Source organism: Carcharodon carcharias, chromosome 20 (genome assembly GCF_017639515.1).
Source record: "Carcharodon carcharias isolate sCarCar2 chromosome 20, sCarCar2.pri, whole genome shotgun sequence".
NCBI classification, from domain to species: domain Eukaryota; kingdom Metazoa; phylum Chordata; class Chondrichthyes; order Lamniformes; family Lamnidae; genus Carcharodon; species Carcharodon carcharias.
Window position 1 is genome coordinate 58281820 of NC_054486.1, and position 72089 is coordinate 58353908.

The 72089-nt window shown below is 44.1% G+C and overlaps 1 protein-coding gene across 1 annotated transcript; it reads left to right on the forward strand.

Annotated features, from left to right (window-relative positions):
* Nucleotides 1-25543: 25543 nt before the first annotated feature.
* LOC121292582 (potassium channel subfamily K member 16-like) lies at nt 25544-48037 on the forward strand. The gene is made up of 5 exons (XM_041214735.1): nt 25544-25851; nt 32311-32431; nt 37118-37284; nt 40291-40459; nt 46489-48037. The coding sequence occupies exons 1-5, from the start codon at nt 25603-25605 to the stop codon at nt 46881-46883; spliced, it is 1101 nt and encodes a 366-aa protein (XP_041070669.1). The 5' UTR covers nt 25544-25602; the 3' UTR covers nt 46884-48037.
* Nucleotides 48038-72089: the final 24052 nt, after the last annotated feature.

Consider the following 72089-nt stretch of genomic DNA (forward strand, 5'->3'; position numbering starts at 1 on the left):
TTCTCATACTCCAATTTCTCCATCTTTATTATTTCCTTAGTCATCCTGTGTTAATTTCTAAAGCTTTCCCAATCTTTTGGCCTTCCATTAGTCTTTGCAGCATTGTACGTCTTTTCTTTCAATTCGATACCACCTTTAACCTTCTTGGTTAACCACAGATGGTGCATTCTTCTGGTACAGTCTTTCTTCCTTAATCTTTGTTGAGAGTTATGAAAAACCTCCTTAAATGTCGGCCACTGCATCTCCGTCGTCTTACTGCTTAACCTATTTTTCCAGTACAGTTTAGCCAGCTCTGTCTTCATACCCTTGTAATTGCCTTTATTTAAGTTTAAGACACTACTTATGGACCCATATTTCTCACTCTCAAACTGAAACAAATTATCCCATGTTTTGGTCACTCTTGTTTAGAGGATCCTTTACTATGAGATCCTAAATTAATGGTGTCTCATTACACATTACCAGGTCCTGGTAGGTCCAAGAACATTTTGAAACTGGTCACAAATACACTCTATGAACTCATCCTCCAGGCTACCATTGCCACTTTGATTTGTCCAGTTGATGTGCAGATTAAAGTCTGTCCTACTATTTAGCTACTTTTAGGGGGCCTACAAACTACGCCCACTGACGACTTCTTCCCTTTGCTATTTCTTATCTCCACCCAAACTGATTCTACAATTTAATCTTCTGAACCAAGATCATTTCTCACTATTGTACAGATCTCATCCTTTATTAGCAGAGTTACCCCCCCTCATTTCCTTTCGTTCTGTCCCTCCAAAATGTCAAAGACTTTTGAATATTCAGGTCCCAGCCATGTTGCAACAACATCTCTATACTGGCTATTATATTGTACCCATTTATTATTTGTGCTATCAATTCATCCATCTTGTTACAAATGCTGCGTGCATTCAGATAAAGAGCCTTTAATTCTGTCCTTTTACCACTGTTGCTCATTCTGACCTTATTTGCTGGTGCACACATGTGTGCTTTGTCCCTTCCTGCCACAGTCTGGTTATCATTACCCTCCACATTTTTCCTCATGTGAACCCAACCCCCACTATTTAATTTGAAGGCCCCTCTATAGCCCAGTTATGTGGTTCACCAGGACACTGGTCCCAGTGTGATTCATGTGAAGACTGTCCCAACCGTACAGCTCCCGCTTTCTCCAATACTGGTGCCAGTGCCCCATGAATCAAAACTCATTTCTCCCACACCAGTTTTTGAGCCACGCATTCAACTCTCTGATCTTATTTACCCTACACCAATTTGCTTGCAGCTCAGGTAATAACCCAGAGATTATTACCTTTGAGGTTCTGATTTTTAATTTAGCCCCTAGCCGCTCATACTCCCTTAGTAGAACCTGTTTCTTAGTCGTACCTATATCATTGGCACCCGCGTAGGCCACGACAACTGGATCATTCCCCTCCCACTCCAAGTTCCTTTCCAGGCCCTAGGAGAAGTCCTTAACTCTGGTACTGGGCAGTCAATGCAGCCTTTGGGATTCACACTTATGGCTGTGGAGAATCATATCTATCCCCTAACTGTACTATAAAGATATTGCACTATATTGTTCAATACCCTAAGTATAAATGCATAAATGCACTGATGGCTTATCTGCCAAAGCCAATAATTATGCAAGTTTTTTATCCGATGGTAACCAGATTGAAGGCACCGGGATTAGCCTTGCTAGCTGAACTTCCACAGGTATAGGGTATCATCGACAACACACACATGGCAATTCAAGCAATTCTACAGCAACCAGGAGATTTTATGAACTGCAAGAAATATTCAACCATCAATGCACAGCCGGTGTGAAACCTCATGAAGAAATTCATGTAGGTTTGCACCAGATTCCCTGGGAACTATCAGGTTGTCTACATATGTGGCCGTCCAGCGTCCCAAATCTTTTATTCCAGGGACCAAACCTAATTACCTCATAGGGGACATAGAGATACTCACTTCAAACTTGGTTAATGACACCTGTGCGGAAGCCCACCAATGAGGTATAGGAGCACTCCAACAAGAGCCACATGACTACCAGGTGTGTCATTCAGAAAGCCATTGGAATGTTGAATATGCATTTCAGCTGCCTGGATAGGTCTGGGGTCCCTTCAGTGCTCACCAGTGTCAATGTTCAGATTAATAGCGGTGCACTTAAAATGAAAGCTGAGTGCTGTTGACGGTTAAGTGGGTCTGACCAGTTGCCCCGCTCCTCAGCCAGTATCTGACATGCTGTCTCATCTCCTGATGTCTGAGTGTGTCTCTGTATAGGCGCAGGTGGCTCAGTCTTTGATGGGATCCCTAGGGGTATCGAAACCCAACCGATGTTAGCACTCAAAGTCCACATGGTCATGGCCATGGTCGGTGTGGACGCATTTGAGAGCCAGACTTGGAGCTCCATGGAGGTGACTGTTATTTCCAAAGTAGATATTTTCATAATTCCCTGTGCCACAAATTCACTAGCAATCGAGTCAGAATCCTTCGTCTTCTTCACTACTGCATATGTGACATGTCAATCAATACCTGGTTAAGTCGCTGATACACCTCTAGCAATTTCCTTCTCAGTAATGGCCCCAGCTGGGTTCAATATTCATGTCCAGAACTTGGAAAACATTATGCACCGATGCAGACTCTCCATGGCTGTCCCTGCCGCCAGTTTCTCCTCCTTCTCGCTTGTGAGGTGTGAATTTCCAGGTGAAAATCAAATTAACTGTCTAAGTGGACCCACCTAAGGGTATTAATCTAAGTTGGTGCATGGCTGTACGTCCTGTGACTCTGCTTCCTCAGAAGGAATAAGGTCCTCACAGGAATTATTCTCATTGATCTCGTGCAATACTCACCGTACACATGATGGCCCTGGAACATAAAAAAATGAATATGATTAGTTGTGGCAAAGTCACAATCACCATGCATAATCTCCTTATTGTTCATGGGTGACATTTTACCATTGTGTTGGACCATAAACCATTAACGGGATTATTCAGTGAGCATAAAGCCATTCTGCCAATAGCATCAGCAAGAATACAATGCTGAGCTCTGACATTATCTTTGTATGAGTATACTATTATGTACCACCTTGGCTTAACATCGCAAATGCAGATGCACTCGGTCATCTCTCATTACCAGATAGTATTGTAAATACTCCTGTTCCACAAGAATTAGTGGTGTTACTGAATTTCTTAGATTCTTCACCTGTGTGCGTGAAACAAATTAGAAATTGGATGAACAGAGATCCAATATTGTCGAAAGTCAGAGACTGTTTTGCAGGGATGGCCCAACTCGCCTGTATCTGAAGAATTGAGACCATTGCATGTCAGAAACACGGAATTAAGCTGTCAAGACGGAGTTTTGTTATGATGGTCAAGAGTTGTGGTCTCATCACAAGGTAGAGAGCTATTCTTGAGCTCCAGAGTGTGCATCCAGGCAATTCAAACATGAAAATGCTCGCGTGAAGCTATGTCTGGTGGCGAGGCATTGATAGTGACATTGAAAGCATGGGCAGGCAATGCCTCCATTGTCAGCAACAACAGGAGTTGCCCGGTTCAGCTCCACTGCATCCATGGAAGTGGCTGGGCTGACCCTGACTACATATCAATTATGTAGGATCATTCCTAGGCATCATGTTCTTGTTAATTGTTGATGCACATTCAAAATGGATGGATTTTGTACAAAGTCAAATCGCCAACGTCGAATGCACCTATCAAGCAGCTATGTCACTGCTTCAGCATACATGGCCTACCTGAAATTGTTGTTTTTAATATTGGTACAGTCTTTACCAGCACAAGTTTCAGAAATTTATGGATCTGAATGGAATCCGCCATATAAAGACAGCTTCTTGGCATCCCTCATCGAACGGTCTAGCTGAGAGGGCTGTAAAAACTTTTAAGTCTGGTATGAAAAAATTATCGGAAGGCACTCTAGAATCTCTATTTTCCTGATTTTTTTCCTGTTATTGTACAGCACCGCATTTGCCTACGGGTTCAACACTGTTGGAGTTATTAAGGAAACATCGTCTGATTACACATTTACACTTGGTGTTTATGAATTTAGAGGGGAAAGTAGCGCAGAACCAGAGTAATCAGAAATTTAAGTATGACTCACACAGTAAAGGTGACACGGTATATGTGCGAACTTTCTGTAGTGGACCCTGTTGGGCTCCGGAATCCATTGTTTCAGAGACTGGCCCATTATCTATCCAAGTACAGATGGGAGATAGAATCATCTGTAAGCACATAGACCAGGGAGACAGTCTAACAATTAACTAATCAACCTGTGATTAACGTTCAACCATCAAGTTCTGAGGTGTGTGACCGAATGTTTCAGATTTTTCAGAAGAGTTGCTAAATCCTGAACTGCCTAGGTCCGATGATGTGTCTCACAGTGCAGCTCCAGATCCCCGCCGCCATTTTGCGCAGCTGGGCCAATTAAGGCCCGCCCAGCGGGGTTCTGGCTTCCATGTTCATCGGGAAAATTAAATCAGCAGCGGGCATGTTCAGACCGCCGGTTCCAATAGGGAACGGCAGTCTGTATAAAGAACGGCCAGGCAGCCTCCTTTAGGCTGTTCACCATGGCCACTCATCGGGCAGCACAAGAGGTGAGAGTAGAGGAGGAGGAGGGGGGCAGGCTGCAGGGTAGGCCAGCGGCGGGCCACTGTGTCCCTCGGTTCTCAGATGCCTGCCTTGCTGTCCTCCTCGAAGTGGTGTCCAATCACTGGGATGTTTTGTTTCCAGAGGATGGGAGGAGGAGGACCCCCCACGTCACCAGGCAGGCATGGCAGGAGGTTGTGGTGGCTGTAAGCTCCCATGATGCTGTGCGGCGCACAGGAATGCAGTGCCAAAAGCGCTTCAATTATTTGCTGTGCTCTGGAAGGGTGAGTACCATGTCGGCCATGGCCATTTGACCCAGCCTTTGAGGCAGCCTCCCCCCAACGTCTTAGTGTCATTACTACATTGGTCATTTGGCGCACGCTGGGTGGGCAAACAGATAGTGACCATGCTTACATCAGCCTTAGTGGTTGAGGAGAAGATGAGTTCTCCCTGCAGCATATGTTGGTGTTTGTTGCATTTGAGTAGTCTGGGGACAACCTGCAGGGGAGGCAGCTAGACACATACTCAGAACATCAAAACATGTCTTATTGATGGTGATGAGATGGTGGTAGGGGAGCCTCAAGGTGTCGTGGCCAAGAGCCAGCTGCTGGCCTCAGCACCGCACTTAGTTGCACCTCCTTGCCATGGGCGTTAAGACCCGTGTGATATTCAAAGTGATGGACACTGAATGTGTCCAAGGTGGCCGTTGGGGGAGGGGGTTGGGAGCAGCCGTACTATCTTCTGGGGACTGATCACCAGTAGTGTGGACAGGAGCTGCTGGAGGCCTCCGATGGGCCACTGTGGTTGGGGTGCAGCGTGTGTGCGCAGAGTACATGAGCGATCAGCCCCAATAAATCCTCTTCTCTGTTCTGCAGACAAAAACTGAGAACAATATGAGGGAGTGGCAGCGAACTGGTGGTGGACACGCTGTGCTGCAGCACCTCACCACGTATGAGGAGCAGGATATGGAGCTGGGGAGGAGGCAGGCGGCCCGGCCGGCAGTTGTCGGTGAGGCTGGGGTGCAGCGGCCAGGTATTTGAGGGCCACAGTCCCATCCTCTCTGTCTCCCCACCATCCACAGCACTGATGGTTGCTGCAATCATTAATGCAGCAACACTGCTCATTCACAAACTGATACAGACAGACGTGTGGGTCATACACAAAGGTCCCTGGACCCCTTGAGGTTGTGCGTCTCCACCACCTTCCAAAGTTACCTGATCCCATTTGTGACCATTATCCCCATGGTCTAACATGCCATGGCATCGCTGCTGCACATCCAAAGACTTATTGCATCTTAGGAGGGTTTGTACCTCCACCACCCTTTCAGCCAGTGTGTCCCACGTTACTCTGTCCAAAAGGTCCTCAGCACCTCACCTGTCAACCTCATGGCACTCAACTTAGATAAATGTCACCACATTATTCATCCCTGCGCCAAGGGGAAACGTTGCCCTCTGTCCATCCGTTCTATGCCCCTGATAACGGTTTGAAGGTCAATAATGTGACCTGTCAATCTCCTGTGCCCCAAGGCAAATGTCGCAAGTGTGTGCAATGTTTCCTCATCACTCCAGCTCTCCAGGCCAGCATGCATCCAGGTCAGGAACCTCTGCACTCTCCCCACTCCAATGCCATCCCTCCCATGAAGCACCATGAGGTCACAACTGAACACAGAAGTGTAGATGTGGCCTCGACAGTGTTTTCTGCACTTGCAACATGACCTCCCTTTTCCTACATTCTATTCCTCAGCTAATAAAGGCAAGTCTGGCTTCGATCTTGTTAAACGCCTCATGTTCCTGTTCTGCTACCTTAACGGGTCTGTCCAGCAAGGTCCCTGTAATCGTTGTGACTTCCCACGGTCCTACCATTACTCATGTATTCCCGTACCTTGCTTGTCTTGCCCAAGTGCTTAACTGCACACTTATCCACATTACATTCCACGTGGCATTCCTTAGGCCATCTGACCAGCCTGTCTGTATGCGCGTGTAATGTTTGGGCTCCTCTTGACTATTTACCACCCCACCAATGTTCGTCTCCTTAGGTTCTTGAAGGGTGAGTGACTTATGAGGCTGGAGGGGGAAAGGGATGAAAGGTGTTACTGACTGAACACTAACTGATGCACTGCCCTTGTTGTTAATTTCAGCATCACCACTGCATGGCCGCCAGGAACAAGTCCAGAGCCCCCCCTCCACACCTGAGGGCTAAGACTTGCAACTTACGTTACATTCTTTCAGCGAGCCATGCACCAATGCAGCGACAAACGCTTCAGTGGGGATTATGACTTCGGCTAGTGTCCCGGGGCACAGTGGAGAGGGCACTTCACAATTGCTGGAGGAGATGGCACGGACAGCGAGTGCCGATGGCGCCAGCTGCCGGAGGACTCCAGGGGACCAGGCACATGCTGAGTCCGGCAGTGATGATGTGCCTCTGGAGGTGTCAGCCATGCAGCAGCTGCAGGACAAGCGGCAGGGTGCGTGGGAGCATCTGGCAGGGTTGCATGAGGGTGTGCTTCACTTGGTCTCTGTGGTGGAGGAGTCCTGGCAGAGTGTCAGTGATGGCATGAACTTCAGGACAGAGCTTCAGGCTTCCTCCACTGAGAGATTGGAGACTCTCATGGAGAGGGGCTTCAATCGGATTGAGACTCTTCTGATTGGGTTATGCTCTGACCTGCAAGCCCTCACAGCGCTAATGGCCACAGGTTGTCATTCGCAATGTGGGAGATGTTCTGGGCACCAAGTGTACCAGCTTGGTGCCCATCCGTCTGCGGTGAGCAGGGAGGTCCAATGTGACCTCACGTAGGTGCAGCAGTTGCCTGTCGTCGCTGTGAGTTCCTCTCAGGGTGCTCCGGATGAGGGCAGCAGCTCCTCCGCCCCTCTGCCAGTGACCGTTACATCTGTTGAGGCTGCGACAACTGGGGAGGTGCCAGTTCTGGAACTGGCCACTCCCTCCCAGGCGGGGCCATCACAGGCTCCACAGGCCAGAGGACGGCCGCCAAGGTCATCGAGGCCAACAGGACAGCAGAGTCAGCAGGCTGTCTCACAAGCCACTCCGAGTGATGGGACGGCACCTAGACGTAGCACCCGCAAACGTAAGCACGAGGCACATTAGGCACTCCACGGGTATGTCACTGGTGATTTTGTGTTGGCTCTAGATTAGGGAATATATCATTATGTGCATCAGAGTGACATTTGTAGTTTATTTTGGTGGGAATAAAATCCACTTTTCTGACCATGGTTGAGGGTGTTTCCTTTGTGCTGCATTTGTATGTTTCACAGACATCTCATGAGTGTTTGAGTGGACATTGATATTTCTGTACTAAGGCCTTATTTGCAGCTGATGAGATGAAAGATGTAGCACCTAAGTGCCAAGTGTGGAAGCGCCAGGCAATGCTGGTCCTGCTGATCCATGTGTGTGGAGCTCGCTGAAGGTTCACTGGATTAAATTGTCCCGGGTGTCCCTGCCTCCTTGGTGTAGTAGCGGGTCGGCGTGCTGCCCCTCATCATTGCCCTGTGCTTCCTCATCCTCTGAGCCACTGCTGGATTCGTCATGTGCAGCCTCATCCACTGCGTCAAGGTCTTCATCGTCAACTGCGTCCCCCCTTTCCAGCGCAAGATTGTGCAGCGTGCAGCATGCTAACACTATCACAGAGACGCAATCTCGGGGGCTACTGGAGTGACCCCCTGAGCGGTCCAGGCAATGGAAGCGCATCTTGAGAAGACTGATGGCTCTCTCCACCACAGCCCTTGTGGTGCCCTGGCTCCTATTGTAGTGCTCCTCAGCTTCTGTTCTTGGATGGCGGAGAGGCATCATGAGCCACCTCCTGAGGGGAGCCCTTGTCACCCAGCAGCCATCCATCCAGCTGGGCTGGAGCACTGAAGAGCCCCAGCACCAGGGAGCGTCGGAGGATGTAAGCATCGTGGGAGCTGCCTGGGGATCTTGCACAGACTTGTAAGATCAGCTTCCTGTGATCACACACTATCTGCACCTTCATGGAATGGAAGCTCTTCCTGTTGATGAAGGCACCGGGCTCACACACTGGCGCCTTGATGGCCACATGTGTGCAGTCTATTGCACCCTGGACGCGGGGGAAGCCAGCAATGGCCGCGAAGCCTCTTGCTCGCTGTGTCTGGCTGGCATGGTCGCGGCAGAAGTGGATGAATGTTAATGCCTGTCTGAACAGAGCATCTGTAACCTGCTTGACACAAGCGTGGACAGCTGATTGGGAGACACCACAAAGATCAGCCACCGAGCCCTGGAAGGAGCCAGAGGCATAGAAGTTGAGGGCAGTTGTGACCTTCAGAGCCACTGGCATGGGGTGTCCACCCACACGGTTAGGGGAGATCTCAGGGCCAATCATCTGACAGATATAGTTGACTGTCTCCCTTGACAGATGGAACCTCCTTCGACACTGCACCTCAGTCATATTGAGGAAGCTACTTCACTGCCTGTATACCCTGGCAGCAGGATAGTGGCATCTTCTGAGGCCCATTGTACCTTGGACAACTTCTTGGCCCTGCACTCCTTGTGCCTGCGCCTGGCCTCCCAAAGGTGGCTCCCCTGGAGGCTGATTGTGCACTCCTGGCCTCCTCCTTATTCTATCCCTCCCTTCCTCCTCAGGGGAGCTGCCTCCAGTGGAGATGTCAGAACCCATACCCCCAGGCTAAACGGAGGCCTCTGGAAAGCTGCAGGCCCGATAAATATTACTGTCTGCAGACTGCTGAGCTGAAGCTTCAAAGTACAGAGAAAGCTCTTGGAAATCAATGTGAACTGCTAACAATCACACAGGCATATTTAAAACGCTTTCTGCATAAATCCTTCAGAAAAAACATGAACAACCCCTCAGCCCACATATCGCCCGTGGATGAGGTTTGTTAAAAAAACAGTTACCTGCCTGCCCATTGGGCTCGTGCGCCAAGGCGAAGATCACATGGGCTCCTCAAAATCGGCTTCAATTACCGAGTTAAGGGCCTTTACAAGGCCTTTAATTAATGGCAGGCACGCGTGGTGCTTCATAGCGCGCCCACCCACCTAAATATCGCAATGCCGCGCGCTGACGTCAGGATGTTCATGCGACATTTTAAGTGCTGAGGTGTGGGCTCCGCTGCCTGCAAGTCAGCCAGAAAATTCTGCCCATAATCTTTATATCGTGCAGGCCTCTAAATGGTGCGCATGCGCATTGACATTGGCTGTTCATCTGGGTGATGTTCCTCATTTGCAGAGTGTCTTTCCAGTGGAACTTGTTGCCATGGTAACTGTTGTTATTCCATGGCGGGTGCTGGGAACATATCGACCTCTGGGATGGATGGTAATTCTGTACTCAGTACAGCTGGTGAGATCCCTTCTTCCTGACTGGCTGACAGCTGTGAAGGAACGGCTTCGCTGGTTGTTTGGATATGCCTGCAGTTGCGCCAGTATATTTGTTGTTCACTTCCATCACGCACGATCGAGGTGACAATTTCTCTGTGCATGTCCCAAGTTTACACATGAGCTGACTCTTGTTGCCAGCATTGAGGGTCATGTTTTTTCCATGGCTACATATTAATTCTTCAAGGAGTTTGCCAGGCTTGCAACTTCTTTCCATGAGTTTTCTGCCTGCTGTTTTACCTAGCTGTACACCTGGTTGAGGTTTAGCAACTCCCGCTTTGAGTTGCCAGCTGTGGAATTGAAGGTCATTATTTCCCCCTCACACCTTTGCGTTGTCACTGAAATTTATTTGTTCAGATCTCACACGATGTGGTTCACTGAAGACTTCAGGTTATCCTGCATTTTCAAAGGTATTTATTCAGCCTGACTCTTGCACTTCAAACCTTCTGGTTCAGCTCTGGTGTGAAAGGTTTCCTGTGGAACAGCTTCATTTCCCTTCGGCTCGTGCATTTCATTGATTTGACCTGGTCGGCAACGATCTTGTGGTTTACGTGAAAATTGACTCGAGGTCGATGGAGTCTTTTATTTCCCTTTCTCTGGGCTATTTGTTGCCCATTCTCTGTTGGCGCATTCAAGGTTACCAGCCCAAGTGTTAGACTTGCTCCAGCTGAGATGAGTGGCTGGTGCATTCCTTCTATGGTCTAAACTCTAGAACTCTAAATCTTCCTTCCTGCCATTGCATTGGGCTCTCAAACTAATTTGTCCTCTTGGTATGGGTATCATGCTATCATATAGCCTCAACCTCACTTTTGAGGGTTTCATTTTTGGATTGCCATATCGTGCCACTTTGGACAGATCTGTGAAGGTCATTATGTTGCATGATGCATCAATATCTATCTGACATTTCTGATTTGCTTGATTCTCTCCCTCTGCAGTCATCATTGGAACAGTCACAAACTATTAGTCGCCTACAGACTTGATGGAACCAACATGCTGTATCATAGTTCTTCATCAGGCTCTTCTGCAGATATCTCTCCAGTGGCCACCTGTATTTGGCTTGTTTTGCTTCTTTCTAGCCAAACACTTGTGTGCAAAATGACTCTGCTTCTAGGAGTTAAAATACTGCTTTCCCCCATGTTGGAAATCCTTCTTTTCCTTTGTATGATGTTATCCGCAGTGTCTGTATCATGTTGTCCACAGTATTTGCATCTTGTCCTTTGTCTGTGATTGCTCAGCTCTTTCAGCCTGGCCTGTCTCTCAGCAAAATGTATCTCCTGGTCTGCTTTGCCATATGTATGCTCTTGCTGACGTTTCACAACTTCCACATTTTGACACACATCCACCGCTTTCTTTGGCGTCAGTTTCTCATCTGTTAGTAGACATGTTCTCATTGAGGAGTTTTGCACGCGTAAGACTAATCTATCTTTAATCAGGTCACCTTTTAGGTGCCTAAATTTACATGATCCTGCAAGTGGCATCACTGCCATCACATACTGTTCAATGGTCTCGCTTTCACCCTGATCTCTACTGTTAAAAATATAGCATTCATAAGTAACATTCACTCAGGGTTCAAAGCATTAATCAATACTTTCAAAGTCTCTGCTATCTTTCTTCTTTGTTTGGCAACTAAATTTAAGGTGGTAGCAGTCCCTCCCCAGTAATGTGAAAAGCATGGTTACTCTTATTGGTTTTGTCTTGTTAATTAAGTCTGCTGCAACCTCGTAGCTTTGCCATTGCAAATCGGAAAACTGCTAATTTTTCCACATATCACTATTCATTTCTACTGGAGCTAGGATTAAAAAGTTTACAAAGTTTGCCATATTCACTCACCCAGTATTTACTTGCAGCCTTCAGAATGTGTTTGCTTTCCTTTTGTCCTTTTGAATTTGTTTTTCCTTAGCCCTTTTTCAGCAGTATTCTATAGATCAGAATTTTTCTCTGTGCCTGAGCTGTGTCTTCCTGCAGCCAGTATTTTACTTGCAGCCTTCAGTCAGTGTTTGCTTTTCCTTTGACCTTTCTCAGCAGCTTTTTTGCAGATTCAAACATTTCTGTGTGTCTGGGTTATCAGTGTCTTCTCTGCAGCATTTGTAGGATTCAAAAACCTGTTTTATCTCCACTTCTTTGGACCATGTTTCCTGTTTAGGGACAGCAGTGCTTCTTTGGTCCAGTGAAGCTCAACACACACTGGGGGAACAGCACCTCATCTTCTGATTAGGCACTTTACCGCCTTCCAGACTTAACACTGAGTTCAACAACTTCAGGTCATGAACTTTCTCCTCCACCCTTTTTGATCCCCTTTTTTCAAATATTTGTTTTTAAATTTTTATATATACTTTTTTCCCACCTGTTTCTATTATTATTTTTTAAATTTATTTCCGTTTATTGTTTTATCCCCACCTTTTAACCTGTTTCGATTTTTTTTCCCACACCATCCCCTACCCTCATCCCCACTAGGGCCATCTGCCACTTGCTCATTCTGCTTTCTACTCTTAATGTCACCATTAGCACCTCCTTTAGCCAGTATCACCGCCATCAACACCCCTTTGACCTTTTGTTTATGACATCTTTTACAATCTCTCCTTTACCTCCACCTATCACTGGCCTTCTATCCAGCTTTTCCTGTACCATTCCCTTTAAACAGTATATAGTTCACCACATTTTTACTTCTCTTTAGTTCTGAAGAAGAGTCATACGGACTCGAAACATTAGCTCTGTCTTTATCTCCACAGATGCTGTCAGATCTGCTGAGTTTTTCCAGCAATTTTTGTTTTTGTTTCAGATTTCCAGCATCCGCAGTATTTTGCTTTTATCTTAGTGCTTCTTCGGTGTCAGTCTCTCTGAGAAGCTTTATTGAACTGCTTGTATTGTGGACGCCCCGGACATTCCCTCATGCCAAGGACACATGATAATGGCAAGCCAGGTAGTACACTTAGTAATGATTGCATTTCAAAACTCAAACAGTGAGGGTAGAGAAAGTAAATGGCTAAAATCACAGCAGTGGTTTTAATTTTTAGGTGTGTTTATTTGTGCAATAATACTAGAGGGAGAGCATCTGCGGAGAGGAATACAGTTGACGTTTCGAGTCCGTATGACCCTTCATCAGAACTAATTAAACAGAGAAATGAGGTGAAATATAAGCTGGTAGAGGGGGGTGGGACAGGTAGAACTTGATAGGGGGCCAGTGATAAGTGAAGGCAAAGAAGAGATTGCCAAAGGCGTCATAGAAAAAAGGACAAAGGGGTGTTGATGGTGGTGATATTAACTAAGGAATGTGCTAATGGGCACGTTAAGGGTAGCAAGCAGAATAAGGTAGTGGTAGATGGCCCTAGTGGGGGTGGGGTGGGGGGAAGGGATCGAATGGGCTAAAAGGTGGAGATAAAACAATAGATCGAAATAGATTTAAAAATAGGTGGGATAAGAAAAATATATTTGTAAAAAAATTATAATTTATTGGAAAAAGGGGGACCAGAAAGGGGATGGGGATGGAGGAGAGAGTTCATGATCTGAAATTGTTGAGCTCAATATTAAGTCCGGGAGGTTGTAAGGTGCCTAGTCGGACGATGAGGTGCTGTTCCTCCAGTTTGCATTGAGTTTCACTGGAACGTTGCAGCAGGCCAAGGACGGACATGTGGGCACGACAGCAGGGTGGTGTGTTGAAACGGCAAATGACAGGGAGATCTGGGTCATGCTTGCGGACAGACCAAAGGTGTTCCACAAAGTGGTCACCCAGTCTGCGTTTGTTCTCTCCAAAGTAGAGGAAACCGCATTGGGAGCAGCGAATGCAGTAGACTAAATTGAGGGAAGTGCAAGTGAGGAGGAGGGAAGTAAAGGGACACCTTCTGCGGTTGCATAGGGAGGTGCGGTGGGAGGGGGTTGAGGTGTAGGGGATGATGGACCAGGGTGTCCTGGAGGGAACGATCCCTGTGAAAAGCCGCCGGGGGGGGTGAAGGGAAGATGTGTTTGGTGGTGGCATCATGCTGGAGTTGGCAAAAATGGCAGAGGATGATCCTTTGAACGCAGAGGCTGGTGGGGTGATAGGTTAGGACAAGGGGGACCCTATCATGGCTCTGGGAGGGAGATGAAGGTGTGAGGGCGGATGCACGGGAGATAGCCAGACACAGTTGAGGGCCCTGTCAACCACTGTGGGTGGAAAACCTCGTTGACGTTTCGAGTCCTCATGAAGTGTCATGAGGACTTGAAATGTCAGTTGTTCTCTTCTCCGCCGATGCTGCCAGACCAGTTGAGTTTTTCCAGGTATTTTTTATTTTTTGTTTTGGATTTCCAGCATCCGCAGTTTTTTGTTTTTATTATTGTTGATATGATGTAGAGTGTGAGAGGAATTGCGGATGTAGGTGGGAAGAGACTGGACAATGGGAGAGAGAATGGAGTCAAGATAGCAAGAAATGAGTTCCGTGGGGCAGGAACAGGCTGACCCGATTGGTCTGCCGGGACAGTCCTATTTGTGGATTTTGGGTAGAAGGTAGAAGCGGGCCATCCGAGGTTGGGAGACTATGAGGTTGGAAGCTGTGGAAGGAAGATCTCCAGAGGTGATGAGGTCAGTTCTTTTGACATGTCCTCCTTCTTCCTTAAACGAGGTTCTCCACCCACAGTGGTTGACAGGACCCTCAACCGTGTCCAGCCCATCTCCCGCGCATCCACCCTCACACCTTCCACACACTCCCAGAATCATGATAGGGTCCCCTTGTCCTCACTTATCACCTCACCAGCCTCCGCGTTCAAAGGATCATCCTCCACCATTTCTGCCAACTCCAGCATGATGCCACCAGCAAACACATCTTCCCTTCACCACCATCCCACCCACCCCGCCGGCTTTCCGCAGGAATCATTCCCTCCGGGACACTCTGGTCCACTCCACCATCATCCCCTACACCTCAACCCCTCCCACAGCACCTTCCCATGCAACCGCAGAAGGTGCAACACCTGCCCCTTTACTTCCTCCCTCCTCACTGTCCAAGGGCCCAAACACTCCTTTCAAGTGAAGCAGCACTTCCCTCAATTTAGTCTACTGCATTCACTGCTCCCAATGTGGTTTCCTCTACATTGAAGAAACCAAACGCAGACTGGGTGACCACTTTGCGGAACACCTTTGGTCTGTCTGCAAGCATGACCCAGATCTCCCTGTCGTTTGCCATTTCGACACACCACCCTGCTCTCATGCCCACATGTCCATCCTTGGCCTGCTGCATTGTTCCAGTGAAGCTCAATGCAAACTGGAGGAACAGCACCTCAACTTCTGACTAGGCACTTTACAACCTTCTGGACTTAATATTGAGTTCAACAATTTCAGATCATGAACTCTCCCTTCCATCCCCACCCCCTTTCCAATCCCCCTTTCTCCAATAATTTATAATTTTTTTACAAATATATATTATGCTTTTCCCATCTATTTTTAAATCCATTTCGATCTATTGTTTTATCTCCACTTTTTAGCCCATTTTGATCCCTTCCCCCCACCGCACACCCACCAGGGCCATCTGCCACTAGCTTGCCCTGCTTGTTACCCTTAATGTGCCCATTAGCACATCCTTTAGATCATATCACCACCATCAACACCCCCTTGTCCTTTTGTCTATGACATCTTTGGCAATCTCTTCTTTGCTTCCACCTATCACTGGCCCCCTATCGAGCTCTACCTGTCCCACCCCCCTCAGCTAGGTTATATTTCACCTCATTTCTCTGTTTATTTAGTTCTGATGAAGGGTCATATGGACTTGAAACGTCAACTATATTCCTCTTCGCAGATGCTGTCAAGCCTGCTGAGTTTTTCCAGGTAGTTTTGTTCTCGTTCTCGATTTCCAGCATCCGCAGTGTTTTGCTTTTAACACTAGATGGAGCACTTCCTGCACATGTGCAGATGCAGTTTCAGTCTCAGTGTGTCAAGGGTCTGTGGGCCAAATCTTCTGCTTCTAAATTGGTGGCAGGCGTGGAAGTGGAACTGATTTGCGCTCGGGTGGGGGCAGGACAGCTGACATTGCGTGATCTTGTGCTAAACACTGAAAGGGAATGTCCCAGAGAAGAAAACAATGTGCAGCCCTGCAGTTCAACGAAGCCTCCCTGCAGACTCTCCTCCAGGTCAACCAGGAAAGGCAGGAGGTCCTGTTTCCTTGGGATGGCAGCAGGAATCCCTCCTATCTGACCATGGCAGCCTGGACAGAGGTCACTGCACCTGTGGGGTCCAGCGCTGACGCCCAGCATTGTTGGAAAAGGATGAACAATCTACTGTGCTCTGCCAGGGCAAGTGCACAGCCTACTCACTGCAAACTGACACCCTCATAACGGATTCAGGCAGTCTGAATGCCTGAGTGGACAGAGATGTCACACAGGACGTTGGGTTGCAGCACTCACAAGCGGATGGGACTTCGGCCCTGAATGTGTGCCAGCCACATCATGGCTTGACAGCTGCCAAAGGCATGCATGCTACTGAACTGCTCATACAACCATTGGCATGGCAATCAATCCTTCCATCTTCCTGCAGCAGATGAACGCCCACAAGAAGTGTGAGTGCACCCAGGCCGGAGGCAAATTTTGGACATCAGACTCCTCACCCTTTTCAAGGACCAGCTGCCAAGATAGCCGGAGAGGTGCAGGACCGTGCCTGTTGTGAAGGCGAGATAGAGCTCCTCCAGGAAGCCAGTGAGGACACTTCCAGTTTGCAGTTGTCAGCCGTGCCCACTGAGTGAGACATTTATTTAATTAAGAAGCTTGTTCAGTCAATTACTAAATTTTTCTTTCCTCCATTCCAGGTACCAGGAAAAAGTGGGCGAGGACAGGAACCTGGACCAGCCACAGCCCCAGCCTCACCTCTGAGGAGGATGTCTCAGAACCCTCAGAGGATGCACCATCACGGTGGTCACATGTACCTTCCACCAGCACAGGTATAGTCATCTCGGTGGGGTACACGATCTAAAGTAGGTTCGGGTCACGATTTGGTGAGCACATCACTGACAGGGGTCCACAGAAGGTGGAGCTAGTGACAGCCCAGGTCTCTGACACTTGGAGGACTGCTAGAGACCAGGCCCCTGCTGAGCCTCATGCAGATGACTTGGCCCTAAGAGACATGTTGGAGCTGATAAGACAGGCAGGGGAACAACAGGCAGAGTTGCCAGAGGTCATGCGCAGATAGGACCAAAGGCTGGAGAAGTCCGTCCACATTTGCTGTTGTGGTTCTGGCATGCGCGCACTTGGCTGCCTCCATGGAAAGGGTGGTGGCCGTCTTGGAGACCCAAGTTCATGAGAATGCACAGTGGCTGCACGATATGCACTCGGACCTGCACTCCAGTCACTGTTGGTCCAGTGCAGGAGTGACTAGACAAAATAGGTACAGGGCATCTCAACCTCCCTCCAAGTGCCCCTTCTCCTCAACAAGTCAGGGAGGTGCCATTGGGCACCCAGAGAGAGGAGGAATGCCAACCAGGCACCTCACGGGCTTCAGCCCAGGGCACCCAAAGGGTGTCCTGCTACTCCACCTCCCCTCTGCCAGTGACCCTATCACCTCCAGCAGGTCAGGCCGAGGAGGATCACCTGCACCTGAGCAGGAGACCCTTAGCCAGCTAGGGCCCTCTAGGCCTCGGGCCACCAGAGGACGGTCGCCAAAGTCCTCACAGCAATAGAGCATAGCAGTCAGCAGGCTGCTTTTATTTCAGCTGCAGATGTCAGGTCTGAACCTAAATGTAAGCAATGTAAGATTAAGAAGTATTGAAAGTACACAGGTGGCACGGGTGCACAACCATTGTACATCATTTTGGCACTTGTAAATATATGTTCATTTGCATTGTTTGGAAGTCTTCTGGATTCTATCTTGTTGCTGGTTGCTTCAATAGTCATGGGCATTTAAGGGTCTGGAATTTAGGCCCCCATCAGAGTCCAATCATGAACTCCTATAGATTCACTTCTCCCACATTACCAACATAGTGGTCACTCAATAATCTCATATGTGCATGAAGAAGCACTCACCATTATTTGTGAGTGCGCTGTGTGGCCAAGCATAATGTGAGCCATTGCTTACAGCTCACCATGTTCTGAACTCCGAAAATATGTTCAGTGAGTTCATTGACGCTTCTGCTGCTGTTGCCCTGATGTGCAATGTGGGCGGATGTCACAAGTGTTCGAGGTGAGATAAATCTGCTGTGAGTGGCAAGGAACACTGTGGATGCAGTTTCAGGGCTGAGAGGGTGAAGATCTGCACTGTCTTCTTAACAGTAAAAAATCAGAAGCTGCCCTACATGTTGGGATGAAACTGTGGTGGGCACATCCAAAAACCTTCATTGGTGATTTATAATTTGGAGATAACATACAGGTGAAGGCAGCAGTATGGAGGCAATGGACACATTAACCTTGACTACAAGAGGGATTTGAATGTAGGATTTAAGAGGTGTGTGTGCGCAGTTGCCTGAAACCTTTGTCAGACCTCACGTTGAGATTTGTTTGGCCTGCTCATCTCCTTATAAAGGGTGGCAGTAGAGCTGCCACACAGGGTTTGCAACCGAAGAGCATCGGACATTATTGAAGGACTGGGGTTTTAGTGCATGAGGTGAGAGAGAGTAGAATAGGCCTGTGTGCTGGACCATACTGAGGACTGAGAGGTTATCCATGTGAAGCTTCAGCAACTCTAACAGACTTCTGCAGGGTCCATGCAGGAAAGAGGCTTGCCCTGGCTGGTGTGTCCACAATGACGGATCACAGTCTCTCATTAATGCTAAGGCCATTTAGAACTGTAACTTGCAGGAGCCTCTGCAACTGGAGGATCCAGAGTGGTTGCATTTCAGGAACCCATAACACAGGCGAAACACTCTCAGTGAGTGGACTCCAGAGCTATCTCGAAACTTCTTGGCATGATATAGATGTCAAGGGAGAGGGCTTAGTATGCCGATCGGGGTGCAGCAACATGATCTTCCCTCATCAATATGCATGGAGGAACGACCTTGAGGGGCTAAATGGTGATCTTCTGCTGCTCCTCCCTGTGGACCCATATACCTGGTTCTGCCTGAAAGAGCTCTCTGCCAGGTCTATTCTGCTTTGGGTGCAGGTGTGAGGCTGGCATGAGTGCATCCCTGCTGAGGTTAGATTTGAATTTGTTTCCAAATTGCCATGCACATGGACTTTGTGAGGGCATGGGTGAAATCACAATTCTACTTACAGGTGCCTGAGGTTGTGAGAGAACAGAGTGTGCTGTGCAAGTTTGATTTGCACATTTAGTGCCTGGGCTCTGCATATTAGCACAGGTTGACATATGGAAAAACCACCAGCAGGGCAGACAGTAATTAGTGCAATTTAATTCAGCTATCATAAATCGAGGTACATTGGAAAAAAGTATAATGTCTGTAACCAAAAAGGAGCTTGGGCCTTCCAGCTAACAGGAGATAGGAAACCAAAAAGTTAAAGAAATATGTCAGCAGCTTACTCTGCCTGGATTCTGGCACGGGCTTGCCTACCAATGTCGTAGCTCTGCTATGGCCTCTGCATATGGCTCAGCAACATCCTGGCCCTCATCAGCTCCATCCTCTTCTCCATCCTGATCGTCAGAGGAGACATCTCCCTCCTCCATGTCTCCCTCAGTCAAGTTACCCGCCCCCACCTTTGTAACACGGGTTGTGCAGTATGCAGCAGACAACGATGATTGGCGATATTCTCTGTGGGGAGTATTGGGAAGCCTTGCCTGAGCGGTCCAAACATCTGAACTTAATCTTTAGGGGGCCTATCATTTGCTCAATTACAGACTGATGGCGGCATGTGCAACAATGTAGCTCACCTCAGCAGCACTCTGTGGACAGCAAACTGGCATCATCATCCAGCTCTTCTGGGGATATCCCCTGTCCCTAAGGAGCCAGTCCTGCAATCACCGAGGTCCTTCAAAAATCTGTGGTATCTGGGAGTGTGTCAGAACGTAGATGTCATGAGAGCTCACTGGGAACTGAGCATACACATTGAGGATTTGCCTTCTGTGACCACATATGAGCAGCACATTCAACGAGTGCAATCTTTTTCTTTCGACGAATGTGACTGGTTATTGCCAGGGAGCTCTCAAGGCTATATGTGAGCAGTCAATTGTGCCCTACACCTGCGGGAAACCTGCGATTGCTGCAAATCCCAATGCTCTTACAGCCTTTTGGGATACAGGCGGAAATGGAGAAATTGGTGCACTCTCCTGAACAATGGCATCTGTCACTTCCCGTATGCACTTATGTGTCACTGACTAGGAGATGCCCCACAGGACCCCGATGGAGCACTGGAAGGAGCCACTGGCAAAGAAATTTAAGGTGGCAGTGACCTTCAGTGCCACCAGCATAGGATTACCTCCAAGTCCTTAAGGACACAGCTCATCATGGAGAAGCTGGCAGATGTGAGCAACCACGTCCTGGGACATCCTAAGATGGCTCCAGCATTGCCTTTCACTCATTTGTAGATAACTGCACTGTCTGTGATACACCCATGGTCATGCCAATGCTGGCCGTTGCAGTGGACCCTGTTCACCAGCATCTTGACTTTCTTGAGGCCCTGCTGCCTCTTGCTGCTCAGGCCAATGCTCCTGCTGGCCCTGTGCCAACCAGTGACTGGCCCTCCTTCTCATCTGGATGAGAACCTGTAGATGTAAGGGTTGCCTAGAGTCTGCATTATGGATGCCTCAGTGGATGTGTGAATGCATTGATGTAATAAATTTAGTGAGCATATACGTTAGAGGTTTCCCTCCATCTCCATACCAGAGAGCCAGTGCTAAGCCCTTTGCCTGACCTCTGCCCAGACTTAGGATCCTCAGCCTACCCCTTCCAGGTGAAGGACATCCTCCCCTTCATACATGACTGCGCATGAAGACATTGTTCTTTGACTGCGGTGATGAGAGCCATGTGTGACAACCCTCCGTCGGACATTTTTCAGCTGCCCTCTATCCTCAAGACTCCACAGAGAGACCATTGCCTTGGCATCATAGAAAGACTAAACACGTCAGCCCTTGTCAGGCGTGACCAATCAGCCAGGGGGATGGAGGTTTGGAGCCGGGAGTTTGCTGCCGACCACCAGCCGTGCCCTTGGAGGCATCCACCTCCCTCCCTCCCTTCATCCCTGCTTTGGACTGCAGCAGATGGTAAATGGCACAGAATGAATGGCAGCTCCACACCCTGCTTGGATCTTGATATTATGAGAATCATGAGTCCTGGAGCAAGCCTGCTGTCATGTGGGCTTCACCATAGAGGCGAGAAGACAACTGAGCACGGTTGATATTTAGTTACCTCATGTTTATTAGGGTATCCCTTTAGTTGGCCAATTGTATTGACCTTGAACAACACCCAAAAAGACCCTCCTCCCACTTACCAATAATTGGCCACTTAAAGGCCTCAACTGGGGCAAGGGCAAGGTCGGGGTTGCAGAGAAAACTCGCTAAGGACTGAAAATTGAAAAGTAAACATTTTAGTAGGTTTGAGAATCGCTGCAAGGTCGGGGCGGGCAGGAATCCAGACTGAATCCTGTTCCTTCAATTTCTGCTCCCCGCAACCCTCCGCACCACCACCACCAACCGCCACCCACCCCCCCCAAACCCCGCCCCCCCCCCCCCCCCCCCCCCCCCACCAAAAAGCCGCTGGCGGGGCAGTGTAAAATTCAGGCCAGAATTCCTAAAGTTTATCCTGATGTCAGGAAACTAATTTTTGGCCTCACACTGAATTAAGTTCCCCTGCCCTCCATGCTTCCTGCTGCTGGTAGAACTGGCAGATTCTACCCTGCGACTGTTTAAAGGAAGAAATGCTTTTAAGTGCAGCTCTGCTTTCTGTCTCTGAATTATGGATTTTTCTTTTGCAAGCTGGTGTCTCATAACTGTCTCCCTGGCAACAAAATCAATTAATGGGGAAAAGATTACAACCACCCCGAGAGCAACCATATTAAATGTCAGGTTCTCGTAATGGCAAAAATAATGAATGTAATTTATTTTTTAATGGTTATTTTCAGCATTGCTTCAACCTTGAGTTTTTGTCATCATCAGATTTTTTAGAGAATTGTGAGTTCTCATGCCTGTCCAAAATTGAGGACATCGACCCAGTGAGTTGCTGGAAATAGGAATTTACTTTTAGTGCAAGCACTAGGATGTGTGTTTACTTCGTAACTATGCATTCGATTAATATGTCTATCTTTAGTGATTTGAGCAAAATAAAAAATCATTGCCCATTGTGGGACTCGACGCCATGACCGTTGAATTAAGAGGCCCATTAACTACTAACTGAGCTAACCAGATCATGAAAGAACTCCCACTGCAAAGCCTTTCCAACTTGGCTGACATTTCCACAAATGACCCTGTTAAGGAGGCAGCACTCATATAATTTAGGCATATATTAAATGTTTTATAGTTAAAGGGAGGTAGTGGCATAATGGTATTTTCACTGGACTAGCACTGTATTCCAGAAACCCAAGGTAATAGTCTGGAGACCTGGGTTTGAATCCCAACATGGCAAATAGTGAAATTTGAATTCAATAAAAAAAAGTCTGGAATTAAACACCCAATGATGGGGAAGTGATGGCACAGTGGTATTGTCACTGGACTAATAATTCAGAGACCAAGGGTAATGCTCTGGGGACCAGGGTTCGAATCCCACCATGGCAGATTGTGGAATTTGAATTCAATCAAAATCTGGAATTAAAAGTCTACTGGTGACCATGAAACCATTGTCAATTGTAAAAACCCATCTGGTTCACTAGTGCCCTTTACAGAAGGAAATCCGCCTTACCTGGTTTGACCTACATGTGACTCCAGACCCACAGCAATGTGGTTGACTCAATTAGGGATGGGCAATAAATGCTGGCCTAGCCAGTGATGCCCACATCCCATGAATGAATTAAAAAAAGACCCATAGCAATGCGGTTGACTGTTAAATGCCCTCTGAACAATATGGCAATTAGGGATGGCCAATAAATGCTGGCTTAGCCAGCAACACCCACATCATGAATGAATAAAAATAAGTTCAAAATAAAGGATTTTGCTGGTAAACTCACCAGATGCAGGTTATATGGCCTGAAACTTTTAAAACTTTTGCTCCACCCCACCATCTTCCGGTTAATTATAATTCTCCTGGGGGCTTTAATGCCAACATTTCAGAGAGATTTTAGTTTTTAAAACTTCATTGATGCTCCTACCACTGGATGGAGAGGTGTGTGGATCAGTTACGCATGTGCTGGTGGGCACAGTGTGGGCCGAGTGCGCGTGAGCAATCATTCCTGATGCCCTTCCTGTTGGTGTCAAAGGATAATTCTTTGCCCTTTGTTGGGCTTCTCAGCTTCTTAACTATTTGTACACTTTTTTCTTAATTATTCTTTGCTTCACTGAGATGAATTTTATAGCATCCAACAGGATCCTGCTTTTCTTACTAGCATTTCACTCTGGGCACTCTCTCCCTCCTTCCTCCTTCCCCACAACACCACCCCCCCCCCCCCCCCACCCCCCATTGACTCTGATTGTAATAGTTCTTTTCAATTCTAGTCAAATGTTTATTTTTCAATTTCAGTTCTTAAGAGTGTTCTCCACAGATGTTGTCTGTTCTATGTATTTCTCGCATGCCTTGCCTGATTCTAGCATTTTTCTTTCTGCCTGGAGGACTGTTGAAACTAAGCCTCGAGTTATGATATGCTCAGTGGGAACTCAAGCCAGTGTAAAGCCTCTTTCATGTTGCCATTAGTGGGTATTGAAGGTCCACCCCCCATTGCACTGGACAGACCACAGTCTATTGCATCTATAATAGGAAGACCTATTCAAACTAGAAAATCATTTCAGGCAGTGAGAAAACAAGTGATCTTTTTTATTCTTTCACTGGGTGTAGGCACCTCTGGCTAGGCCAGCGTTTATTACCCATCCCTAATTGCCTTTGAGAAGATGGTGGCGAACTGCCTTCTTGAACTGCTGCAGTCCATGTGGTGCAGGTACACCCACAGTGCTGTTAGCAAGGGAGTTCCAGGGTTTTGACCCAGCGACAGTGAAGGAAGAGTGATATAGTTTCAAGTCAGGATGGTGTGTGGCTTGGAGGGGAATTACATCAACACAGTTGAAACTTGCATCGTGTACATCAGCAGTAATTAGCAGACGACATTGCACTGAGTCTGACAGCTGTTGGGGAATATTATAAAAAGTACATTATCAATAAAAGTGGTGTTTCCATCTGTCTGCTGCCCTTGTCCTTTTTGAGGTAATGGGTTTGGAAGGTGCTGCAAAAGAAGCCTTTTTGAGTTGCTGCAGTGCATCTTACAAAGGGTACACACTGCTGCCATATGCATTGGTGGTGGAGGGAGTGAATGCTTAAAGTGTTGGCTGGGGTGTTAATCAAGCGGGCTGCTTTGTCCTCGATTGGGTTGAACTTCTTGAGTGTTGTTGGAGCTGCACTCATCCAAACAAGTGGAGAGTATTCTATCACACATCTGACTTTGGGGAGGTCAGTTACTGCCACAGAATTCTCAGCTTCTGGCCTGGTCTTGTAGTCACAGTATTTATATAAAAGCAAAATACTGCGGATGCTGGAAATCTGAAATAAAAACAGAAAATGCTGAAAAACTCAGCAGGTCTAATAGCATCTGTGAAGAGAGAAACAGAGTTAACGTTTTGAGTCCGTATGACTCTTCTTCAGAGCTTTGAAGAAATCATATGGACTCGAAAGGTTAACTCTGTTCCTCTCTCCACAGATGCTGTCAGATCTGCTGTGTTTTCCTAGTATTTTCTGTTTTTATTACATTATTTATATGGCTGGTTCAGTACAGTGTCTGGTCAATGGTAACCTCTAGGATGTTGATGGTGGGGCACTCAGTGATGGTAATAACAAGGGGAGATGATTAAATTTTCTTATTGGATATAGTCATTGCTTGGCACTTGTGTGACATAAATGCAATTTGCCACTTATCAGCCCAAGCCTGAATGTTGTCCAGGTCTTGCTGCATATGGACACAAATTGCTTTGGTATTTGAGGATTTGTGAAAGCTACCAAACACTGAGCAATCATCAGTGAACATCCCCACTTCTAACATTATGATGGAGAGAAGGTCATTGACCAAGCAGCTGAAGGTGGTTGGGCCTAGGATACTACCCTGAGGAACTCCTGCAGCGATGTCCTAGGCCTGAGATGATTGGTCTTCAACAACCACAACCCTCTTCCACTGTACTAGGTATGACGCAAACCAGTGGACTGTTTTCCCCCTGTGTCCCATTGACATCAATTTTGCGAGGGCTCCTCACTCCAGGGTCGATTGGCTGCTATACACAGCGCCTGATATTCAGTTCCTTACTCAGATGCTGACTGACTTCTCCTTCCAGAATTTGTTTGTGTTTATTCTTTTTGGGGAAAAAATATTCTGTGCACATTCTAACCGAAAGGGGCAGTTCACAAGGTACAACAATCGTTTTCAGAACCTCGTGGAGAATATGCAGTGGAATGGAGATTTTTTTTGACATGGTAACTTTCACAGATTAAACAGTTACTTTCTAAATTTGATAGTTATTTGAAATGGAAAGAAATGCCTTAGAGGAGGCGTTACAGTTCTGGAAGAATCACTTCCTAAATTATTGAAATTGCAAGAGGAAGTGTTAGAACTATCTCTCTTCCCACAAAGTGAGTGTTCTCCAAACTCAATAGTCCTCATATGCACAAGCAGTGAGCGATACCCCCTCTCTCTCTCTCTCTCTATGTTCTCTGGGATGCAGCGGTCTCACATTCAGTTCAGCGGGATGGGTGCCTGGAGCAGGTGCTCCTGGAGCTGTGTGCTGCTTTTCCTGAGCTACCTCGCCTACCTCCTGATCGGGGCAGCAGTCTTCCGGGCGCTGGAGCTGAAGGAAGAAAACGAACTCAAAACCAGGATCTGGAAAAAGAAGGCGCAGTTACTGAATAACTGCACCTTCGGCGTGAGCCGCGAAGCGTTGGAGAAGTTAGTGGAGTTAAGTATTGTCTGCACTTTCTAAAGATAAACCGGGTTTAAACCGCTTACTTCCACTTCAAACCTCAAGTGGGGAAATGCTCATGTTATATCTAAACGGTGGAAACTCAAAGAAATGTTTCGGTTTGGCTTCAGTGCAGAGGTTTAGAAAACTATGGATTGTCACAGCTGAATGGAGCTGCCTGGTTAAAATTGTTTGATTTTAAAATGCAGTTCGTTTTGATTCATTTTATTCTTAAAAGTAGCGGCAACCCAATCAGCTTATCATTATTCTTTGCTGCATTTACCCGAAAATGAGTTTTACATCAGTATCTATCAGGCTACCCAGTAAGTAAGTTCTTGTGCTCAGAAGAGCCCCGTGGTAAGGCAGCATCCACAATCCCCTCAGTATCTATATCACCAGCAGGTAGGTTTGAAATGTGTCCTGTGCGCTGTTGAGAACACCCTCTCCCGGGAGCCAGAGCAGATCATAGTTTATACCCCAGCTTGAACTCCATCGCAGCAAAGCCAAACAGGAACGTACATAAATTCTTTGATCAACCTTTTAAATCCTAACATTTTATCAGTGTTGACAGCTCTGCTAGGTCAGAGAGAGATCATGGGAGAGAGGAATGACCCTGTTCGCCCCCAATGATAGGTCTGACGTTAACAATGTTGTCGGGTATTCTAAGATGTTAAAATGTTGTAAGTCAATTTACACTGAACTGCATTTCTGTTGATATTCATTGGCCATCTCATTACTGCTCAGAGGCACACAGGGCCCCATATGCACCACAATGAAATCTGACATTTATTGCATTTCATACTTAAAATGAATTGAGAAATAGACTGCCACTTAGCTCGGTGAAAGCTAATAGTTCAAGTCGTCAATACTGAGTTGCTGTTAAAGACAAAGGACTATATATTTGTGCGGATGCTGATTGTGTGTCTAAACAGTGGAGTGAGCTGGATGGGCTCAGTGCTCTTTTCTCATTGTTGACTTATGCCAGTGCACTCCTGTTAATTGTATAATCAGAGAGCCCATACATCAAATGAATTATAACAAATGTTGTATTATTTTAGTGAACGAACAATGCTAAATACACAAGAATCAGTCATATCTGTAGTGACACCTCTTTGAACAGCTACTGCATCTAAGGTCATTTTACTTTTTCATTTGTTGCTAAACTTTTAATGCATAAAATTACTGGTCACACAAGAAACTAAATCCCTGTGAAGCGTATTGAATGGAAGTGGCACCAGTCTGGTTGTGCAGTTCATTGATTGCATTGTATCTATCCAGACTCAAATAATAGGAATGAAATGATAGCACACTGCAATTGCTTTTCACAGTGCTCTGAGGTACAGAAGGTGCATTTGTGCCTTACATGGACAGATAACGGAGAAATGATTTTATATCAGTCTCAGTATGGTATGGTCAAATGCAAATTAATAGTAAAGATGAAAATTATATTAAAAATTTCCAAATTGTCCACATTAAATTATCCCATTTAAATGATGCACCATGATGTAATTGCACTTTACACAATTTTAGCAAGAATGCATATTTAAGAAGAGTAGATAATATAGTAAACTATAATACACAAAGTAGCTTGCCAGCAGTAATTTAGTTTTAGTTCTAAAGTTTAAAATAGCTTAGTTTAGAGTGTGATACTATACTCACTGGCTATATTCAGGGATAAATCAAGTCAAATACAGCAAATGCTGGGATTCACAAAAACCGTGGTATTAACCCATCAATGGGTTGAGGGGTGCTCACAGTGTGGGGACCACAACAAGCAAACCCTGGCGAGTTTGCTTGTGGGTTCCGGGGGGTAGGGGAGGGAGGGAAATCCCTTGTTCAAAGGCACTCAGTGCCTGATTGAGGGATCCAGCATCAGGAAGGGGGGCAGGGTCCCCTGAGAGTCACCCCCGTGCCATGCATATATGTGCAGAAATCGTTGAAGGTGAAAGGACGTGTTGAGAGAGTGGTTAATAAAGCACACAGCATCCTGGGCTTTATTAATAGGGGCAGAGAGTACAAAAGCAAGAAAATTATGTTAAAACTATATAAAACACTGGTTTGTTCTCTTCTGGAGTATTGCGTCAAGTTCTGGGTACCACACTTTAGGAAAGATGTTAAGAACGAGAGTGGGTGCAGAAAAGATTCATGAGAATGGTTCCAAGATTAGGAACTTCAGTTACATAGAAAGATTGGAGAAGTTTGGGAGTCTTCTTCTTGAAGAAGAGAAGGTTGAGAGGAGATTTGATAGAGGTATTCAAAAACATGAGTGATCTCTGGACAGACCAGCTAGAGAGAACAGTTCCCATTATGAAAGGGTCAAGAACAAGAGGGCGCAGATTTAAGTTAGTTGGCAAAAGAAGCAATGGCGACAATGAAAAAAAACATTTTCACACAGTGAGGTTTAGGATCTGGAATGCGCTGCCTGAGACTGTGGTGAAGGCAGGTTCAATTGAGGCATTTAAGAGGGAATTGGATTATTATCTGCAAAGGAAGAATGGGCAGCATTATGTGAAAAAGGTGTAGTGGTACTAGGTGAACTGTTCCTTCAGAGAACCAGCGCAAACACAATGGGCCAAATGGCTTCCTTCTGTGCTGTATCCAGTCTATGATTCTAAGTGATATTGGGAGGCTGGGGTGAGAGTCACATTGTCTGAGTGGCTTGAGATCAGCAGATTTCCTTCTGTTCAAAATTATTCCCAAATTATACAGCATCGCCATGGTGGTTTGAAACACTGGCAGGCAATTGGGCATATCTTTAGAATACTGTTTAATTTGTGAGACAATGTGAGCGGCTGAACTTTTGAGGGGACCAAAGCTGGCCTGGACAATCTCTGCTCCTCCTCCCATGTCCCATTGGATATGTATGTAGCAGTTCTTCAAGGAAGAAGGTGAGGAGAACATAAAGTATGTGAAATAGACTTAAACAGAGGATGGACTACACTATCTAAATTCCAAAAAAGGACACAGATCATTTTGGACACCATTAAACTAGTTGAGAGTTGTACTGCTAACAGGCACCCCAGTTTTTAATGCCATATTAGCAAGCGCTAAACAATTCCCTGCTTATACTGGCTATTGTTATTTCACTTTTATTTCATGCAGCCATGTGCTGGGCTGAATTTAATGGCCATGAAGTTGGCTCCATCCACTGGCCGGAAAGATGGGCAAAACCTGCAGTGGCTGTTTTTGGAAGCTCCTATGGAATTCAGTGGCAATCAGGCAGTTAACTGCTTGCCATCAGGGATTCTGTCCCTTTAAGGATAGTGGTCCTAGCTCCAGTAGCTGCTGGCCAATCAGAGGGCTGGCAGTGCTTCAGTCCCAGCAGTGCCACTAGGAGTGGTGGCCTCTGCTTAAACTGCAACAGGCCTAAACCAGCAAAGATAGACAAGGCCCAGAATTAAAGTAAGCTTGTGTGGCTTGCCAGGGGCCAGTCAGGCAGGCCCTGGTGAGGGACAGGGGAATGTTTCAGTGGGAACAACCCTTGCCACAGGTGGGGCTCTCCATGGGCATGGGGTACCGATGGGAATGGTTCCCATGCCCCGACACTGCCAGCTTTTATTTGGCAACCTCCCCAAGTGGCATAGGGCTGCTGTACTGCTGGTAGAATATCAGGGGCAACAGGATGAGACCCTTAAGTGGCCATTGGTAGAAGGCTATTCTCGACCTTCCCCACTCCTGACATAATCAGGCATTCCAGCCCCCTCACCTTCCTTCCCACAGCCCAATGCAGTGGTCAACGCAGCTCCAAGCACCCTCGCCTCTCAGCCTACTCCTGAGGGCGGCATTAAATTCTGCCCATTGTTTGCAATCCTGGTAGAGCTGGCTTATGGGGAGGTCGGAACTTCATATAAGCTAATGTCACCTTCAGCTGTTACACTGTTGCCAGGGACCACTACATGCATGTGCCTCCAGATTCTCATTTGACAGAAAAAGGTAGAGAACCTTCATCCATACTTTCACCAACACCAAGGGTAACTTCTTCCATGCTCTTCTTTCTAGCCCCCTAGGCTCTACCTTTGCAGAATCCAGCTTACTGGTATTAGATACTCTGATATCTACATCATCATTGTGAAGGGAATTGATTACAAAAGTAGGGAGGTTATATTTCAGGTGTACAGGACACTGGTGAAGCCACATCTGGAGTACTGTGTACAGTATTGGTCTCCTTATTTAAGGAAAGATGTAAGTTCGTTAGAAGCAATTCAGAGAAAGTTTAATAGACTAATACCAGGAATGGGCAGGTTGTCCAATGAGGAAAGGTTGGACAGGTTAGGCTTGTATCCACTGGAGTTAGAACAGTAAGAGGTTACTTGATTGAAACCTTTAAGATCCTAAGGGGTCTTGACAGAGTGGATGTGGAGAGGTTGTTTCCTCTTATGGGAGAACCTAGAACTAGGGGTCACGGTTTAAAAATAAGGGATTGCTCATTTAATACAGAGAAGAGAAGAAACTTTTTCTGAGAACCGTGAGTCTTTGGAACTTTCTTCCTCAAAAGATGGTGGAAGCAGAGTCTTTGACTATTTTTAAGGCAGAGCTAGATAAACTCCTGTTAAACAAGGGGGTGAAGGGTTATCAGGTGTAGGCAGGAATGTGGAGTGGAGGTTACAATCAGATCAGCCATGATCTTATTGAATGGTAAAGCAGGCTTGAGGGATCGAGCGGTCTACTACTGCTCCTAGTTCAAATGTTTGTATGTTCGTATGTACTAATTCCTGCTCATTGTCCTCATCTTGCTCCCTGTACACAGCACATGGATTTCTACATTCTTGTCCTTATTTGTAAATCCTTCTTCACTCCAACCTTCTCTGGAGTTGCAGTACACCCTCCTCTCTTCCAATTTTGGTTTACTTTAAGTCTTCCCTTCCCTCCAATCCATCAATAGTGGCAGAAGCTTCCTTGTGCTCTGCAATTCTCTCCCTGTCTTCCATCGTGTTTTATGTCTTCAATGAGTTGTCAAAGTCCAGGTATTCGATCGCCCCCTGTCACTTTTTCTAACTGTTCTCCCATTCCTATATGGTGTCCAGTTTCTCCCTCTTCCACTGTGAAGCACCATGGAGAGTTTTGCTTCATGGTTGTGTTGCTGGATATTAACAATGAATGTATGGTGCAGAGAAGCCTGTCTGCTACCTTAAAGTATAATTTTGACTAGAACAGTGGGTTGTTGAACCAGAAAGTTTACAATGAAGGCCAGACTGTTTTTTTTTCTGTTTTTTTTCTGGAACAATTCAAAACTAATCCCACTGCTCTGCACATCCCCTAGTCCTCTGCTTCATAAATGTATCTGTACAAAATTCCTCAACCGCTCCCTATGACAAGACATTCCATAATTCAACAATACTCTGTGAAATTAATTTACCCTGTGCTCTCTCTTCATTCTCTTAATTGTGTATTTAAATTGCAACCAGAAGAAATAATATTTTAGAGCCATCGAATAGAAACTGGTATTTTCTTGTTCATTCTATCCATATCTCTATTAAGTGCCCATTCAGGCTCCTCTGCTGGAGTGGAAATAATCACCTGTTTTAAGTCTCTCATAATTGTAATTTCTCATGCCTGCCGTCACCATGGTGGATCCACACTGTATCTACTTGTAATGGGGGAACAAAAACTGCACATAGTACTCGAACAGTGGCCTAATTGATGTTTTATACAAATTTATCTGAACTCTTGTACATTTTATTCCTGTTTAAACCTAAAATGATGTTAGCCTTTTACATGTTTTTTCTAACTTAACTTGTACTTTTGTGCGATTATGTATTTGAACTCCTAGATCACTCTGTCCACCTACGCTCTTCGCCATCTTATCACTGAGTGCATGCTGCTATTCTTTGTTTCTTTTCTTCCCAAAACTTATCCACATCTGTTTCACCTGTTCCTTTATTCCACTAACTCGTGTGAATCATCCCAAAGCCATTTATGCTTATTCTCTCTGTTTGGCAAATCAGCAGATTTCAAGGTTATGCTTCCATGTGCTCAAATCCAAGAACAAAAGTGGGCCCAGCAATGACCCATGTGGTACACCACTTCTAACCCTTCTCCAAACCATGAAAATCCATTTACTCTAAATTATTTGAAGTAATTTCCACCCAAATGTGAAAACTCACCCCTTTGTTCCAACTTTCTGTGCCTGTTGCTATATTTCCTCTTGAACCATTTGCCTGAAATTTCCTAGCAAGCTGCTTGTGAGACCCATTAATGAATATGCTGTGAAAATCCATACACATGATATCTACCACAACCACTTCAACATCCAATCCCTCCACAGATAAAAAGGCTAAAAGGTGTGTATTTTATGTTAGAAAATAAGCAAGCATGAATATTGAGGCCAAGTGCAATTTTCAGATATAAATCACATTCAGCTACTTTATCCTTGTTTCAAAGATTAATACTGATGTTTGAAGGAAGAGATTCTGCATTGGGATGAAATAATATCTGTTATATTTCCTACTTCCACAGGCAATAACTGAAGCTGTAAAGCATGGAGTGAATCCTATTGGAAATGATCTCAACTCTTCTCTCAGTAACTGGGATTTTAGCAACTCTTTCTTTTTTGCAGCTACAGTGGTGTCTACAATAGGTGAGATTCACATTTACTGAATTAACCTTTTGAGGAGGAACACCTAACATGTGCAAGTTAAGCAAGCTTCAATGATTTTGAACATTTCTCTAATTCTGCCTTTTTTGCTCTTTAGTCCAATTCCTCTTTTCCACCTGTTTCACTGTCAGTACTGATTTAAGCTGGAGTATCACAGGATTCATGGAGGCCAAGATCCCCTTCAGCATCTTACCCAATTAACCATTTGCCATTTGCAAACCCAGAAAGTGAGTGTTGGCAGGCTATTTGACCATGGGGCAAGTGGCATAACAGTCAAGCCTGATGCATTCCTCACCTGATATCTACAGGAGAGTATTCCCAGCAGGACTCATTGGGCAGTGAGCCAGACGGTAATATCGGCCATTCTTTTTCTTTCTCCTCCCTTGCCACCACCACTACATACTGCCTGCATGGGCATAGTTTAGTTGGGCATCATGAGCTCCGTGCTTATTTTCAGGGAGTATTCAAATTTTCCCTCACCCTCTTTAATTTTACTTCGAAGAAACAGTACACAGTCAAAGCATTGATATACTGGTATTAATTAAAATAGGATTGATAAGTCATTATTGCTAATATAATAATATGACGAATAGCCTCTGTGCAGATTGTAAGATGTGCCCATATTATAAACGTTGAATATTTAACCTCTTGCCTGAAACCAGAAAATGTTAAAACGATAACAGGAAAAAATCATATTGTAGTAGCCAACGTATTGTGCATCATTTTCAGCTTATCATTGGTTCTAATTGACTACATGAGTTGAATAGCCTAGGAGACAATGGGGGTGATATTGGGCTTGATAGAGGCTGTGTTTTAACTGATACGAGATCCCTCAGAGTTCCAAAATTGCGCTTTGGTGTGCACACACTTCTGAGACAAAGTAGACCAGATTTTTTTTTTGTATTCATTCATGGGATGAGGGCATTGCTGGCTAAGCCAGCATTTTATTGCCCATCTCTAATTGCCCTTGAGAAAGTGATGGTGCGCTGCTGCCTTGAACTGCAGCAGTCCATGTGATGTAGGTACACCCACAGTGTTGTTAAGAAGGGAGTTCCAAGATTTTGACCCAGCGACAGTGAAGGAATGGCTATATATTTCCAAGTCAGGGTGGTTAGTGGCTTGGAGGGGATCTTGCAGGTGGTGGTATTTCCATGTATCAGTTGCCATTGCCCTTCTAGATGGTAGTGGTCATGGGTTTGGAAGGTGCTGTCTAATGAAGTTTGGTGAATTCCTGCAGTGTATTTTGTAGATGTGTGTTGGTGGTGGAGGGAGTGGATGTTTGTGGATGGGGTGCCTATCAAGCAGCTGTTTTGTCCTGGATAGTGTCTAGCTTCCTGAGTGTTGTTGGAGTTGCACTCATCCAGATAAGTGGAGAGTACTCCATCATACTCATGATTTGTGCCTATCTGCTGTCCTTGTCCTTCCAGGTGGTAGAGGTTATGAGTTTGGATGGTACTGTGGAAGGAGCCTTGGTGAGTTGCTGCAGTGAATCTTGTAGATGGTACACACTGCTGCCATTGTGCACTGGTGGTGGAGGGAGTGAATGGTGAATGTTTAAGGCTATGATTGCTAAGATCACTGTGGTGGCCTTTTGATGCCCACAGGCGCCACTTTGATGGATGGAGTCTCTGGCTCGGATAGTCCTTCAGCCTGTCACAGGGAGGCTGCCTCAATGAAGTTGGCGGCCTCCCCATGGGGTGGGGGATGGGATGGGTCCACTCTGTCACTGGCACAATGGCAGCAGGCCCCCTAAGTCACCCCAAATTTGGGCCTTATTTATATAAATTAGCTGCTCACCACCTTGCCGTGGGCAGCCACTCCACATTCCTGTCTCACACTGAGAAACCTCCCCGGTGGTGGAAATGTGTTGGGGAGTCTTCCGAATGAGGCTTCCTGCTATTTTCCCAGTCAGCTGCCCCCAAGCCCGCCACCCCAGGGCTGGGAAATTTCTGCCCCACAAACTCTGTTCCCTAGCCACCTTCTCCCTAGCAATTGCCTGTGGTTGAAACAGACTGTTCGTAACCTTGGTATCATAACTGGCCCCATGATGAGCTACCACACATTCGTGCCATCACAAAGACCACCCTAGTTCCGCCTCAGGAATATCACCTGATTTTGCTCCTGCCTCAGCTCATTTGCTAAAACCCACTCCATACCTATGTTACCTCAAGACTTGACGATACCAATGCAATCCTGATCAGCTCCCAATGATCCATGCCCCATAAACTTGAGGTCACCCAAAACTCAGCTGGCTGTGTCTTTACTCACAGCAAGTCTCATTCACCCATCACTCCTATGCTTCTTTACCTACATTGGCTGCTAGTTAAGCAACACCTTGATTTTTAAATTCACATCTGTATTTTCAGATTCCTTCCATAGCTTCACATCTTCCTTATCTCTGTAATCTCCCCACCTCCACAACACTCCGAGGTATTTACACTCATCTAATTCTGGCTTCTTGAGCATCCCTGATTTTAATCGCTGCACCACAGTCATGCTTTCAGCTGTCAAGGTGCTAAGCTTTGGAACACACTCCCAGCACCTTTCCACCTTTCTACCTCATGTCCCCCTTTAAAACACTCTTTAAACCTACATCTTTGACCAGACTTTGGTCATCTGTCCTAATATCTCCATAAGTGGCTCGGTATCACATTTTGTTTTATAATGTTCCTGTAAAAGCCTTGGGCTTTTAATGACATTAAAGGCACTTTAAAAATACAAGTTCTTGTTGCTGTTTTTATCTTCTGTATCCTAATACTCCTGCAAGATGCTACCTGAATTGAGCAGCACAATTTTGTGGAAGGCTGCTGATTTTCAATGGAGGAGACTGCAGATAGCCTTGGAGGACGACTTCAAGCACCACTGAACCTTGAAAGCCCAGCTTTGGAAAGCAACATCTCCAGATGGGGAGCAGCGGTCTAAGCTGGCTGGCTGACAGGCAATAGCAAGGGCACTGCTAGAGTAGCAGGGTGGAACACGAGTCTTCCTGAGAAATAACTGCAGGTTCATGGAACCTTTGCCACTCTCCTGGGGCAGCACCTGAGAAATACTAGCAATCTGTTGGAGGTTTGATTACTGGACTGCTGTGACATTAGGGAAGCTCCTTTGAAAACTGGTATTCAGAGATACGAAGGCAGAAGTCTGAACTCCTACTGCAGCACTCAATTTCAGGCATCTTTCGTTTGCTGGAAGCTGAGCTGTCGGCTTTCAGACTTTGCATTATAGTTGGGTCCACAGGTGTGTTAAAGAAGTTGGCCACTACTTCCATGCTGGAAAGGATAGCCTCCAACCTGTGCCAAGTTGATGTTAGACTTCTCCGTGCACCTTGATAATGAATACAGGCTTTGTAGCAGGCCTCCCAATGCACCAAGCATTTTGGTATGTACACCCCTCAGCAAGTTTCTGTCTTCTGGCAAAGTACAGACCTCATCTGAGTCCTCCACAGCAGAACCTGTGTGCGACTTCATCTTCCAGCAAGCTGACACCTGCACTATCTGGACCTCCTGTCCCAGCTGCCCAGTGTGCCCAATTTCTCTTCTGCAGAGATGCTGTTATACTACCTTCCAAATTATGTGCAAGATATTAAGTATCTTAGCAGCTGGCTAAGAGTGTGAAATCAAATGATGGTTTGTCTTCATCATGGTTGTCGTCTTCTTTCTTCATTGCTTGGACAGGTTGCAGTTCTTGGGAACTTGAAAGAAAAAAGGCACAAGGATGAGGCTGCAAAGAGGGCGAAGAGAAAGTATACATAGTTACATCCTCTGCAGCTTGTAATGAGATAGTGGCATGAGGGAAAAGTGAGATGTATGAACGAGGATTAGGCATGAGGAAACTGCCATCTTTAATAGATTTAGTCCCATTGCTAGCCACATCCTCAGCAATAGCCCTTCCCATAAAAGCCAGCACCATATTCTCCATGGGACAAGTGAATGCAAGTGTGCTTCTCCTTTCCAGCTAGTTCCTGTAACTTGCAGTTGTCAGCTGCCTTCCCCTTCAAGGGACAGGGAAGTGTGTCAGTGAGTGTTATGCAATACATTTGGGTTTTGCAGCTGTCATGGTTGAAACTTATTCATATAAGACTCTGGGAGGCTGTTTCAAACTGGTTCTCAAAATCTTCAAACATTCTTAATGTACAGTAATACAGAAGGATTGATGTAATTAATCTATAGTTTGTTTGAACAGTGCTGAATATGTTGAATGCCAGAAACCCTTCCAATGGATGTAGTAATGTTTTTACACATTATCTATTGAACTAAATTAACTTAATGTTCTTCATTATTTCCACTAGCATTGCCACATGGTATTTGTAATTTTAATTTTTGTATGTACAGATCTTCATTACCCATTCTTTGTACAGTCACTGTACATTTTGTTCATTAGGGTACTCCTACTTTTAAGCCTATCCCTTTGTTAATCAAAAGTCAATGAGGAAGAGTCCAATTAAAAGTGACAAACTGGATTTCCAATCATTCAACAGAAAAGGTTTTGCTGTTTAGCTCTCATATGTTGGGATGTACAAGAGTATTTGAACATTTATGAGTAAGAATGTTGTTTTAATGAAAAAAATTTCTGTTGTTTCCACTTAACCTAAAGAAAGTGCAGTTTTGCAGACAACAGTTGATATGTAGGGTTTTGTTTTAAAATATTTTATTTCCTCTCATACCAAAGGCTATGGAAACATCTCACCCACAACGGCCGGAGGTCAACTCTTCTGTGTTTTCTATGCACTCTTTGGAATTCCCCTGCATGTGATTATTCTTGGTCGTGTTGGCAAAAATCTATCTTCCCATTCAGAAAAAGTGCGCGCCTGTCTGTCCAAGAAAGGAATGAAAGAGGTACAAAAAAATCTACACCAAGCCTTTGAAAGGTTGTCTTTTATATTAGAATTAAAAGATATAAACATAAATTATATATATCCTGATGCTTGCTCATTTCATTTGGTTCATTTTTAGGCAGTTTTAATTTTAACTCATCAAATAATGAATTACATTGCTTGAAAAATACATCAGTTTTGTCAAGATCAACAAATACAAAGATGATTTTGTTTACATTGTTTTACCAAGTGCACAGCAGAAGATTATTCCACGCTCATGTGACATTCCCATTCCTTATGCTTTTTATCCTAGAGGATTCATGAAGATGTTTCTGCTTTAATGCAAATGAGTGCTGAATTCAGGGCAGTTTAAACTCATACCAACTGGGAACCAAAACCCTTACCAGAAAGTTACATGTTTTTCAATGTTTTCCATTTTGTTATCCACATTGGGCACAGATGATCCCTAGTTTAGAACCTGTGCACTACTGAATGGGTTGCCTGCAAATACACAAGGCATTGTCCCTTTGTGAAGGAAGGCATTACTTGTAGTAGTGTGGCGGTGAGACTTTATGGGAATGCCGGAATTGGACCAGGATCCCACAATTGGACATCTCATGTTAGTGTCCCACTGCCTCCACTTTTCTCTTATTGCCCTTAAAACTGACCTACACTTCCTGCTTACCTTTGAACTCTGCTACTAAAAGTGAAGGGTTAGCATTCTGGGAGTATATTGCTGCCTTAAAACATATATTATAATTTGCCACTGTAGCGTTTGTGGTGGTTTCAAAACAGGATCTAGGTTAGCTCAGAAAAACTTATTTGATTAATGTTAATATTGATATAACTTGTGCAGCACAGGATACATAGGCAATTAAGCAATATGTTTTATTTATATTACACCTATCCTAGAACTGCAACAGATTTGAACACACAATTGAGGCAGATAAGCTGACATGTGAACAGGTTTGCTTTAAGTGGAAGTGCAACTCCAGTACTAAGCTACAAGCAGTTTTTTAACTATTAGATTTAGAGAAAGTGAAGAAAATAAAATCACATTAGCCATGCAGTAGCACTACACCTGACAACAGAGATATAAGCAACAGCTTTATAAACTAAAGAAGCTCCAGAGCATGTGTAGTCCCATCTTTGTAAGATAATAAAAATCAATTTAAAATAAAACCCTACATATTGAAAGGGCAATTTACAAAATGGCAAAAGAAATTCTTAAATGTAAGATACATTTCCATGCAATTTAAATATAGGGTTTGCATTTGTAAAGCCACATTAAAATACAATTGTTGGATGCATTTATTGTTAAACAAATATTAGATACATTCACCAACAGCAACTTGCATTTATGTAGCATCTTTAATGTAGTACAATATTACAAAGTTCTTCACAGGAGCATTAATAAACAATATAACACTGAGTCACATAGAGTTATATTAGGGCAGATGACCAAAAGTTTGGTCAAGGAGGTAGGTTTTAAGGGATGTCTTAAGGAGGAAAGTGAGGTAGAGAAGCAGAGAGATTTAGAGAGGGAATTTCGATCTGATGCAGCTGAAGGTATGACTATCAATGATGGAGCAGTCAAAATTGGGAATGCTCAAGAGGCCACAACAGAGGATTTCAGGTATCACAGAGGATTGTGGTCTAGAGAAGATTACAGAGGAGTATGGCCATGGAGGGATTTGTAAGCAAGGATTTTAAAATTGAGGCATTGCATAACCGGGAACAAGGTGATAGATGAATAGCATTTGGTTCAAGTTAGGGCACAGAAAGCAGAGTTTTGAATGACCTCAAGTTCATGGACGTTAGAACTAGGCCTGCCAAAGTACATAGGTATGATCAAGCCTAGAGGTAGCAAAAGCATGGATGAGGGTTTCAGCAGCAGATGCGCTGAGGCATGGTAAAGTTGATGATGTTATAGAGGTCGAAAAATGCAGTCTTAGTGATAGCGAGAATGAATCGGAAGTTCATTTTGGGATCAAATACAACACCAAGGCTGTAAAGACTCTGGAATAAAAACAGACAATGCTGGAAAACTCAGCAAGTCTGGCAGCATCTGTGGAGAGAGCAACAGAGTTAACATTTCGAGTCTTAATGACTCTTCTTCAGAAATAGGGAGCTAGAAATGTGCATTTCTACTTCTCTTCCATTCTGAAGAAGCGTCAAACGGACTCGAATTGTTAACTGTTTCTCTCTCCACAGATGCTACCAGACCTGCTGAGTCTTTACAGCATTTTCTGTTTTTATTTCAGATTTCGGCGATCTGCAGTATTTTGCTTTTATTGTAAGCACTCTGGTATAGCCTTCGACCAATGCCCAGGGAGAGGGATGAGGTTAGTGGGTAGAGAATGAAGCTCAATCTGAAAACAATGGCTTGATATTCCCAATGCTTAGTTGGAGGAAATTTCTACTCATCCAGTACTGGATGTCAGACACATTTACAGACAGTGGAGTGGTCGAGAGAAGTGGTGGTGAAGTGTGGCTGGGTGTAATTAGCACACATTTGGAAACTGATGTACTTTTGGACAGTATCACTGAGGATCAGCATGTGGATGAGAAATAGATACATGAGGATACTAAAGTTAATCATGGGGAGGATGGGAAGCGAAGCCTGTGCGGGAGATTATCTGACTATGGTGGGACAAATAAGAATGGAAACAGGTGAGTGCACTCCTATCCAGCTGGATGATGATGGATTGCATACATACATGTATGTATGTACAAATAAAATTGATTCCTGAAGGATTAAAATACATATCTTGGCATATCATAGCTCTAACATACTGTGCGGGTAACATAATAAGTAATAAGCTAAGAAACAGCTGGACAGAAATGCAAAATATAGTAGAAAGATCTTTTAAATTTGAAGTAATTTGCTGTAACTTTAAAATCTTATGTTTAAGAAATAAAAGAGTGTTCTGTTTATAATTTTATGGTCTTCTTTAAAGTGAATGATTATTTGAATTGCTTTTGTTACTTGCCATGTATTATTAAATGTATATTTCTCTATTTTCAGAAAAGAGTGAAGCTTTTAACATTCCTGTTTTTTCTCGTGATTGGTGCTATAATATTCTTGGCCTTACCACCTTTAGTTTTATGCATTTTTGAGGATTGGTCCTATGGGGAAGGAGTTTATTATGCATTCATTACTCTCAGCACCATTGGTTTTGGTGATTATGTAGTGGGTGAGTTATGGCAGACTTTTTTAATTAATTGAAAAGAATATGTATAGAGGTAATCACATTTTCTTTAAAAATGACAAATACATTGAAAATGCTGCAAGCGCGCCTTGTTAAAATAGGAACATTGCATCGCTCCTACTCGCATCTACATAATGACAGACCTTGTTTACATAATACACTGTGCAGATTATAAAAACCACATTTCCCTAATTAAAATATATAGTTATAATAAAATTGAAAGACTGATATTACAGACACATTTTATTCATGTGATATGCATGAATACTATTGTTATCGGTAATATTTTAGCTATATTGTATAGCACAGGAAATAGCAAAGTGCAAAGACTGAAGAGATCTTTTTAAAGTGCATATTAATCTCTAATTTAATAATCTTAGCTAATAACGTTAATAACATATACCAGTTAAGCTGCTAACATTAAAGAGCTGTTTCATAACACTTCACTGCTCCAATATGGCCTATATTTATCGGAATCATTGACCTAATTAGCACTGTGAATCTGTATTTGAGGCACATTAATGGGAAGCTGCAACCCTGCAATTTAAATCACTTAGCAATTCAGTCTTCAGGTGCTTCTCGGAGGAGTGAACATGGCACTGTCGAGCTGCAGCCAGACACTGAATTCGGCAATAGATGGTATCATTATTTGAACACAGAATTTATTCATTCACGGCATGTGGGCTTCACTGGCTGGGCCAGCATTTTTTGCCCATCCCTAATTGCCCTTGAGAAGGTGGTGGCAAGGTGCCTTCTTGAACTGCTGCTGTCCATGTGGTGTAGTTACATCCACGGTGCTGTTGAGAAGGGAGTACCAAGATTTTGGCCCAGTGACAGTGAAGGAACGGTGATATATTTCCAAGTCAGGATGGTGAATGACTTGGAGGGGAACTTCCAGGTGATGGTGTTCCCATCTATCTGCTGCCCTTGTCCTTCTAGGTGGTAGTGGTCATGGATTTGGAAAGTGCTGTCTCAGAAGCCTTGGTGAATTCCTGCAGTGCATCTTGTAGATGGTACACATTGCTGCTACTGTGCATTGGTGGTGGGGAGAGTGAATGTTTGTGGATGGGGTGCTAATCAAGCGGGCTGCTTTGTCCTGGACAGTGTCAAGCTTCTTGAGTGTTGAGGGAGCTGCACTCATCCAGGCAAGTGGGGCATATTCCATCACACTCCTGACTTGTGCCTTGTAGATAGTGGACAGGCTTTGGAGGGGGGGGTCAGGAGGTGAGTTACTCATCGCAGGATTCCTAGCATCTGACCTGCTCTTGTAGCTACAGTATTTATGTGGCTAGTCCAGTTCAGTTTCTGGTCAAAGGTAACCCTGCGGATGTTGGTAGTTGGGGATTCAGTGATGGTAATGCCATTGAACATTAAGGGGCGATGGTTGGATTCTCTCTTGTTGGAGATGGTCATTACCTGACACTTGTATGGCGCAAATGTTACTTGCCGCTTGTCAGTCCAAGCCTAGATATTGTCCAGGTCTTGCTGCATTTGGACATGGACTGGTTCAGTTTTTGTCAACTCAGTCATGACTAGAAATTAGAATGTATTCCAAGGGCACTAAATGGAGACAGTCCGCTTAGATAATACCACCAACTTTAACTCTAACACCTATGTGTTCTATTGTACTATTGTCGTTGACATCTTTTGATGATCTGCTTCTATCACTGCTTGTTTGTCCTTACAACCACACCGCCCCCCCCCCTCCACCTCTCTGTCTCTCTATCTCTCCGCCCCCCACACACACACCTTAAACCAGCTTATATTTCAACTCTTTCTTGGACTCGAACTCAAGTTCTGTCGAAGGGTCATGAGGACTCGAAACGTCAACTCTTTTCTTCTCCGCCGATGCTGCCAGACCTGCTGAGTTTTTCCAGGTAATTCTGTTTTTGTTTTGGATTTCCAGCATCCGCAGTTTTTTTGTTTTTACGGCTTAACTGAGTGTTGGTTTATTAGCCCACATTCATGCATTTGCTGGAGGTGTAACCTACCTTTGATAGCCTCTACATGCTTATATTTTAAAACTTTCTTAAACCCTTAAAAACATGTTCCTGTGCATGAAGGCAGTTCAAGCTAAATGTTTGCTGCTGTTGGTTTCAGTAGATACAGTTGAAACAACCAACCAGGGATTCCAAACTGGAATTGAAAAGTCTTCTCTACTATGGGCCAGTTTAACCTCGGTGATGGGTAAGCTTTTAGAAATGATGATCTGGGACAAAGTTAACAGTTATTTAGACAAATGTGATTTAATTACGGAAAGCCAGCATGATTTGTTAAGGGGAAATTGTAGTTAACTAACTTGCTGGAGATTTTTGATGAGGTAACAGTGAATTGATGAAGGTAATATGGTTGACATGCCTTCCAAAAGGCATTTGATAAAGTGCCACATAACAGACTTGTCAGCAAAGTTAAAGCCCATAGAATAAAAGGGCAGTATCAGCATGCATACCAAGTTGTCTGAGTGATAGGGAACAGATTAGATGTGAATGGTTGTTTTTCGAAGTGAAGTATGGTATATCGTTGGCTTTCCCAGGGGTCAGTGTTAGGTGTTATGATCCCTGTAGAGACTGATAACTTGTAAAAAGCAACTCAACTCGCAGTTAATAGCTGAAAGAATGGCATGTAGAGATTTCTCATTTTAAGATGTATACTGTAACAAATGACTAAAAACTCCGTTTGTAGGCAACTTACACTTTAAACCACAGTATTGAATACCCCAATTCTTATCCTTAGCCCAATTACAAAATACACTTCACAGGTGTACTTTACACTGCCCTTTATGGAGCCATTCAAGTTTCCTAGAATCACTGGATCACAACCCTGGAACTCCCTAACAGCACTATGGGTGTACCTATAACACATTGGGCAGAATTTTGCCCTTGGTGGGCGGGCAGGCCCCACCAGCTTGCCAGCGGGTGGGCAGCTGACTCCTGCTGCCCACCTATACGCTTCCTGTGCTGGGGGGGTGCGGATTCCCCAACTGTCAAAGTGCGCTCTTTCGCGCATGCGCACTGCTCCCTGAGACTAAGTGCTGTCTCAGGGAGATTACCGACAATCTAAAAAACTTTAAAAATAGAAAAATAAAAAAATTATTAACGTGTCCCCCAGTGGATGAGGTTTCATTTTTTTTCAGAAGCCCACTGGGGACTCCTGGCCTGCCAGCCAGCCTCAAGGTTGGACGGGCAGGGCCTTTAATTGTTTGAATTATCCTGTCAGTGGCCTCAATTGGCCATTGACACCATTGAATTCGCTGAACGCCCGCCTTCCTAAAGATTTAAATGGACTGGGGATGATGTCGGGGGTTCCTCCTGATGTCATGCCACATCGTTTTTGTGTTGGTGAGCGGGCCCCGCCCCCAGCTCGCCAACGGCAAAATTCTGGACATAGACTGTAGTAGTTCAAGAAAGTGGCTCACCACCACCTTCTCAAGGGAAATTAAGGATGGACAACAAATGCTGGCCGAGCCAGCAATGCCCACATCCTGTGGAAGAATTAAAAGGAAATCCAAAGTGATTCTCAACTCTTTATTCTTGTCCTTTTCTTTTCTCAGCCTAGTAACTTGCAATCTTAGAACTGTACTTCACAGGGAGGTTTTCTTTCCTGAGACTCTCCCTCTAGTCCAAAGTAGGCAACTCTTCCAGCCTCATTCCATACTCCCTGCGAATTTGATTCTTTCAGTCTGAGTGTGAGTTTCCACTCTCATTCCTGCGTGGCATAGAGACTTTCCTGCATAGAGACTTTTTTTGGTCTCTAGTTGCTCCCTCTCTCCCAGATCCAGGCAGCCTAAAAAACCCCATCTGTGATATTCAGTGATATTCTAGGTAACCTGATCTTTACAACGGCTTCCTCTGCATCCTCCCTCTTGGCAATGTGAATCACATGGGCCTTGTATCAAGATAGAAATGCTAATTATCTATCCTTGAGAGTCCAACTCTCTTTCATCTTGGAACTAAATGGACAGATAAAGCGCAGCTGTTTACAAGCCAATATTTTCAACACTTTTCTGGGACTTAGGAGACTCACAATCTGCTGCTATTGTCTCCAATTCTCCTTCGATCTTCTTCCCAGTAAAACAATCCAAGCCTTCCTTTAATCTCTAACAATCAAACCACCTAGGCTTGCTGTCGGACAGGTCTCAGAACACGTCACATGACCCTCTTCATTTTACCCTAAATTTGAAGACATATTCCCAAAACATAACAAGCTTCTAAACCTCATAATTGTAACATAGGACCACTGCTTTTCTTGATCTATAATAATAACCTAGAATTGAGTGTGCAGGGCACAATTTCAAAACGTGTAGCTAGCAGTCATATGAAACAAATGGTTTTATTGCATATTACTGCTGTTAGCTTTTTGCTAAGTTAAATGATTGCAAAATATTCTATCGCACATGCAGCAAGTAATTGTATTGATCACACCAGTGATGCAGGGAGACCATGATACAGGAGCTTTCTTTGGCAGCCATTTACCATAATTGCTTCAGTTCATGCTGAAGTAATTGCATTTCTGTTTATTTTTACATTTGTTTAGCTAACAAAAAGGACAGATAATTTTTGACATTTTAAAGCACAGTGTCATCTGTCAGTTGCTAGGAATTAATCAATAAGAATCTTGCAGTGTTAAAGAAAAGATATCTATTGCACACCTGTTATATTTGAGTTTGGAGAAAATTTGGCATATTAGCCAGGGCAGAACGTCACTGTATAAACAATTGGTGAGAGCTTTTACTGGGACCCTGCTCACCACACAGGAGCTCATTTGGACTAAGTACAAAATACCTGAATTAAAAATTATTTGACAACAAGTAAACTGTCTTAAAGCAATCTTGAAACAAAAGCATTTAATGGGTCCAACTTCAGAACAAAACTGTTTCCTGGTCACTTCTTCAAAATCTTTAAAACTGACTGGCCACCAAAGACCCCTGAGTGGACTTTAATAATATATTTTTATGTAGATATATTTAAATAGATTTGTATCTTCAGGTTTTCCCTTGCTTCCGAAGATATTAGGAGATTTGTTATTGGACAGCTTGTGAGCATCATTTACACACATGTAATGTGATGACATCTAACTGTATGGTACTGAAGTATTATTATCCTACAAAAATGCTGTTGTATCACTTGTGTTTTGCATCATAAGAAAAGCTTGAAATTCCTCTGATAACAATGATTATTTTAAAAAATCAAACCTGCGATAACAGCCATCCCAGCTGATATCACAAAACTGTTGTCCTTACTCTATGGTTGTATAGCTGAGTTTAGAATGTCTTAAGTGGGCAGCAGTGTAAACGTTTTAGACATCAGCCTAATATTTGGCATTATGCTGCGCAACTGTTCTAAGCAGATGTAGAATTTCTGAGCGTGAAATCCAAATACAGAGTTGGGACACCTCACCTCACAGCCAGTAATTTTTTTCTTCCTGTCCTTAATGTTGTCACCTTCTATCATGTTTGTAACAAATTTGATCAATCTAGAGAAAAAACTGTTTTTGCTGGGAATCAGTTTCAATGTTTGAAGGTGCAGTCATTTGCCTTTTGTACACAAGTGGAGTATTTTCCCCCCCTTTAACTGATTCAAATATAAATTAAAAATGTTGGAAATTTACAAAAGGATTGTCAGATTCCCAACAGATAAAAGATAGACTAATGTTTTTTGTGAAGATACTTAATTAAAGCTCAAGTTTGGTCTAAAGATCTCCACACAAAACATTGACTGTCCTTTTTCTTGAGAGAGTTAATGGAGTAGGAATTCACCCTCTGTGGTTGTGCTAAATGGATGTATTGCATCAGCCATCTCTTCTACACCTCACTGTTTTACTGAAGTGAATTGAACTGAATATCTGACAGGGATTGTAATGGGTGCCAATGTGCTACCGGCCAAGACAAATTTCTACCCAAAGACATCTGCCGTGTTTTACTGTGTTTTCTGTTTCTTTTCTTCTTATTTCAGATTTACAGTATTTAATTCTTTCTTTTAATCTCTGATGTAAACTGGTCATATCTGTGCCACCAGGTGTCAACCCCCACAGGAAGTACCAACAATTTTACCGGTCATTGGTGGCAATCTGGATCCTCTTCGGAATGGCATGGCTGGCACTACTTTTTAACTTACTGACCAACTTCATGGAGGACACTGAAAAGAAAATTGCACAAATTAAGAATAAGAAAAAAGTAGCAAAGGAAAATATGAACTTTAGATATGATGCAAATGCTAATCCGAGTTCAGACCATGTCTCCATGTTATCAGATTCAGAGACAAGTGTGAGGAAAGGAGCTCAGAAACCTTTTGAACAGGAAGAATTATCACAAGTTGAATCAAAAATAATAGCTTCAGATCATGATCAGAAGGAAACAAAGCCTGAGCCAAAATATTTGAATGCAAAGATTACAGACCAAGAAACACAATAGAACAGAATTCATCTATTTATCCCAAACCCTAGGAAGCCATGTTTTCCTAGGTAGAAGATATCACAAGATCACTGATAAATGTTGGTGAGCAACATTTAAAGCAACAGTGGGGTTTTCTTTTACCTTCACTGGCAGAATGAATTGTCTACCCATTATAGCTCCTGCCCCGTTATCATTCCATCAGTCATCTACGTATTTCTCACCCAGTAACACGCCAGGAACAAGATTGTGATTTATTGTGTTAGGCATAGGTGGAATCATTACAATCTCAGTGAGGTAGAAATTACTTTATTCCTTTTTTGGGCCTGAAATGGGTGCTGGACACAAAGCACCTGTCTCTATCAGGAAATGCAATATCAGCCTAATAATGTTTGAGCAATCTGTTGGTTCCTGTCTCCGTGGGCTACCCACCCATTTTAAAAAGATAAATTTCAGGCTGTGTGCCTTGCCAACATTGGGGTAGGACTGGGGAGTGATCAAAAGTATGGTGGAATAAGGAAGCACACTTACTCCTTCCGGCTCCATAGCAATTTATTTCTTCAAAATCTTTAAAACTGACTGGCCACCAAAGACTCCTGATTGGACTTTAATAATATATTTTTATGCAGATATACTTAAATAGATTTGTATCTTCAGGGTTTTCCTTGCTTCAGAAGTTATTAGGAGATTTGCTAATGCATGTAATATGCTGAATATTGGAACCAGACCTTAACATATTGTAAAATCAAATTTAAGCCTGTGTAAAAAATACCGTGGGTGAATTTCTACTCATTTGCCATAAAGTCATTTATGCTGTTTTTACGGAGTTCCCATAGCAATTACGAGTCTACTGTACTGTATCTTGAGAATTTATCATTTGAATAATGCTAAATATAAATAATGGATGATATACAGTTGTTCAAATATTTTTATTCAATTCAATCAAATATTCAATTGTTTACATGTGATTCCGATACAATTATGATTCATATTCATGTTACAATATGAGAGTTACACAATGAGACTAGATGGTCCATGCATAATTATAATCTGATTCATAGACTGTTACAATATATGAATCATTTACTGTTATAAGGTTCATTGACTGCTCAAAAATTTACATCAATTTTTGTATTAAACTTTTACAATGATAAATAAAACTTCTTGATTACAAATTCACTTATTTTATATAAGGCATAAATCATCAGCATGGTTTCCTCAAATTTTCCTTTGAATTTGCTTTCAAAGGCCTCACGCATTCTGCCTGTCACCTTCATTAATACCTTATCTACAACTGCTTTCAAGCTACTGTCACGGACGGAATGTATGTGCTTTCTTACTGCCCATAATCAGTATGTTTTGTACGGAAAGAGGTGTATCTTTTCTTACCGTTGGAGTGTGTATTCCAATTAAATTATTCAACAGCAAGCTTCCATGAATTTAAAGTAAGGAAGGTTTTTTATTCTCACACAATTACCCCAAAATAATGCAACTTCACGCACGTTTACAGCTTATGGTTACTTCAGTCTCCAATTTATGATTTCTGGTTTCCCATGTGGCAGGCCTGTGGTTTCTTGAATGGATTTGATGATTTAAAGTTGAAGTGAGGGTCTTGTGAAGTGAAGGTTCACAGCAGATTTGAGGTTTCTTGTAATTGAATATCTAGGAGGTTGGCTCTCTGGAAAAGTTTGAAACTTTAGCAGGTTAAATATTTGGGCTGGTTGAAGACTTGCTTCTGGTTTCCAGTCTAGTCCTGAGTGGCTGACAACTGATGGTTCCCATGATCCTTTGGGTCCTGAATAATAAGGGTGGAGTACCTGAACCCAGTTTCAGTCACATGGCCATTGAAGTATCACATCAGAGGCCCACACAATCTGGTTTGGGTTGGGGAGGCCATCATGATAAATGAGAAGTTGGTAGTGGCCACTGAGTTTCAATCTTCCCTTTTCTCCAACATGAAACATGGAGACAGACAGTCTGGAAACTCCATAGTTTTTAGCTCTTGGTCCATCCTTAAACAATGAGATTTGTGAACTCCACACTTGGCTGTGAGCTGCCATCACCTATTTCCATATTTAATTAGGTATTCTCCAGAGACTTGATACTGTCTGTAGTCAAGCGCTGAAAGTCACATGGTTTTTGGCAGCCATCATATTGGGTCAATTTATAAAATTGTCTTTGGCAAAATTTATATGTTCTCTTGCTGCCCATGATCAGTGTTTTTTATGGAAAGAAGTGTGTGTTTTTTTTTATCCTTGTAATGTGCATTCCAATTAATAATTCAGCTGCAAACTTTGGTGAGTTTAAATATAAAGAAGGTTTTCTATTCTCACACCCTTATCCCAAATTAACCACAATGTCACACACAGTCGGTCTCACTCATGCACCAACACACACAAGGTTAGATACAGGTTGAGAAAACCACCACCTCCAAATTCCCCTCCAAGCCACGCACTATTCTGAATTGGAACTATATCACCATTCCTTCACTGTTGCTGGGTCAAAATCCTGGAACTTCCTAACAGCGCTGTGGCTGTTCTTAAACATATCGACTGCAGCAGTTCAAGAAGGCAGCTCACCACCACCTTCTGAAGAGCAATTAGGGATAGGTAAGAAATGCTGGCATTGCCAGCGATGCCCACGTCCCATGAATAAATAAGAAAATACAGATGAAGGTCATGCACTTTTATAGATTACAGTGATCCTCAGTCTCTGATTTATGAACTTTGATCTCCCACGAGGCAGGCCTGTGGTCTTTTGAAAGCATTCAATGATTTAAAATTAAAGTAAGAATTCTGTAAAGCAAAGGGTTATCAGCAATTTTTGACATTTCCTGCAGTCAAATAGCTAAGGGTTTGGCTTTCAGGCAAACTTTAAACTGGAACAGGTTACGTATTGTGGTTGCCTGATGTCTCACAGTTTGTTTCCGAGTCTGGTTCACAGACTGAGTGAACTGATGCTTCTGATGTTTGTGGTGAAACAGCTCCTAGCTGATCTTTTAAGCAAAGAAAACATGGGTGTCTCCATGTGGCTTTTCGCAAGTTCAATGTCTTTTTCAAATAAGATGTTGTTCATGTTGATTCCCATCCTGTGTTGTGGGTTAACACCTGAGAGGACTTGAGACTGTCAGTGTATTTGATTTAGAATGACCCATTCAAATCAGATAGTACCCCATTGACTTCAGGCAAGGGCATCTACTTACATCAGTTTGGAATGTTGTTTGGTTCCTGTTTGAGACAGGGGAGTGGTTCTAATTCAGAAAAGAACACAGGTTTCCTAGGGCAACCATTTTTTCCAGCTTTCCAAACATAAGATTAGTTTGAAGTTCAGAATACGACATGCTGGTACTGGGCATGAAGAAAGAACTGACTGAATTTTCATAATATGACATGTCTTTACTGGGAATGACACTAATCTTAAGTGTCACCCTGGGAAGCAATTGCCCTGCTAGCAGAGCTGAAGGATAATTTTATGGAAGGTAACAATCATCTCACAAGTGGCCACTCTCAGATGTAAGACCAGACAGTCAGTGTTAGAAAGTTAAGTAAGAGCAACAAAACCAAAACCAATCCTTTCCTCAGCTGATGTCTGCACACATGAACCTTCCAGGATAAAAGAAATGACTCCATTTATGTAGCACTTTCCAGAAGTTCAGGATATGCCAAAGTGCTTCATAGCCAAACATAGTTACTGTTGTAATGTCGATAAATTTGAGCTGTCATGAAAGTATAATACTTTTCATAATATTTTTCTGGTTTATTGTAAAGTAGGTTTATCAGGATAAGTATAGTTGGGTCTGTCTGTATGTGATTTGGAGTCAAGTAGACTGTAAGCTTTAACTTATCAAAAGAAGCTAGGTGCTTGATATGCCAGTGAGTAAACATTGATACTGGCTTAGCATGTAAGGTGTGAAGGGAATTTGCGTTTTTAGATAAATGAAGGGAGATTTGGATTTCAAAGGGATCTCAGTCAGTTTACAACTAGCCAGAAAAGCAAGGCTAAGGAATGTGTTTATTTTTCTCAAAGGTTACTGACAATAAATAGTAGCAACATGAAAGTTTTTATATTGTGAGGAAGATACAGTTTCAAAGGTGTATGAAACAATAAAATTTACATATTAAAAAGTGAGAAACACATATGAAGGAGAGTGAGGCTAAGGGCAGAATTTTTCCGTAGGTGAGCTGGGGGTGGGGCCTGCTCGCTGATGTGAAAATGATGCAGGATGACATCGGGGGGAGCCCCTGACGTCATCCAGCCCCATTTAAATATTCAGGAAGGCGGGCGGACAGCTGATTTCGCCAATTGAGGCCATTGACAGGGTAATTAAACCAATTAAAAGCCCTGCCCATCCAACCTTAAGATTGGCAGGCAGGCCAGGAGCTCCAGCGGGCTTTTGAAGAAACATAAAACCTCATCCACCGGCGGGATGAGGTTTCATGTTTGTTTTTAAAAAGTTTAATGAATTTTATGTGCTTTTTATTAACCTGTCCCATCTCATGTGACATTGTTAATAATTTTTTTATTTTTCTATTTTCGAAGTTTATAAACCTTTCACCGATCTCCCTGAGACAGCACTTAGTCTCAGGGAGATGTGCGCTCTTTTGCATGCATGCACGGAAGAGTGCATTCTGATAGTTGGGGAATCCATTCCACCCCCACACAGGAAGCGCATAGCATAATTGGCCCGCCCACGTAAAATGGCAGTGGAGCCTGTTTTGGTGGCGGCAATTGGCTGCCTGCCTGCCTGCCGCCGAGCCGGTGGGGGGGGGCCTGCCCTCCCATAATGGGCAAAATTCTGCCCTATGTGTCAGGAGGAAGGCATGTGAGATCTAACAGAAGTCTGTGAAATAGCCTTAATGAAGTCTCCAGTGTTTGTGCATAAGTCTGCTGTCTACCGAAACAGAAGCTGGAGAAAAGCCATTTGGAATTTCACTGTCCAGGGTATTGTGTTAATTTGCTGGATCTGTTTGAAATCTAAATCCTATTTTTAGACTGTTGCCTTAAAGAGGGTGTAAGTTGGAGTCAGGATAATTAGGAATTTTAGGAATTATTATAGTAGTAATTGTAGTTTATGTATGTGCTTGACATCTTTTATTTTGTTAATAAATATTTTACTTTAAGTTTTTAAAATCTCTAGAAGTCTCAGTGGACTTATTACTTCTGAAATAAGTGCACTCATCTTGAAATAAATACAAATTGCAAAACCATTGTGATAGCCCAACCAAGTTTCCCTTGTGGATTTGGTCCACCTGGCACACATCATCTGCCATGTCATAACAGAGCACAACAGGTTTCTACAAACAGCAAAGATTTAAATTACCAGTTAATCTACTTCTAGTGAGGCTGGTTTAGGATAAATGTTGACCAGGACACCTGGAGAAATCTCTACTCTTCTTTGAATAGCACTATGGGTTCTTACATGTCCATCTGAAAGGACAGACGAAACCTAGCCTTGACATCTCATCCAAAAGTGGGATATGCTGAGGAGCATGACCATTCCCAGAGCCCAACTCTGGGTTCTTCTTTCTGAGTGGTATCCTACCAGTGATAGAAAATTATTTTTGCTGTACTATTGTAGTTTTCCTTTAGCGCCTCAAGTATGTTTACCTTGGAAGTTACACTGGGAGCATCTTTGATGGCCTAGAGGTAAATACATCAGCATGTAGTAGCATTAAATCAAGTTTTGATTTCTCACTGACATAATAATCTCAGCTGGGGTGCTGAAATTAGCCTCAGATTGAAGAAAGAAATAAAACAAAATCAGTCCAGGATTCCCATTCCTGGTTGCTATCCAGTGACTTCTGCTGAAAACAGTGGGTGTGGACATTGGATGACCGGATCCTGTGCTCAATTGTTCAATGACTTCTGTGTTTGAGTATTCTGACAAATATTCAAAGTTGGGCTGGGTGACCCCAGAAATAGTGAGGGGTTGGAGGCGGGTTGGGTGACTCGGGCATATGTAAAAGTGCCCCTTTTGAAAGGTCTGAGAAGTTAGTCCTCAATGCTATATTTCCTGAGCCTTGGAAAATATGTCTTTGAGTTATCAGGTGAGTGTCAAAGCAGTAAATGACCCAGAATGGATAGCCCATCATGGATTTTCCTTATGGGAGAATTGTCATTGCTGCTGTCTAATCAGCAGCATACTGACTTAAACTACTGAGTGGAATTTCAAGACACAGCCAAGGAGATGTGCCTGCCTGGTGCAGGTAATATGCAGTCATGTAGTTAGCTGGCTAGACTCAGTGGATGAATGATGAACAGTATTCTCATTACTCATTATCTCATCTACTTGTCCTCTTTCCACCCGTCTATCAGCATGTCACGGCATAACAGTTTGACTAACAGGGAGTAAGCAAGTAGGGCTTTCAGTGGTTGCTGAACACAACATGCCACCTTGAAGACACAGCTGCACCATACGTAGCATCAAGCATATGTGCGGAGCCATTCTTTCCACCACACCATTAGAATAATTCATTCATGGAATGTTGGAAACATTTATTGCATATAAACACACAAAATTGTATGACAGCAATGTAATCTGAATTGTTCAGGACCCTTAGTGGTGACTTGGACTGCTGGTTGTTAGCTTATCTGAAGCCCATATGCACTGTGGAACAAATGGCCGTGGATGTCGCCAGGGTGCCTGAGCAGCTGTCTGTTGGTGATGGTGAATTGCCAGTAGCAGGTGATGAAGGAGGTATTGAGGTTGCCTTGGAACATGGTGATAATGGCGGAGGCCATGATATCAGTTCACTGAGCACAATGGGACTTGGCATGAGAGGGAGTGCAAGGATGGAGTTGAGCATGAGGGCAGTGTGAGCATGGTTAAACAGTGGTGTGCATTGGAGTATGCTTTCACTGGGAGAAGGGTTATACCTAAATAACTCCTTTTGTGTCTCGCACAGGTCCCAGCTCTGTTTGCTATACCTTGCCCCCCCACCCTGCCCCAGGGCCAGATCATCCCTTGAGCATCAAAAGGAGCAAGAGATGTCCGAGGATGCAGCGTCACAGCAGACTAGCCCACACAGTGCCAACTCGGATATAGGCACATGAGAGGCACAGGGTCGGTTAGAGTCGGTGGCACAGGGTGAAAGTCATCGCACCAGAGTGTCGGAGGAGGTGTCAGAGTCAGAGACATCTGTGCACAGTCCCCCTTGGAGGAGGGAGGAAAGTCACAATGATGGTCCATTGGGCAGGAACATGGAGCCTTAGGAATCACCTTTTGGGGCACAGTATTTGTCTAATCAGCAGCAGATGTCTGAATATCTGGTAGAATTCCCTGAGGCACTGGGTGCTGTAGGACTGATGGAGGAGTCCATCACCACCATGAGCTCCACATTGCCCTGAGGGGTCAACCGTATAAACTCTGACCATGAGAGATTGGCCAATCTTGTGGAGAGACACATGCAGCAGCACTCGAAGTAGATGCAAGAGCAGCATCTTTGCCAGTAGTCGGCTCAGAATATGGGCGCTGGCATCCATGAAGGAACTGTGTACCCTTGATAAGACAATCACACTGTTGACACAGCGGTTGCTGGGTTGGATGACTGCTGCGCACCAGCATCCAGCCCCACCAACACTCATGAAGGCCAACCTAGGGCTGTTGAGGTCTCTGAGGAGGGTGAAGGTGACAAAACCTTCTCAGCACACTTGTCTTCTTCCACCTCCCCAGCCCCTCTGCTGGAGCTCACATCTGTTCCACATGTGCCTGTGACCACAGCTACCAATGTAGAGATGCAGGGACCACAGTCTGAAGTAGGCTCCTATCAGGTACCTGAATGGCAAGGCCAGCAAACAAGCTCTTCATTTCCATATAGACTGAGAAAAGAGCTGTCTTCCCCCACCTCCTCCGAGGCAACACAGGCGCACTTTGTAAGAGCGTGTGAGAACGAAGGGTGCTGTCTCACCTGTTATAATTTGTTGCTCATTCACTGAGTAAAAGAGGAATCTGGAGCCACTCTCTTTTTAACATGGGTTTATTCATAAACCCTGAGAACACAGGTGTAGAGTCCCTTTTCCTCCCCCCGACACAGGTGGAAACTGGTTCTTATATGTACGTAAGAATAATGCCCCAAGCTTTCCCAGTTAGTAACAGCAGCTCTCACTTACAACTGGAGCATTCACTTCATTGTAACAGGATTGTAACATTAACATCGCCTAGAGCACTAATGGGTTCACTGTAGTTATATTTGTCACGTTGTATTTATCACGCTTGAGCACTTTTTAAATATAGTTACTTTCACTTTGACGTGACTCAGTGTGTGCTTGTACACTAGAAAGCTCAAAAAATATGCAGGAACATCTGACCAGTAATAGTGATCAACAGGAGCAAAGATTTGGGCTGACTGGTGAGGAATGGAAGGTATTCTTCCTTCTCTGCTGTACCATATAAGCCCCAGAGGTCAAGGCTTCAAGCACTAAGATGCCCCTTGTATCTTTCATTTTCCATCTAGGCTTTAAGGGAGGCTTAATGAACCGACCAGATGGTGATCAGCAAGTGTATCTCAAGCATGAATGCTGGATGCAAGACATTCACCCAAAATTTGGTGTTACACTTTGGCCAAGATGTGGGCTTTGCATCTCGGTAGGCCATGTATCAGCTAGGTAATATTGATTGTCTGTTGTGCTCACTACAGTGGCCACATTGGCATTCCAAGTGTTACAAGATATGGTTTGTGCCATCTTCAGGGATATATATCGAAGCCAGGAATGCTGCATGTGGTGCCCGGTTCTTTGTTTCTGCGGTAAAGAATTCCACAGATTGACTACTCTCCGAGAAAAGAAATTCCTCCTCATTTCTGTCTTAAATGGGCAACGTCTTATACCCTCTGGTCCTAGACTCGTCCATAAGGGTAAACAACATCTCAGCATCTGCCCTGTCAAGCCCCCTAAAAATCAAAAATGTTTCAGTAAAGTCACTTTTTACTCTTCTAAACTCCAATAAATACAGGCCTAACCTCCTCAACCTCTCCTCATAAGAAAATCCCTCCGTACCCAGGATCCACCTAGTGAACCTTCTCTGGACTTCCCCCAATGCCAGTATACCTTTCCTTAGGTAAGGGGACCCAAACTGTTCATGGTATTCTAGATGTGGTCTAACTAGTGCCTTGTATAGTTTGGACAGAAACTATACCAATAGCCAGAATGGATGTTGCAAAAGTTCTTTCAAGGAGCTGCAACAGTGCAGTTGTGTCATCAGCATGTGTGAGCTGCCATATCTACATGTATGATACAGCATGCACTTGTATCAGTGTGTATATGGTTTTAGATCTTAAATTGTGTTGATTTCTGTTTGATTATGAACAGGTTGGCAGCATGGGCTGTCAGGGGCATTCATGTTAGAGATCAGGTTGTGATGGCCTAATTACTATGTGTGTTTGAAATATGATGAGGCTTGTGTTTATGATGGAGAGGCTAGCAGCCATATCCATGTGACTGTATCAAACTCATTAATATTTATTCTCACCCTTGAAGGGGATGGGCAATCCCTTGAGTAATTCTGGTGTCAATTTACAAGGATCTTTATGTGGAAGTATGCCAGGGACTGGGTAACGGCAAGTGTTATATTGGTGGACTTTATGAAAATCTATTTTGAACATGGACCCTTCTGGTGATGATATCCCCTCCTGCACAGTGTCAATCCTGGCTACATGACCATGCCTCTCTGCTGCTCTGCCGCTGGCAGCTTCCTTATCCTCACCCATTTCAGAACTGGCAGTATGTACAGGGGCTTCCTCCTCCTCATCTTCTTCTTTCTCTTCAGAGATAGCAGCTCTACTTATCGCCTCATCATCAATTTGGAGGTCCTTCTGCTGGACAATAAAACCATAAGACGTAGGAGCAGGAGTAGGCCATTTGGCCCATCAAGTCTGCTCCTCCGTTCAATGAGATCGCGGTTAATCTGATAATTCTCAACTCCACTTTCCTGCCTTTTCCCCGTAACCCTTGATTCCCTTACTGATTAAAAATCTGTCTATCTCAGCCTTGAATATACTTAATAACACAGCCTCTACAGCCCTCTGCAGTGAAGAATTCCACAGATTCACTACCCACTGAGAAAAGAAATTCCTCCTCATCTCTGTCTTAAATGGGCACCCCCTTACTCTGAGATTATGCTCTCTGGTCCTAGACTCTCCCACAAACTCTCTTCCTGCCAAAGTGCATAACCTCATATTTTCCCACATTACATTCATCTGCCAAGGTTTTGCACACCCACTTAACCTGTCTATATCCTTCTGCAGATTTTGTGTCATCCTTACCGCTTGCCTTCCCACCTACTTTTGTGTCATCCGCAAACTTGGCGATAGTACATTAACTTCTCTCATCCACGGTATTAATATATATTGTAAATAATTGCAGCCCCAGCATTGATCCCTGTGGCATTCCACTAGTTATAGGTTGCCATCCTGAAAATGCCAACTCTCGATCTTCTATTAATTAGCCAATCCTCTATCCCTTCTATTAGTTAGCTAATCCGCTATCCTCAATGTTGTGCGGCATTCTTTCATTCTTGGAAACCTTGCTGGGGAATATTGCAGAGTGATCAAGACACCTGAATCCCATCTTTAAAATGCCAATGGCCTGCTCGGCGGTACTGCTGGTGACAACATGGCTGCTCTTGTAATTGCACTCTGCCTCAGATTGAAGGTTCCTAAAGGGGGTCATCAGCCAAATTCCCAAGGCCCTTTGTCCACTAGGAGCCAACCACAGATCTGCATTGGTGGCTGAAATAGCTGAAGAAGTTGGGAACTCCCTAGTATGAAGGAGTTATTGCAGCTACCCTGGAATCTTACACACTTGAAGAAAGACCTTACTGTGGCCAAAACCCACCTGGACATTGAGTGACTGGAAGGACTTCCGGTTGATGAAGGTGTCTGCATGCTGAGTTGGGGCCTTTATTGCAACACGGGTGCAATCTATGGCACCTTGTACCTGAGGGAAGCCTGCGCTACAGGGATGCCAAAACCTGAATCGATGGAGGCAGCTGATGACTTAAATGGCCAGCTGCATCTGTGAACCATACAAGGGTGGACCTCGGCCTGCCTCATTCCCTCTCCCCACAAAAAAAAGGAAATGACATGTTCAGGGGTGGGACTTAGGATTCCTGTGCCCATGTGCCATTCTATTCTTGATGGAGAGCCTCTCTGTCACGGCAAAAATTCAGGTCTGAGTCTTACATGAGTTATCTGGGCCATTCAGTATTTGCACTCTGCAGGGGTGCAGTTTTCTCATTCACCACCTTAAAACATTTTGGTGGTGAAATAGTGCTCTTCATGCCATTGATGCCAGTGCTGCAGAAACCCTAAAGTCTGTAAAGGACATGCACTGCGCTTCTGGCAACAGCCTGCACAGTGCCTCATGCTGAGAAGGGTGTGAGCGTGGGTGTGCTGTACATGTACCAAAGGAATAAGACCTTTATGGAAGTGCCTCTGGGTCTGCAACATGACTGACAAATGGAACGGAGACTGTAGAGATGGATAAAGGGAAGAGGAGAACTCTCCACAGAAGGCCTAGCCCTCACAGATTTTCTCCCTCCATCACACAATGCCTGAATTGACTCAGATTCAACAATGAGTTAGTCACAGGATTATGCCACCTCCTTCATGAGGACCTGCAGACGAGGCGAGCATGGTGCTGCCTTAACAGTGGCTGTTAAGGACACAGGTCACATTAAATTTTTATGTGACCGGATCGTTCAAAGTGAGAGTGGACAACCCATCTGGAAGGTGATTGAGGCTGTATGTACAAAGTGTTCTGTCTAAGTAGAGAGAAGCAGGATGGTCAGGCAAGTAAATTTGTCAGGATAGTGGGATTCCTGATGGTGCAAGGAGGCAGTGATTTCTTGCACATGGCCCTGTGGACCGTACATGTTAACAGGGAGGGCTATAGGAACAACAAAGGCTACTATTCCATCAATGTGCAATTGGGGTGTGACCATGCATAAACCATTATGTCAGTGAATACCTGCTAACTTGGCAGCGGCCATGATGCTGCACCCACTGTCTTTAGGCAGGATCATGAGAATTAACATAAGAAGATAAGAAATAAGAGTGTAGCCGGCCATTTGGCCCCTTGCAACGACTCTGCCACTTAGTGGGATCATGGCTGATTCTCAGCCACAACCTCATAGAGTCCAAAAATCTATCAAATTTAGTCTTGAATATACTCATCAACTCCACAGTCCTCAGTTAGAGAATTCCAAAGCTTCATAACTTTCTGAGTGAAGAAATGTTTCCTCATCTCAGTCCGAAACATCTGACCCCCTTATTTAGAGACTGTGCCCTCTAGTTCCAGACTCTTCAGCCAGGGGATACACTCTCTCAGCATCTATCCTATCAAGTCTTCTCAGAATCTTATGGGCAGAATCTTCTGGTTGACGTATGGGGGCGTAAAATGACGTGCGGCGATGTTGGGCATGCGTCCCGACATCACCACGCATCATTCAGATCCTCAGTTCGGCAGGTGAGCAATGGAGTCGGCTATGCGCCTGCCGAACTGTCAAAGGCCTATTAAGGCCATTTAGGTTCCAATTAAACTAATTAACTGAGCTGCCTGTCCAACCATAAGGTTGGCGGGCAGGTGAAGAGCCCAGGCGGCCTTTGCATTTATCATGAAACCTCATCCATGGGCGGGGCTCTGTGCCTCAGGGAGATTTCTGCACTCTTTCACGCTCATGCGCGAAAGAGTGCAGGCCCCGATTCAGGGAACGGCCCCCCACCCATCCCCACCCGTAGAGGGAGCGCTCAGCACTCCCAGGTGCGCATCACACTGTGTGGGCCTTAATTGGCCAACCCATGCAAAATGGCGGTGCCCATGCGATCTCGGGTGGTGATCAGCTGTACACCTGCCATGTCCACTCCCGCCCAAACTCCCCAATGGAGAAAATTCTCCCCTATATGTTTCAATAAAATCACCGCTCATTCTTCTAAAATCCAGGCCGTTTAGATTCATTCTACTCAATCTTTCCTCAAAGGACAGCTCTTTCGTTCCAGGAATTAATCTAGTGAACCTTTGTTGCACTCCCTCTGAGGCAAGTATATCCTTCCTTAGATACAGAGACTAAAACTGCACAGCACGCTCCAGGTATGTTCTCATTGAAGCCCTGTACAATTCCAGCAAAATCTCTTTATTTTTGTTCTCCAATCCCTTTGCAATAAATGCCAACAAATCATTTGCCTCCCCTAATTGTTTGCTGGAGCTTCATGTTAACCTTCTGTGTTTGCTGTACAGGGACACCCAAATTCTTCTGAACACCAACATTTAATAGTTTCTCAATTAAAAATATTCAGTTTTTCTATTCTTGCTACCAAAGCGAATAACCTTACATTTCCCCACATTATAGTGCCAATTCTTACACTCACTTAACCTGTCTATATCCCTTTGTAGGCTCTTTGGGTAGAATCTGCCCAGTCCCAAGGAGACAACCTTGGAGACAGCGAAAGGGGCTGAGGGTGTGGAAAATCGAGCTGAGGCTCTCCAACATGTTTCTGTCTCGATGATTTTCTCAGGAGCAACCTCATCTTGCATCAAGCTGGCATCTGCACTATTCCTGCCCCCTGCTATGGCTGCAGGCCTCTCATTCCCAGTATCTCACCATCTGCAGATAATCTATCCTTTAATGTACTCAGTGTTGGTATCTGAGCTGGTAGCTATGAACGTGAAATCAAGTGACAGTGCTGTGTCTTCTTCATCACTCTTTCTTAGTGTTCCTCCACTGCCTGGCCTGGCTGCACCTCTTGGGTGGCTTAAAGAAAAATTACACAAGGGTAACGGTATATTGCAGGGAGGGAGATAATGTGAGAGATGCATGCTTACAGCTGCAGTTTTTAAATCAGAAATTGTGGAATGAAATAGAAGTGGTATCTAAGAAGGAGGATTAGCCATGAGGATACCATCATTTTCAACGGTTTCAGACTCATTGCTGGCAATAGCCTCAGTCACGAGTGTCCCAATAATGACCAGCACTGTCTCCCCATGAAGGTTAGGATGTACAGGAAGGTCTATCCACCTTTTTGCCTCTGATTCAGCCCTACCTTATCCTGTAATAGAGGGGAAAATGTGTTAGTCAATGTACTGCAATCTGTTCAGCTGATGTAGTTGTCACGGTTGACTAGCTGTCAGTGTATGCAGGGTGTGTGATATGAGTGTGAGGCTTGCAGCAGTGCCAAGAGAGTGAGGACATGGTGAAGCATATGAATGTTAGGTTTGAGTCCTGATTGATAGAGATTGTTGGTAGATGACTGATGGGATTGCAATGATTTAAGTAGTGTGTGAGGTTAATGGCGCACTTGCCTGGACGACAGTAACTCCAACAACACTCAAGAAGCTTGACACTATCTAGGACAAAGCAGCCCACTTAACTTAATCCACCACCTTCAACATTCACTCCCTCTACCACCATAACACTGTAGCAGCATCTACAAGATGTCCCATCTACAAGATGCACTGGCAGCAACTCACCAAGGTGCCTTCAACAGCACCTTCCAAACCCACGGCCTCGGCTACCTAGAAGGACAAGGGCAACAGATGCATGGGAACACCACCACTTGGAAGATCCCCTCCAAGCTACACATCATCTTGATTTGGATCTATATTGCCAGTCCTTCACCGTGGCTGGGTCAAAATCCTGGAACTCCCTCCCTAACAGCATTTTGGATGTACCTACCTCACATGGGCTGCAATGAAGGTGGCTCATCACAACCTTTTCAAGGGCAATTAGGGATGGGCAATAAAAATGTTGGCCTAGTCAGTGACACCCAAGTCCCATGAAAAGAATTTAAAAAGCGTTGGTAGGATATGGTATTTTTAGATGGTCTTCATTTTTATGGAGCTGGAAGTTTGTGCATGAACTGCTAGAAAAGCATAATAATTGCGGAAGCCCTCAGGAGAGTGAGGAAAGGTGGGGATCAGGCTCCAGTCCGGGAAGAGTTGACATTCAGGCCTTGTCCAGGGGCTAGGGAAAGTGATCTGTGGCTGTTGGGGAGCAAGCACTGGCCTTGGAGGATGCGATTGGTAGCTGGGGGTGGTAGCAGTGGCTGGGGGAAAGGGTTGAGACATGCCATTATGCACAGGCCAGGGAGATTGATAACTTGCGGGTGAGAGGAGGTGAATGTGAGATTGTGAGAATTGCTCCTGTTCCTCCCAGCTCCACATTAATATCATGTTATGCTGTGCAAGTCCAGCCTCTGACCCTAATTTGAATAAATTATTCTGCCTTTTAAGCGTGCTAGAAGTGTGCGTGCATTTCCTGCCCACCATGCTGTCAGCTTAACACTCAAAAAACAGAATCTGCGAGGGCAAATTTCTAGGTCACTGTTAGTTTATAATTATTACAAAATTGGATGGTATCTAACTGCCCCAAGAACCATTAAATAGTTTTTGTTGCATTGACAGGACCTGGAGCAGCATGAAGCCAAACCACCAAATCTGAGCTTTATTAATGTGATATTGACGCCATTCACAATGCATTTTTTGCAAATGGCTATTTGCTTTAATTTGTAGGAAAATTTATTTCTTCCATTAAAAGGATTCTTGATCCATCTGTTGTTTCTGATCCCTTTCTTCCATAAACACACCCTCAAAGTTCTGGAATTTTGCATGTATTTTCTAAAGAAATAAAAAGCTGTTGGCTGGATCAGCAGTTTTGTGAGTTGAGGCCTCGGCAAATATTCTTCTCTTTACAGAACAGGGTGCTTGAAGTGGCAGTTATCTGTCAATCAGTTGAAAGATTGTTCATTAGGCGTTAATTGCTGACACGTAGACAGGCTTTTCAAACCGCATGGAGTAAGGACACCATACTGGAGGGGGACGAGGCAGCATGTGTAGTTTGGAATTTGGTTCTGGTGGGAATTTGGGGCAGAGGGGGAAAGAGGTGCTTGTTAAAAACTTTTTTTCAGTCTCCAATAGTCGGTAAGCTTTCTTCCTTTGCCTCCAAGTTAGGAGAGTACTTTATCTGTGTAAATTATTAACAATTCACTAATTAACTAAATAAGGTTGGACAGAAATGGCAGGGCTGGTGGTTTGCCATGACTGCAGCATGTGGGAATCTATGGAATGCACTGCAATTCCGGACAACCATATCCGCAGTAAATGTCTGCAGCTTGTGCAACTTTGGCTGAGAGTTTCTGAGTTGGAGTCTGAGTTGCAGACATTGCAGGGCATCAGGGAAGGAGGGAGTTACTGAAAACTTTGACCCAGGATGCAAACACACCCCTTAGGCTAGGCAGAACTTTTGAGTTGGTCGAAGGTCAGGGATGCGGGTGTGACTGTGAGTCAGACAGGCATGGGGAATCAGCATATAGTGATGGTGGAATCTTGGCCCCTACAGCGCTTGCTACCTGCTTGGATGAGCAGGTTGGCCATCGCACCATGGCGAAGGATGCCTTTAAAGTGGGGAAAGCAAAGAGGAATGTGGTAGTGATAGGAAACAGTATAGTCAGGAGGATATAGATACTATTCTCTGCAGCTATGACTGGGAACTCTGAAGAATGTGTTGCCTGGCTGGTGCCAGGGTTAAGGACATCCCCTTGTGGCTGGAGAGGAACTTGGAATGGTAGGAGGAGAATCCAGTTGTCATGGTCAACATGGGAACAAACGGCACAGTAGAACATCATTTCTGGTCTTACCTAAGATAATTTGAAGAGTTTGGGTAACTTAAAATGCAGAACATCAAAGGTAATTATGTCTGGATTGTTACTTGACCCATGTGTCAATTGGCATTGGGTCAAGCAGATTAGAGAATTGAACATGTAGCTCAAAGATTGGTATGGAAAGAAGGGGTTTCAATTCATGGGGCACAGGGATCAGTGTTCAGGGAATAGTGAGCTATTCCATTGATACTTGAACAGTGTCCTGGCCAATCATAAACCTAGGGCTGTGGACAGGGCTTTAAACTATGAGAGGTGTGGGGGTTCGGGTGAAGGGAGATTTAGAAATCCAAAGAAAAAGGTTGAGGCATCAGAATAGTATGGCGATGTGGGTAACGACAAGCAGAGTGGGAGAGGAAGGAACAGAGTTTAACAAAAATTGTACATCAGCGAATAAGGTTATTGCAGAGAATGGAAGTAAAAAAAAATAAATTAAAGGTTCTTTATGGAAATGCACAAAGCATCTGTAATAAGATAGATGAACTAATGACACAAATAAAAGTAATTGATTTAGATCTAATCTCCACTACATAGACATAGGCCAGAATTTCTGAGGGTTGGCATTCACAGTCGATTGCCACTCCGCTCCTATTTACATACACTAGAATGCAGCTGCATCTTTCTTGACTGACCTTCCAACTTGGGCCAGGTAAGAAAAGTGCTATGCAGTGGGTTCCTGAGTCCTTCAGCCAAGTGCATCACAGTCGAGGTAAAGGAAGCCATATCTCCTTTTTATGGCATTAGCTGTGTACAGCAGGAAAGTTTAAAGGTCCCAGCCACTTTGAGAAGCCAGGGAAAAGTTAAGTGTGTAAGGTAAGTGGGTAGGAATGGGAGGGTGGGGTCAGGTGATCAGTGGGGGTTAGGATAGGTCGGGGGATCGGGTATTTAGTAGGGGGACATGATATAAGGACATTAGTGAGAAAGGGTCTGGCCTCTGAAGATCATGAATTAGAATCAATATGGGTGGAAATTCAGAATAGCAAGAATCAGAAAACACTGGTGGGAATAGTTTATAGGCTGCATAACAGTAGTTATACTGCTGGACAAAGCATGAAACAAGAAATTATTAGAACATGTAACAAAGGAAATGTAATAATTGTGGGGGACTTAAATCTTCATATCGACTGGGACAATTAAATTGGCACAAGTGTTTTCAAAGATGAGTTTGTAGAGTGTTTTTGTGAAAATTCTTGGAGCAATACATTTAGGAACTGACTAGGGATAAAACTATCTTAGATCTAGTATTGTGGAATGAAGCAAGGTTAATTAGTAATATCATAGCAAAAGATCCAGTGGGAAATAATGATGATAATACTATTGAATTCCATGTTAAGTTTGATAGTGATATACTCTTAAACTTAAACAAAGCCAGATACATAGTATTGAGGGGAGAACAGTCTAAGGTAGATTGGGTTATTAGATTAAAAGGTATGGCATGAAAGAAACAGTGGTAAACACTTAAAGAAACAATTCGAAATGTACAGAAAAAATACATTCCATTGAAAAACAAAAACTCAGCAAAAAAGACCCATCCATGACTCACTCAGGAAGTTAAGGATAGTATTAGATTAAAAGAATAGGGCTACAATGTTGCAAAGGCAGTAGCAAGTCTGAGGATTAGGAGTGTCTTAGAAATGAGCTAAGAGCCCCAACAAGTTGATAAAAAAGGAAAAAATAGAATGAGAGTAAACTAGTCAGAAATATAAAAATAGATTGTAAGAGCTTTTATAAATATATAAAAAGGAAGAGTGTAGCTAAAGCAGAAGCAGAGACAAGAGAAATTATCTTGGGAGATGAGGAAATGGCAGAGGCATTGAACAAATATTTTGGATGTCTTCACAGTAGAAGTCACAAGTTTCATACCAGAAATAGACAGTAACATAGAGGCTAAGAAGAGTGAGGAAATTAAGGAAATTAATATCAGCAGAGAAAAAGTATTGGAGAACCTAAGGGACTAAAATTCGACAAACCTTTGGGATCTGATGGCCTACACCTTGGGGTTCTAAAAGAGATAGCTGCAGAGATAGCTGGATGCGCTAGCTTTGATTTTCAAAATTCCTTAAATTTGTGAACAGTCCCATCAGATTGAAAGTTGGCAAATATTACACTGCTTTTCAAGAAAGGAGGGAGAAAGAAAACAGGTAACTATGAGCCAGTTAGCCTAACATCATTTATTGGGAAATGTTGGAATCAGTCATTAAGGAAGCCTTAAAGTATAGTATGATTAGAACAAGTCAACATTGTTTTACTAAAGGGAAATCCTGTTTGACAAATTTATTAGAACATTTTGAGGATGTAACTAGTGGGGTTGATAAAGGGAACCAGTAGATGCAGTATGCCTGGATTTCCAAAAGGCATTTGATAAGGTGCTACAAAAAACGTTAATAGGCAAGATAAGGCTCGTGGAGTTGGGGGTAATATATTAGCATGGATAAAGGATTGATTAACAGATAGAAAGCAGAGAGTATGCATAAACAGGACTTTTTCAAGTCGGCAGTCAGTGAATATCAGAGCGCCGCAACGATCAGTGCTGTGGCTTCTGCTATTTACAATCAATATTAATGACTTAGATGAAGAGACAGAGAGTAATGCATCTAAGTTTGCTGATGATAACAAGCTAGGTGGAAAGGTAAACTGTGGGGAGGACACAGAAAGGTTGCAAAGAGACATAGACAGGTTAAATGAGTTGGCAACAAGCTGGCAAATGGAGTATTATGTAACAAAGTGTGAAGTTATTCACTTTGGTTGGAAGAACAAAAAAGCAGAATGTTTTTTAAAAGACTGACACTTCAAAGTATTGGTGTTCAAAGAGACTTGACTATGCTCATTCAAGGTAAAATGTTTGCATTCAGGTGCAGCAAGCAATTAGGAAGGCAAATGGCATGTTGGTCTTTATTACAAGGGGATTGGAGTACAATAATCTCCTCCCTCACTTTCAAGCACACTCGCTGGCAGAGACTGGAGAATTAGGACCCATGGGTTGAAAAGTTGGTTGGAGTGCAGGTCTTCAGGGAGGTGATTGATTGTGGTCTCCTGAACTGCATGGGCAGCAAGTACTAAAAAATGTTGCAAATCTTTTCCTTCTCAAAAGGAATTTGGTCTTGGGATCCAACACCTTGTGATCACTTGGATATGCTTTTTAATTCTTTAATTTTTAAATATTTCTTATGCCGCCCATAGCAATGTTGTACGCAAAGCACACACAGGCATTCCTTGAATCAAGGTTTGCTGTAGTGCAAATCTCAGATGGTTTATTTCTGTCATTTGCATAGCACTTAAAGATAACCACCAATAATTGGATGCACATATTCTACACTGCCCCCCCCCCCAACTCTGTCATATCTCTGGAACATCCATACTTGGTGAGGACAAGCACAGTGCCAGCAGAATGTATGCCAGCAACATGGGAAGTTGTCTCTGCCACATTCTGCTGGAATTACATCAGCTCAACTGAGTAATTGCAACAAGAAATCAATGCCTAATTTCATTGTGACATGACAAACATGGTTGACTCTATGGGCTGAATATTTTCTGAACAGTCTCACACTTAGCAGGGAGGCCAGTAGCAGGACGAGGGCTTTGCCATGGTCTTTAACTCAGCCATGGTATTAGCTTAAATAAAAACAGCAAATGCTGAAAAAACTCAGCAGGTCTGGCAGCATCTGTGGAGAGAGAAACAGAGTTAATGTTTTGAGTCCATATGACTCTTCTTCGGATCTTCAAAGATTCTTCTTCTTTCAAGTCATACAGACTCAAAACATTAACTCTGTTAACAAAAAGGGGGCTGAGTTTACAATCTGAAATGATTGAACTCAGTGTTGAGTCCAGAAGGCTGTAAGGTGCCTAACCTAAAGTTGAGGTGCTGTTCCTCAAGCTCACATTGAGCATCGTTGGAATATTTCAGGAAGCCAAGTACAGAGTGGTTAGCTTGAGAGTAAGGTGGAGAATTCAAGTGACAGATCACCAGAATTTCAGGGTTATGCTTGTGGACTGAATGGGGCTGGTCCACAAAGCAGTCACCCAATCTGTGTTTTGTTACTACAGTGTAGAGGAGAGCAGCGAATAGAGTATACTAGGCTGAAAGAAATACATATAAATCACTATTTCACCTGGAAGAGTGCTTGAGGCCTAGGCCAATGAGGACAGAGGAGGTGTTGCATCTCTTTCACTTACATGGAAAAGTGCTAGGGAAAAAGGAGGGGGTGATTGAGAAGTGGACCCTCTGGATTCCTGAAAGGGGGGGTAGGGGAAGATATGTTTGGTTGTGGCATCACATTTGGAGATGGTGGAAATGGTGGAGGAATATAGAGGCTGGTGGATGGAAGGTGAGGACAAGGGGAACCCTATCAAGGTTCTAGAAAGCAGGGGAAGGGGTGCAAGCAGCAATACAGAAAATGGTACAGACACAGTCGAGATTGCAGGGAGTTCTCGCTTAAGGTAAAATGAAGACATATCAGAAGCACTGGTATGAAAAATTGCATCATCAGAACAGGTGTGACGAAGGCAGAGAAACTGGGCAAATGCTTCCAGGAAGCAAGGTGTGAGAATGTGCAGCTGAGGAACCTTTAGGTTTATAATAATTTGTATTTGTTGATAGCTATGGTAACTGGATGTATAGTCACTCCTTTCTGTCAATCATGGGTTGTTGATACACTGTGGGGGCTTCGGCCAGTGAGCTCTTAGCACAGGCAGGGCTTTTCCAATGAGTGATCTGGTCGAGCGTGCAAGCACTGAAAATGTCTCTGTAATAAAGTTTAACTGTTTCTTGACAAAACCAGTCTGCTCCATAGAGTCATCACATTTGGCAACGAGGGTAAAATCAACTTCAACTCTGCACCTCACCCTGTTACTGTGAGTAAATTGAATTTTTAAAAAACGACTCCCCAGTCATGCCGCTGTTTGGAAGAATTATTCCATATGATGCTAATATTGAAGATTGGAGCCATTATGTTGAACACCTCAGATTTTACTTTGTGGCAAATGAAATAACCAAAGAAAAGCAGAAAGCGATCCTCTTAAGTGTATATCGCAGTAAAACATGTAACTTGATTCATAACCTGACTGCCTTGAGCACGCCCAATTCCAAGTCATGTAGTGAATTAGTGGACCTAGTGAAAACACACTTCCAATCGAAGCCACCTGTGATAATGCAGTGCTTTAAATTCAATTAAAGAGTTCAGGCCCCGGGAGACTCCATCGCAACCTATGCAGCGAACCTCAAGCAGCTAATAGAATACTGCACCTTAGGAGACGTTTTAAATGATATGCTGTGGGACCAATTGGTAGGTGGAGTCAAGGACCACGCCATTCAATGCCAATTGCTTGCCGAGGTCAATATCGATTTTAAGTTCACCCTAGAAACCTCCCTTGCCATGGAAAGTGCTGCGAGAGTCTCACAGGCTTTGCAACACATGGATAATGGCACGTACTTCATGTTGGGCGAGAACCTGCCATCAAGTGTGGTGGGAAAGTCAGACCTGTAGAATTAAAGCGTGATTCATTGGCCACTGTGAGAACCATTAAGAAGCCTAACAGAAACACTGCATCATTGGTTTCAAGACAAAATTGCTATAGATATGGAAGTGACCATGGAGCAGGTACCTGTAAATTCAATGAGGCAGAATGTCATTATTGTCATAAGAAGGGTCACATGGTTAGGCAATGCTGGACAAAGTTGAAGCCGTCTGCAAAAAGCAAGCAAACATGATAGAAATAATGGGTACAGCAAAGGCTAAAGCTGCTGCTCCTGACGTTTACTCTTTATTTAAGAAGTATTTAGATATTCACTTGGATTGTCATAGACTCCAGGGCTACGGGGCAAGCACTGGAAAATGGAATTAATGTAGACAGATCTTTGTTGACTGGCATGGACACATTGGGCCGAATGGCCTCCTTCTGTGTTGTAAACGTCTATGGGCCTATGAGTCCTATATAATGTGACTGCTGTGAAGACTGAGCCTATTACGGTGATAGTACAAATGAATGAGAAGCCACTGACAATGGAAGTGGATACTGGTGTATCAACTACAGTGGTAGGAGAGCACACTTTCAAGTACCTTACTGAAGGAAGACAGCAAATAAACTTGGAGCGGACAATCGCTAAGTTAAGAACTTACATGGCAGAATCTATTCAAGTAAAGGGCATTGCCATTGTCCCATCCTCTTACAAGCAATAGGCAGCATAACTACCTGTAATAATAGTGAAAGGAGAGGGACCCAGTCTTTTAGGTCAGGATTGGCTACAGAGGATCAAACTTGGCTGATCTGAGATATTTCACCTAAAATCAGATGGCACCCCAGAACTTCTAATGAAATACAACATGGTTTCTCGGGATGAATTAGGGAAGTTAGAAGGCATGCACACCAAGATACATGTTGATCCTCAGGTGATACCATGTTTCAAGGCCATGCCTGTGCCTTATACATTGAAAGAAAAGGTAGATGCAGAATTGTGCAGGTTAGAAAAGCTGGGCATCAACCAACCTGTCCAATTCTTGGAATGGGCCACACCATAGTTCTAGTGGCTAAATCTGACCACAACGTATGCATCTGTGGAGACTTTAAATTGACTGTAAACAAGGTAGCAAAACTAGATAAGTACTCCATTCCAAGGATGGACGACTTGTATGCCAAACTGGCTGAAGACAAGTCCTATATGAAATTAGATATAAGCCACACCTACCAACAATTAGAAATGGATAGCACAACGGGAGAATACGTGACTACTAACACATACAAGGGTCTCCATCAGTACACTTGTCTACCTTTTGGAGCCTCGTCAGCATGCGCTATTTTCCAGAGAACAATGGAGTGTCTTCTGTAAGGACCCTCACGAGTGTTTGTATATTTGGATGATGCTCTCATCACTGGGTCAACCGAAGCTGAACACTTAGCCAACCTGGAGGAAGTGCTAAGAAGGTTCAGGGAAGCCCAGTGTATGGTTAAAGAAGGAAAAATGCACATTTCAAGCACCAGAGTCACTTATCTAGATCATAGGATGGACGCCATGGATTTGGATCTGATAGAAGATAAAATTCAGGCAATAAAAGATGCATCATCAACATCCAATGTAACAGACTTCAAGTCCTTCCTGCGTATGATCAAATACTATAGTTGCTTCTTACCCAGCCTTTCATCTGTTTTGTCTCCATTACGCTCATTGCTAAAAAAAGAACCATTGTTGGCCATGGGGCTCAGAACAGGAAGAAGCCTTTGTGAAAGCAAGGAAATTACTACATTCATCTTGTTTATTGGTACACCATGATTCATGGAAAGAGCTGCTGATAAAACGTGATGCCTCTCCTTATGGTGCGAGAGCTGTGTTATGACATAAAACAGAAAATGGATCAGAAAAGCCCATTGGCTGTGTCTCAAGAATGCTTTCCCAAGTTGAAAAGGGCAATTCTCAGTTAGAAAAAGAAGGATTATCAGCAGTATTCAGTGTAAAAAAAATTTCACCAGTACCTACATGGGCAGCATTTTACCATTGTGTTGGACCATAAACCATTAACGGGATTATTCAGTGAGGATAAGACCATTCTGCCAATAGCATCAGCAAGAATATAACACTGGGCTCTGACATTGTCTGTGTATGAGTATACTTTTATGTACCACCCTGGCTTAACATCGCAAATGCAGATGCACTCAGTCGCCTCCCGTTACCAGGCAGTATTGTAAATACTCCTGTTCCACAAGAATTAGTGGTGTTACTGAATTTCTTAGATTCTTCACCTGTGTGCGTGAAACAAATTAGAAATTGGATGAACAGAGATCCAATATTGTCGAAAGTCAGAGACTCTTTTGCAAGGATGGCCCAACTCGCCTGTATTTGAAGAATTGAGACCATTGCATGTCAGAAACACGGAATTAAGCTGTCAAGATGGGGTTATGCTGTGGGGTTCAAGAGTTGTCATATCATCACAAGGTAGAGAGCCATTCTTGACAGAGATCTGCAGTGCGCATCCAGGCATGTCAAAGATGAAAATATTTGCGTGAAGCTATGTCTGGTGGCCAGGCATTGACAGTGACATTGAAAGCATGGGCAGGCACTGTCTTCCTTGTCAGCAGCAACAGGTGGAATTTTCCCAAATTTGCACTAAGTACAGTAGCAGGCGGGTAAAACAACATTTTACCCGCTGGCCGCAATGGCGGGTTTTCATACCGTATCATCCCAAACCCTTCTCATTATTTATGCACTCCTGGGAAACACACCCTTTCCATGGTGGGCGGGCAAACGAGACCCCACCAGCCATCACCTCACTGTTGCATCATGCTGGACGCTGCAAGCACACGTCTCAGTGCTTCCAGCTCACCACTGCTGCACGGAAGACAGGGTCCTGAAACTAAGGAAGACTGCAGCCCCCAGGTTCAGCAATGCATCTCTCGAGCAACTTTTGGATGCTGTGGAGGCCCACTAGGATGTCTTCTACCCCCCACTCTGGCTGCATGATGGGCAGCAACACCACAAACCCGGCTTGGGAGGTGGTAACAGCGTGGTCAGTGCCAATGGCATGCAAAAGAAGACAGCCACCCAGTGCGGCAAGAGGATGAATGATCTCCTCCATTCCGCCAGGGTAAGTCA

What these genes read in the sequence shown, in the direction of transcription:
- LOC121292582 (XM_041214735.1), top strand. Translation starts at nt 25,603, where the DNA reads ATGTTCTCTGGGATGCAGCGGTCTCACATTCAGTTCAGCGGGATGGGT. An exon ending in CGTTGGAGAAGTTAGTGGAG is followed by an intron (nt 25,852 to 32,310) that starts TTAAGTATTGTC and finishes CTACTTCCACAG; the next exon opens with GCAATAACTGAAGCTGTAAA. An exon ending in TTTTGGTGATTATGTAGTGG is followed by an intron (nt 40,460 to 46,488) that starts GTGAGTTATGGC and finishes CTGTGCCACCAG; the next exon opens with GTGTCAACCCCCACAGGAAG.